This window comes from Sceloporus undulatus, chromosome 2 (genome assembly GCF_019175285.1).
Source record: "Sceloporus undulatus isolate JIND9_A2432 ecotype Alabama chromosome 2, SceUnd_v1.1, whole genome shotgun sequence".
Classification (NCBI taxonomy): Eukaryota; Metazoa; Chordata; class Lepidosauria; order Squamata; family Phrynosomatidae; genus Sceloporus; species Sceloporus undulatus.
The window spans coordinates 293,833,630-293,905,718 of record NC_056523.1 but is presented as its reverse complement, the minus strand read 5'-3'; positions in this window follow the sequence as shown (position 1 = coordinate 293,905,718).

The following is a 72,089-nucleotide window of genomic DNA, read 5'->3' as shown; positions in this document are numbered from 1 at the left end:
TTACATAGATAACTGCAAAGGCAGCTCCCCTCGGAATAATTTTGCCAAGAAAACACTGTGATAGGTTTGCTTTAGCATTACCACAGGTCAGAAACAACTTGAAGGCACACAACATCTACATAGATATGGGCATCTCAATGGTTTTGTGTTATATGATGTGAAGTTTATTGCCTTATATAAAGTTAAGATTTTTTTTATCATTCCCTCTTGAGATTATTTTTAAATGACTATGATATGAATGTCTGTTTTTTTTAAAAAAAAGACTTGTACCTTTAACTGTAAGCCAGCCAGTCAAATCTCTCAGTAGCACTTCTCTTTATTTACATGTGTCACATTTCACTGTGTGAACAATAGTCTGCCTAATGTAGCACATGATTAAAACTATCCCTTTGCATTAGAAGAGTTAAATGAAAAAAGAAACTTGATTGCAGACTATCCAAAATGAATGTGATGAAATGCCTGGATTATACAACATGAAGTGCTAGTCTCTGCTTGTTTGCCTGCATCTGGGGCACAGAGAAGCTGGTAGGAACTTCCAAGTACAAAATGATTGCTGGCGGTACATTGGGAACATGTCAGGTTATGGGCTGTTTTCTTTATTTTAAAAAAAATTGGTCTCATTGTTGCTTTCTTTTCTTTAAATGGTAGCCATAGAAAAGGAATACAAACACTTCAGCTATGGAATATAGCATCTGACACTTGAGAAAATCTCTTTGTTGATCTAAAGAGGGGAAATGCAATATTTCTTTGCAGCTGATTCATGACTTCTCTTTAAAAGATATTATTTATTTCATTCAATTCCATTCCTTTTCTATGCCGCCTTTCTCCCAGAAAGGGACCCAAGGTGGCTCACAAATAAAATCATTTAGTGGTTTCTAGTAAAAGTTCAAAATGTTTTCTCTACTTATATAAGGTTTACCTGATCTGGTTGTTTTATTTCATACATGAATATTGTTAGTTTTGAATTGTTTTGAAGTTTGCTGAAACATGTTGAACTACTGTCCTTTTTTTTAAAATGGGGCAGAAGGAATTGGCAAAACCACCTCTTCCTTGCCTAAGAAAACCCTATGAAATTTATGGGGTTGTCCTAAGTCAACAAAGTGACTTGAAGGCACATGCACACACAGAGAGATGAACTGATCTCTATACTTTCTATATTATTTTGCCTCTGGTTCATAAAGCTGGGAGAGACCATAAGAGATTGAACTGGATGGATCTTGTGTGCTCTTCCAACTGTGTATAATTGTTGGGGCTCCTCCAGACTGGTAAAAGAGAGAGAGAGAGAGAGAGAGAGAGAGTTCTTGCAACATACAGTAGCTCCATAGATTTTCCCAGGTTTTGCTGGTTGTTGTCACCTCTGCATTACTTGCTTTTAAAAAAATGTTAAGTTTCTTCTTGCAGCAGAAAAAACACTAGGAATGGAAATAATATTCAAAAATCGTTGAAACACATATTTCTTGAATGTTGGAAAACCCTGGAGACTTTTAATGAGAATCTTCACAGTTTGAGACTTACTCTACACAATAAAATGTATGCATTTTATTAAAATGAGCATGCACAAGTGCCTTTCTGAGCATGCCAAAGTGAAACTGGATAGTTCCAGAGGAAGAATAAAGCCTGAATTGGAAGCTGAATCCAGGGAGAAGAAAATCTAGAATCCTATGAGAAGAAATACCTGAGAGAAGAGAGAAGTGCCTGTGTATGTGTCTGTAGGGGTCTTCCCTCATAACAAGGGTGATTAGAAGGTGTGTAGAGAAGGTGTCAACCTACAGTTTTAGCCTGAATAGAAAATATTATGAGTAATAGGGAATGATGGTACTCCCACAGGGTGGAGTAGGAGGAGAGGAGAGATTGAGTACAGAAACCTGAAGAGGAGTCCAAGCCAGCCCTACTGTTAGGCACATGAGCTGCCTGCCACACACTGCAGAATTGTCATGAGGTGTCATGAGGCTGAAAGAAATATGTTAGTTATTTACTTTATTGGATTTTAACTGCCAGGTTTGGGAAGATATATTTGTAGTGTTTGCTCCCTCTTGAGCCAATATAACTTGTCTTGACTTCGGTACTACACACACACACCTACTTTATCTTGGATGATTTGGTGAGCATCAGTTTCTGTTCTGCTTGAGACAGCAAAATGTCTTAGCTTGGACTTGGGAGTAGTGGGTATGAGGAGCTCCAGCATCTGCCAACTTACATAAATATGGAGTGTCTTGCACCATTCTTTCAAAGACCTAAGTGGGAACCCAGAAAGGAGGTCCCTTAAGAAAATGGCTAGTGTGATGCTCATTTGTCAGGAAATTTCTAATGGGAGGTAATTCCCCCAGAATATCAGAAGAGTGGGTCAGGGCTGGCACATTTTAATGGCCTTGCAGCATTTGGGCATCTAATTCTTTCTCTGTATTACAGTATTAATACTGTATATTGTATTACATTATTACAGTTGGCACTGTTGTGAGTGAGAGTGTGGCTCCGCAGACTGAGAATGGTTCTGGAAGTTTTCTATGTGCTCCATTGGCCAGACTGCTTGGGAGTGCCTGGTATTCATTTTGCCTGTTGAAAGCTTGCATTCACCTATCATCTCTGGGGCCAGTCAGCTGCCTGCAGGGAAGACTGTGTACCAAACTGACAGAAGTTCTAGTTTCTGCAAGAAACACTAATTGTAAATTAATTCTCATGGATTTTTTTTCCCACCTACTGTAATAATTAATTTGCAGCAAACATTTCAAGCTCTGAATATACCTGAAAGACATGCCTGTCACTCCTTCTCAGGCAGAAGTTGCATGGGCACGAAACTATTGTTCTCCAACGTTTGGGCATGAGTGTGACTCATGTGCACAGGAAATGTAGGGCAATGAAAAGACAAAACAAAACTAAAAAAACATATCTGTGCTTCCTTTCCCCTAGCAATGCTGTAGTCCTGTTCTGCAGCAGGAGACTGTTGGCCATATCACAGACAGGTCTCTGGTATACAGACAGTGTTTTTGAAGCTGTATGATATGGTGAACCCACAGGATTACTTCTTCTGATGTTCCAGGAACTGGGAACTTATTTGTGCCCATTGGCTACACTTATTTCTTTACTTCCAGAAAACCTGATATGGGCAGGCAGCTAATGTCTTGCAACCCAGTCCATGGACCACCACTATGAATGCAGCGGGGCATGTAGTAAATCTCGTCCATATCTGTACATTACATGAACAGAGAATGAGAAAGAGATTAATTTGTTTACTTCTTTGGACTAGAACTCCAAGAATTCTCTGAATGATGATCCAGCAAGGCTTTTCTTATGTTCATTTGCAGGCATTCATAGATTTATTGGCTGTATTTTGTCCCAAGTGAGAGGTATATGTGTAATCTTATAAACATATTCCTTTCACCATGAAAATGACATAGAGAAGGTCCTACCATTAGGCAGAGTGAGGGAGCCAGCCTTGACCAACAATATTTTCATGCCCCAAACAAGGCAGCAAATATTGCTAATCACCAAAAAACAACTAATACATTATTCTTGTATTTCAGCTACCAGAGAGGGGGAAGAAATGTTTTGGATTGAGGCCTTGTCTGAACAGGCCAAAAGGTACACACACACACCCTCCTAATGGCATTGTCCTGTTTGGACAATGCATGGCTCAGTCTCATGCACCATTTATTTGTTTGTTTATTTGATTTGTACATCAGGTTGTAAAGTTTCTTGAGCTATCCTCAAAAGAGAATTCTGCTGGAAATGCATCATCTGAGAGAATACACTTCATTCTTGCAAGGCAGGGGCTTGTGCTTCATTCTTGCATGTGAGCAAGTAGGGTATTATGTGAAACAAGCCTCCAAGTGACTAGCATTACACATGTCACAGTGAGAGGGAGAAGTTAGCCTTGCTGACATAGCAATTTTACCAAATTAATAAAAGGGAGGGACTTTTGATTAATTCATCACTGTAATGAGAAAGGAAGAATGGGTAGCTGCCTGATGTATAATTCATAATAACAACCCACATGTGGATCAGGCGATCCAAGATTATCCTGTAACTTAACATTAACCTTAATAATGCTGGATAGTGTGTCAGAGCAGCACTGTTTGCCAATTAGACAAAAAGCATACTGAAAGATAGAAGCCAGCAGTTGAACCAATACACAATTCACCCTTTAGTTGGGCAGATGAATACACATGTAAGTACCACCAGCAACTATATCAGTGGCTTCCATACCCGTGGGCAATGACTCTCATCCAGACTTGAAAGGAGCTATCCAGGCTTGTTCTTGAGTGCCACTAAGGCCCAAAACACATTGCAGAAATAATCCAGTTTGAGACTGCTTTAACTGCCCTGGCTCAATGCTAGGGAATTCTGGGAACTGAAGTTTTGCAAGATATTTAACTTTCCCTGTCAGATTGCTCTGGTGACACAATAAACTATAATTCCCAGGATTCCCTAGCACTGAGCCAGAGCAGTTAAAGCAGTCTCAAACTGGATTATTTCTGCAGTGTGTTTTGGACCTAAGTCAGCTTTGATTTATAGGAGCCTTGTGAGGAAGGAACTGGCAAAAACGCCTCTGAGTATTCCTTACCTAAGAAAACCCTCTGAAATTTGTGGGGTTGCATTCAATACTGTAAGATGGATGTTTATGTTAGAGGTATTAGAGAGGATGGAGATGGGAAAGAAATTTTTGACAAATATAGAGCAAATATAGACACAGCAGAGTGTGCAAATAATAGTAAATGGTGAAAAAATAGCAAATATTAAAGCAGATAAGGGTACAAGACATGGCTGCCATCTATCACCATTGTTATTTATAATCGTTCTGGAGGTTTTAGATAACTCTTTCAGAGCTAATAATAAAATTAGGGGTACAAAGATTAAAGGTCATGAACATAAGTTAAGAGCATACATATGGTGATCATATTGGAAGACCCCTTAAGGAATATAGAATGAATATATGTTAGGAGAACTAAATGAGTTTGGCAAATTCTTGGGATTTAAGATAAAGTTAAAACACAAATATTAACAAAAAATTTGAAAGAAGAAGAACAAAGGGAATTAACAACAAGATCAGGCATCAGAATAGTAAAGGTTTTTTTAATAAGGATAAAGGGATTCCCCGTTAACAAGGTGTCAAGTCATGTCCAACCATAGGGGGCAGTGCTCATCTCCATTCCTAAGCCAAAGAGTCAGTGTTTGTCAGAGACTACAGTGATCATGTGGCCAGAATGACTGCACAGAAAGCTGTTTACCTTCCCACCAAAGTGGTACCTATTTATCTACTTGCATTTGCATGCTTTCACATTGCTAGGTTGGCAGAATCAGAATAGTAAAAAAGGTTAAATAATTGAGTACATGGTTATCAGACAGAAATATCAATTTATTTGAAAATAACTATAAGATGACCTAACAAGAAATAAATAAAGATTTGTTAAAAATTGAATAAATATGATTTAACCTTATTGGGGAGAGTGCCAACCATAAAAATAAATATTTTACCAAAGCTGATATTTCTGTTTTTGAACCTACCAATTATAGTTAATGATAAAGTCTTTAAAGAATGGGATAAAGAATTATGTAGATTTTTTTGGATATGAAAAAAAGTGAAAGTCAAACGGAATATACTAAAAAAAAAAAGATGGAAACAAACATGGTTGTGCTTTACCAAACTTAAAATGATATTACAGGGCATGTGGTCTACTGTGGATTTAGGAATGCGTAACATTAGAGAACAAGGAATTACTGGATCTAGAGTCATTGGATATAAGATATGGATGGCATGTATACATGTGGTATAGCAAAGAGGTTGTTAATAAAGACTTTAATAACCACTCAGTAAGAAAGGGATTGTTAAAGATCTGGAATTCAATTAAAGGAAAATTCTACTTTGGTATTCCAACATGGATATCTATTCAGGAGGCCTTTTACAAAAGATGGGAAGAGAGTAATTAAAAAAAAAGATAGCAATGTAATAGAAATGAAATCAAGAGAAGAACTAAAAGGAGATGGAAAAGTTTCATAGGCGGGTTATAGACTGCCATTTCGGACGTCCTCAGGACGTCCCATTTTAAAAAAGGGGCGTCTCTTCTAGACGCCCCTTTCCCTATCACGGACTCAGTCCGTGACAAATGGCGGCAGCCATTCCATGTTTACATCTTGGACGCATAGCGTCCAGATGGGTTGCGGCTGTTATGACGTCGCGGGTGCGCTATGGGTGCCTCGCGATGTCATAACGGCGCCACAGGAAGAAGCTCCATTTTGGAACTTCCTTTTTGCTCCACGAGGGAGTCACGTGATTTGTATGCTGCAACTCCCTCATGGAGCAAAGAGCAGCGCCGACAGACTGCCGTGAAGCAGCGGTTTGTAACACCTCATAGTGGTTTGGATATGTGCAAATTAAATTGAAATTCAAAGAGGATCTAGTTAAGGAAGGTTTTGAAAAGGAACAAAGTGAGTAGGACAAAATATTCTGGGAAAAAGATAAGGGGAAGGTGTCCAAATTATATAAAATATTACTGAAAAGAGAATTGGAGCAGAAGACAGTAACAACACATATGATTTTCTTTATGGGTCCAGAGATAGAAAGAAAGTATTGGAGAATAGTCTTATATTTAGTTACAGCCGCCAGACTAGTACTGGCAAAAAGTTGGAAATTAGAGTACATACCAAAGATAGAAGAGTGGCTACAGAAGATCAAATCAAGAGGCAACTTGAAGGCGCGCACACACACACACACACACACTGATCATCACCAGTCCTTCGTTGGTTTTGCAAATTCAGGGCCACAAGCTTTCTTGACTGAATCAATCTATATATGGTGCAGTCACACTCTTTTCTTACTACCTTCGACTTTTCCGAGCATCATCTGTTCCAACAAGTCATGTGAGCTCATGATATGATCAAAACATAATCACCCTCAGTTAGTCATTCTAAGGAGAGTTCAGGCTTGATTTACTCTATGACCCCTTTATTTTTATGTTGTTATTGTTGTTGTTATTATTTGCAGTCCGTGGTCTCCATAGAATAAGCTAGCAACAATTTTCAAATGAATTGTTTCTTTCCTTGGCAACTTTTTTCACTGTCCAGCTTTCACAACCATACATAGAAACTGGAAATGCTATCGCATGGATGATTTTGATTTTGTTATTTAATCTTTATTTCCCAAGATGTTGAATCAGTTTTCAGCACCTCTTCTAGCTCTTTTAAAGTTCATATTAAAACTCTCAGCAGACATGGCCACCTCTAGCAGCCGCTCATTCACACCTACAGACACACTTGAGCATCTCACCCTCTCTCTAGTCTGTTCTACAGTGTGCAAAGGAAATTTATGACAGTGGTGGTGGTGATGATGATACAAAAGCTTCTGGCAGCAATTGGCTGAGAGCTTAATAAGGCGTGGCATTGATTGTGCGAATGCAATTCATGTTAATGTGTCCCCTCCCTTAAGTAAGGAGCAAGCTCAGCAAATGTTAAGCAGCTTTGGGATCCTGAGGATGGAAAGGTGAAGTGTAATGACACTAATCCCATTTCAAGGAAGCTACTATTTACATTTCAGTAGAATTCTGGACTTGTGCCAGTGTGAAATTCAAGTTTCCCTTTAAAGATGTATATATGTATATATGTATTCTTTTTAACCAATAAAAATTTATTTTAAAAATATATTAAAAAAAAAAAGATGCACAGCAGAATTGTGAGTAGGAGAAAATGAGAATTCCAGGGTGCTAAAGCTGCTCATTTACAGGACAAACACCTTGCACATTAATCCCTTCCATACAGTTTCCAGACACACACATCTATCCTGGTTCCAGGTGGGTAGGGTTCAAGTAAATAGTCTGGATGTGAAACTGCTAGGTGCTCAATGACCACTAAATATATGCTTCTGCTGAATTAGGCTGCAGCCCATACAACCATAGGCTGAATCAAAAGCGTTAGTCTTTAAATTGCCATGAGACTATTTATCCACTACATATTAAGTAGAAATGATTTTGCGCAGAATAAAACTCAAACTGTGAAATTTTGCTCACATTTAGGATTCTTCTTGTCCTGATTTCCCTAATGCTCAAGAATCCTGGTTTTTGACCATTTTTCAAATATTCTTCTATTCCTACCATCTGTTTCATGGACAACATGAAAACTGTAATTTTATTTTTTATGCATTTCTACAAATGGCACTGCCTTTCCACTGTGGTGGGCTTGCATGCTCCTGTGAGGCAAGGGGCTATGCTGACTGCAGCATAAAGTTAGGATTGTCCATGCAGATGACACCATATTTTGTCTTTCCCATTTCTATTTATGGTTCTGAAAGCTGGACAGTGGAGAAAGCTCACAGGAAGAAAATCAACTCATTTGAAATGTGGTCCTGCAGAAGAGTTCTGTAGGTACCCTTTTTTGAATAAACCAAAATAAATAACTTACAAACTCTTCAAAAACATAGGAAATACCCAATTCAAAGGAAGACAAGACAAGAATTCAATGAGATACATACATGAGATTCCTAAAATGGGTAGCAGTTTACTGGAATAGATAAATATTTATTTAAAATATTTTAAATAAATGGTTTTCATAACAAAAACATTTATTTCTGTTTTTAAAAAATATAACATAAGAAAAAGAAATAACCTCCTGGAGTTGTTTGGTTTGGATGGAGCTCAAGCATATGATGTTTAGTATAATTCAATTGTTGAGAAGATCAAAATGCAAAAGTATACTGATCACATGCCTTCAATTACCACAGGGTATATAGGATCAAATTTTGCTGGAAAAGAAGTCAGTGTGGTGACTATAACATGATAATATGGATGAAAGCCTAGTTTGGCAAAGGCTGCTTACTGAGAACTGATGGGCCTCTGTCAGTTGTGGTTATTTTAAACACTTTGATTCCAGGGGCTCAGAATGTGCTGTTGTTTGTGTTGGAAGTGAATTTCAGCCTTTCCCTTCCTCCACAGAATTCAATCCCAGAGGATTCCATTTCCAAATTCTATTTGCAGTTGACCATTTACTGTATTTGGATGCTGACTGTACTGTAGAGAAACTGTACTATACTGTATATTTCACCATAGAAATGCATACATGTCTTTGAACATAGTGCTTTGCAGCTTTTATTTCCCTTTTGGCATCATACATTTATTTCTAACTCCAGCCTAGTAAGTGCAATTGAACATATGAATGCAATTTAGATTATTTTTTTTTATTTTGTGTGTGGTAAGGAGAGGACATTGGTAGAAGATGTTATTCAGTATTTGTGAACAGTCCAGATAGATGTGACTGGAAGCATGTGCTGCAAGGACATACTCAGAGTGGTCATGTCTCTTTGTTTACAGAAAACATCTGTGGGAGGTCAATGTGGATTGGAATCAATGCCTGTGCCAGAAGGTCTTCCCCCCTGTGCTATTTTCCCACTGAAAAAAATCATTTCCCCCACATTTAAAAAAAAAAGAAAGACCAAACACACACCATACTGTGTGCCTCAATTTAAAATGCTTTAAAATGAGAGGAAATAGAAGTTTGAGAGAGAGATTTCTGACAATAAATCAAAGGGCTCTTTGATGCTACACGATTATAATGCTATGATTCCACTTTAACTACCATAGCTGCATTCTATGGAAGCCAGGGATTTGTAATAGCGTGCTGAGGAACTAGAGATCTTAGCTGAGATATTGCTCCCTAAACGTACTCTCTGACCTTGGTTTCTCGGGCCTTGTTTTCGCTTGGTTCACATCTTACTTCTCAGATAGATCTTTTTCAGTGGTCTTGGGTGGTCAGACCTCGTCTTCTGTCCCCTTATCTGTTGGAGTTCCTCAGGGCTCTGTTTTGGGTCCCCTTCTGTTCTCTTTATACACACTCTCCCTTGGCAAACTTATCAGTTCTTTTGGTTTTTCCTCCCATCTGTACGCCGATGATACCCAGTTGTACCTTTCCACCCCTAATCTTTCACCAGAGCTAGAGCAGCAAGTGTCATCCTGTTTAACAGCTGTCTCCCACTGGATGCACCATCGGCGTCTGAAGCTCAGTATGTCCAAGACCGAGCTTCTTGTTTTCCCTCCTAAGCCCACCCTTCACTGCTCCTTTTCTATTTCTGTCAATAACATCTCTATCCAGCCGGTCCAGGAAGCCCGCAGTCTTGGTTTCATCTTTGACTCCTCTTTGTCATTTATCCCTCAGATCCAGACTACAGCCAAAGTCTGTAGATTTTTTCTCTATAATATCGCCAAAATCCGTCCATATCTCTCAGCTTCTACCGCAAAGACACTGGTCCATGCCCTAGTGGTCTCACGACTAGACTACTGTAACCTCCCCTTGGCAAGGCTTCCCCTCTCTCATCTCCACCCATTAATTTCTGTTCAGCATTCAGCTGCACGCATTATTTCACTCGCTCGCCGTTATGATCATGTCTCCCCTCTGTTGTCCTCCCTTCACTGCCTCCCTTTTTCTTTCCGCATCAGGTACAAACTTTTGCTACTCACCTTTAAAGCCTTGAATGGGCTGACCCCTCTTTATTTAACCGATCTTCTCTCTCCCTATATTCCTACTCGCACTCTCCGCTCTGGTAGCCAAAGTCTCCTCTCTCAACCCAGGATCTTCTCTGCCCCATCCCGGATCCGTCCCTTCTCTCTTGCTGCCCTTCATTCCTGGAACCTTCTTCCTCTGCATGCACGGCTCATCACTTCCCTAACCAGCTTTAAAGCTGAGCTGAAAACCATATTGTTTAGGGAAGCATTCTCAGGGAATTTGTGATTGTCATCTGGCTGTCTGATAATATTTGATGTGATGTTTTTAATTTGTTTTTTCTTTTCTATATGGTAATTTTATCTATTTCTCTTTTTAATTGTTATTATCTTAGAGTGTACGCCTTGGGCAGGCTTTTATATACTCTTTAAGTTTACCGACTTTGTACAGCGCTGTGTATAATTACAGCGCTTTAGAAATAAAGTTTAATAATAATAAATAATAATAATAATAATCTGCAAATCCCAGGATTATATAGAATGGAAACAGGGCAGTTAAGGTGTAATCATAGTGTTAAAATTATGTGTAGTGTGAAAGGGATGGGAAGGGCTAACAAGCCACCATGTTATGTCCCTTTTCCAATGCTATTTTTGCTTATTATGCGACTTGTGCCAATCTGGCAATGGTAGGTGTGCTCTAATTATAATTATTATCTCCTTTGCCCTTTTCCCAGTCTGGGACTCGAGGTGGCTTACAGTATTAAAACAGATAGAGCTAAAATAGTATGTAATGAAAAGTTTAAAATGTAATTAAACTATTTGTTAAAAGAATAACAGAAAGAAGGCCAATTAATATAGACAGCACAACACATGAAAGGCCTTTGTCTCATAAGCAGTCAGCCCTCAAAGATCTGCCAAAAAAAAAACGGGTAATCACGTGCCTATGAAAGGATAACAAGAAGGGTGTCAGTCTAACCCATCCTGGAAGGGAGTTCCAGATCCTGGGAAAAGCAACCCAGACAGCATTTTAAGCCTAGGATGATTTATAACATGTTCTGCTACTACTGATTTTTCTGGCTGATCCATCTGCAGTGCTTCTGGTGTTCCTTGATTTGTGTTTGAACACTGCATTTGGTGGTCCCTATGTAGACTTGTCTGCCACTGCACAGTATGCAGTAACATACTGCAGAACATGTTATAAACAGATATAAGATATATATATATATGTAAGGAGAACATGTTATAAACCATCCTGGGCATAAAATGTTGTTTGAAAACATTGAAATTCTGGACCATGCCAACAACTATTAGCTCATAATGCACAAGGAAGCCACTGAAATCCACAGACACCTGGACAACTTCAACAGGAAAGACAAAACCCTTAAAGTAAACAAAGGGCCCAAACAGACAGGGCAAAATAAAGCTGCTTCGGGTCACTTTGGAGGTATGCTGTTTCAATGACACACACATCCTAAGGACTGGAATGCAGCTTTGCTGCAGCTTCTGGCCACTTAGGATGCATGCATCATTTAAATGGCATACCTCCAGATTGACCTGAAGCAGCTTTATTTTGGTCTGTTTGTTCGGTCCCAAAGTTTGGCTATCAGTCCTGAAAAACACCAAAATCAGGACCCAGCAAATGAAAATGAAAATCACCCAGGGTGAGGCAGGGGAATTCCCAGCAGACAATGGATCATTAAGTAAATGGACACCTTAGGCCTTGCAATTCAACAGCAGAACAATACACAGATCAACATGCAAATCACCTCCTCTCAACCAATAATATATATACCCCACTCTCTTCCATTCCAGCATTCTCTGAAGATGCCAGCCACAGCTACTGGTGAAATGTCAGGAATAAACTCTTCTAGAACATGGACACATAGCCTGAAAAACCCACAAAAAACTAAGAATAATAATTGTAAAACATTTCAAACTTTTAACTTTTTTTGGAAAAATCGAAAAGTTTGAAATTTGAAGTTTAATTTTTAAAAATACTGGGTCCTCTCCTTTCTCCTCCCACTGAACCTTATCCCATTCCCACCATTTCAAAAAGCATGTAAAGGGAAGCAGGTGAATGCCATAGCCTGTTTCTGCCAAAAGGCAGGTGTTTGGGGAGCAGTGGGCTCACCTTCCTTTAAAATGTCACCTAGTGCAGTCCGCACCCTTGCACCCTCTTAGTGATGCCCCTGGCTCTGAGCACTACACCACATTGCTCAGAGAACCTAAAGTTCATGTCAACCTAGAACCTTTGTCTTCCAGTCTTATCTCTAAAGGAAGGGAATCTACACACACACACACACACACACACACACACACACACACACACACACACACACACACACACGGCTTATCCCTAAGCCACCTTATACAGCTGAGAAATTTCAGACTCTCTGCTTCAAACTCTGCACTTCCATCCCACTTATGACACAAATATGTTCTGCTCTTTAGTTAACTGTCTTTGCATTGATCACAACCCATGGCAACTCTGCTGATAAGACATCTCCAAGAAGCCCTGTCTTCCACTGCTCTGCCCAACTCCTGTAAACTCATATTCATGATCTCTTTCACAGAGTCCATCCATTTAGCATGCAGCCTTCCTCTCTTTCTACTTCCCTTCACCTTTTTCAGCATTATTGTTTTTTTCCAATGATTCATGTATTCTCATGATGTGTCCAAAGTGTGAAAGCCTCAGTTTTGTCATCTTGACTTCCAGGAGATCTCTGGCTTGATCTGCTATGGGACCCATTTGCTTGTCTTTTTTGGCTCTCCATGAATTTCTCATTGCTCTTCTCCAGCACCACATCTCAAATGAATTGATTTTCTTCCTGTCTTCTTTCTTAATTGTCCAGCTCTCACATCCATACATGATGATCGGAAATACAATGGCTTGTATGACTCTAACTTTTGTTCTGTTCTAGTCTCTTTTAAAATGCTATTAAAGCAGACCTGTTGCATTTGTGAGTCCACCTGTCATTCTGCTGTGTGGAGCCAAAGGCTCTTCCAGCAGATCCTGCCTTGATGGACCACTGCATTTGTTTATAAGGGAAATATTTGCTAGCAAAGGATGGAAATTAGGAAAAAAATAACAGCATTCTCACAAGCTTTGGAAGCCAGGTTTTTACTGGCCTACTGACAGCCTTCAAATGTTAAACAATTACTCACTGACCACAGCATACTTAACATGGATGATAATACAGGGTCAAGACCCTGACACAAACCCAGATGCCAACTCTGTCCCCACATCTACTCTGGGAGCAATATTAAAGGGACCAATAACATCACTCACAACAGCAGAGGTACATTTACTTGCTCATCCTCCAATGTGATATATATCATCCTAAGTCAAGCAATGATCGTCTACACTCTACATTGGACAAACAAGCCAGTTTCTATGTAAGAGGATTAATGGATACAAATCTGACATTAGAAATTACAAGATCCAAAAACCAGTTGCAGTTGCATTTCAATTTGTCTGGACACACAGGTGCATCTGCACTCCAGAAATAATCCTGTTTGACTGCCATGGCTCAGTGCTATGGAATTCTTGGATTTGTAGTTTTGTGAGATATTGAGGCCTAAAACACACAGGCAAAATGATGTGGCTTCAGGCTGCCCAGGAGATGTGCCCTTTACATGATGCATGTCCAAATGCAGCCTGAAGCAGTGCTGATGTGATGTCATTTCCAAAGAAGTAGACCAAGGAGGAGCAGATAGAATCCACTCCTTCTGGTAGCCCGGTTCAGGATCATGGTGGTTGCCCAGATCAGGCCCAGCCCCATGTAGTCACTGTAGTCCCAGCATGAATGGTGCTAGCATGGTCCCAGCATGGTTCTTTTGGCCCATTTTGGGTCTTAGTCTTCTCTGTCAGAGCTCTGGTGCTACAATAAACTACCAATCTCATAGCACTGAGCCTTGGCAGTTAAAGTGGTGTCAGACTAGATTATTTCTGCAGTGTGGATGCAGCCACAGTGAATGATTTTTAGGTTGCAGTCCTTGCACATGGAAATGACAAAGCAAGACTAGAAAGAGAAACTGCTGTACTGAATTATATTCACAAATGCCAATGCATGAGCAAAAGGATAAACAAAGATAATGGCTTCATGGCACTCTACATATATTAATGCAACAGCCTTCGCTCCTGTACATATAACAAAAGGAATCTTCCCAGAGAGAATGTTGAACCTAAGGAAGCAGATTTATTGCTTTCACACATCAACACAAATTGACCAATGTAAAGATCTGAAAGACCTATATCATTTTACCCAGTGCTTTGAAAATTTAGGGTAAGGGCTATGATTTGCATCTTTCTGGATCCTATTACATTCTATCCCACTCCTCCAACTGTATAAATATGCCTTATAGTGTACACAATAGTGTATCCAAAGAAATGGGTTTATATTCACAAAAGCTCATGCTAAAATAAAAACCAATTAGTCTTAAAGGTGCTGCCACATTTCCTTTCCCCCTTTCCACTTTGTTCCTCCTTTTCATAAGAAAGAAGACACATTTTTTAAAAGAACAGATATTCTAAGCTCCCCCCCCCCCCAATATATTTCCATAACCAGAAAATGGAAAAGTTGCCTTTTTGAACTACAATTCCCAGAACTCACAGCCATTGTGGACATTTGTCAAGGGATTCTTAGAGTTGTAGTTCAAAAAGTAGCTTCTCCCGGTTCTGCATTAGTGATGAAGGAAACAGAATCATTGATTTAAGTCTCATTTAGAAATATACTGTGAGGTTTCTGAGAGGTAAGGGAAAGTTAATCTACACATTGCACTAGAATGAAACTGTAGTACAGTGGGTCCTTAGGATCTGCTGGGGTTTGGTTCCAGGATCCTTTGGGGATACCAAAATCTGTGAATGTTCAAGTCCCATTGTACACAATGGGGAAGTAAAATGAAGCCCCTTATATAAAATGACAAAAATCAAGGTTTGCTTTTTGGAATTTTTGTTGGTGTTGGAATATTTCCAGACAGTGGATGGTGAAATCCAGGAATGCAGAATCCATGGACACAGAGGGCTGACTGTATTTCCAATTCACTCCAGCTCTACATTACCTCTAACCCCAGTGGATTTTTCACACATATTGTACAATAATGTGTTTCTATATAGCATATATGAGTTTGCTGAAAACAGATCTTCTTGGTTGCACTTGAAATCTTTTCTGCTCCTGCTTGTTTGCAATTATTTTTACTTCATTTCTCTTTCACCACCTTCCATCCTCCTGGCTCATTTCCTCTAATCCCTGCACCTTTTGGTTCTTTTGTTCCAGCCAGATTACAAAGATGGTTAATGCTGCTTTTTATTAATAAAAATCCCCTGAACACTCTTGCCAATTGGCTGAACAGGCAAGGATGTGGAAAGTACATATCCAATTAGATTTTCATTGAGATTCCCATCTGGCTAAAGTATCAAAGGTCAGCTGAAAATTGAAAAAGCACACATGGTCATTCATGCTGTTTTATACAGAGCACAGAGTGTACTCCACAGGAGATGCCTTCTCTTTAAACACAGGCAAAATCTCATCTAAAATATAAAGATAGAAGATGGCTCTTTAAAAGAAAAAGACAAAATTCAGCCTGCTCAACATGAAAAGACAGCAATCAATCAAACCCCCCCCCCCCCCATTTGCAAGCTGAGCCAAGTTCTAAGCCATTCCATCTAAAGAAGGAAGATCTGTTTTTATTTTAAAAATTAAAATAGAGGACATTTTATTTTAAAATCCTCTATTGCTTCTCTGGGATGGATTTTTCAAAATGTGCACTGAGGGGTGTCTAAAAAATGAAGATTAGATACAAAACCATCAACAGAAACCACTTTGTAATAGCATAGAACCCACTAACAGCATGCATGTGTCTTTTGTCACTAGCGAAGGGCAAAGACAAGAGTTCAAACAACTTTTAAAAGTATGGATTGTAGAAATGTTGCTGAGATGAAGAAACTGCCCAGGAATTATGGATTATGAAATTTTTACCTCCCCGCTTCCTTCATCAATTTGAACTCAGTCTTGTGCTACAACTAAAACCGGTGTTCACCCTAAAGCCATCTTCTTTAAATTGCATATTATGTTTTAATATTGGCTCCCCACTCTTCCAGACTCCACCCATCTTTCTCTCCCCACTTCTACCCATTTCTTCAAACCATTTTGGAGAAAGAATTCTATAATTCATTGGGTTAAAGGGATCATCGGCTGGTTTCATGGGATGTACTGCCAACATTTTGGAAACATTTATTTATTTTTTCTTTATTGGAGTGAATACAAGTACAGTGGTTAAGAAATATTTCCTTTCCTCTGGTTCCTGGCAAAAGCTGCAGTAAGTGGCTACAAGCTGAGGCAGGAGAGGCACGGATATACAAGGGTACACAAATAACATTCCAATATTTTAGTCAAGAAATAAATACATGAACTATTAAATCTTCTTGGGATGAGATTTACTGATTGCTTCTCTATGACACTAGGTGTGGTGTTCATTCACAACTGGGGCTGTGCAAGGCTATTTTTCCTGTGCTTAACTTTTTCCAAGTTAAAATTTAGGAAGGATTAACACTGTAAAAAATATTCTGGCTACAGCAAGAGTTATATATGTACAGGTCAAATTCCAGTAATGACCACAATCTTGTTACTGCAAGGTGATCTTACTCTCTCAGTTTCTTTTATCTATGGCTGCATCCACACTGCAGAATTAATGCAGTTTGACACTGGTTTAATTACCATGGCTTCATGCTATAGAATCCTGGGATTTGTTATTTGTTGCTACACCAGATCTCCCTGACAGAATAGGTTAAATATCTCCTTAAACTACAAATCTCAAAATCCCATAGCATGGAGCCATGACAGTTAAAGTCGTGTCAAACTGCATTAATTTTGCAATGCAGATGCAGTCACCATGTTAATTCCTCCCATTTTCGTAGTACATTTGATTATTTAAATGTCTGCAAATACAGTCCACATGGTACAATGACACTTTGCCTGATTCTTGCCATATTAATTCAGATGGAAGTCTCATACTTCAGGGATTTAACTATGGGGGTGGCAAGGATTACTTCCCCCAGATAAGAATTCTGTCTCCCCAATTTTCCTTCACCACCACCACCACCACCCCTGAAATTTCTAGCATACCAGAGAGTGAGACATTGAAAATGGTTCCCAGATATTTGTATTGCTTCCATTCTCCTGGTAACTTTGCCTACCCCTACTTCTTTGGGGGGTGGGTGCCAAAAATGTATTTTTCAAAATGCCAAATTGAATGGTGGAAATATAAGCAGAATTCTTATTTAGGAGCAATACTCATTTCTCCGCTCACCCCACTCCTTAACTACACTCCTGGCATACTTGGAAATAAACTGATTTGGTACTTATGGCAGAGATGGCAGGGTGACCAGTCACCCGAGACGAGGCTCGTCTGAGTGATCACTGTAGCAGGTGAATAGGGACTAGATCCCTATCATCCAGACTCTGGAGAAGGGGTTTGGGAGCACAGCTCGACTGAAGTTTGGATTCTTGGGAGGGAAGGGAAAATTCCCTTTCTCCTGTCCTGGGAAAACTTTCCACAGAGCAGCCACGTCTGCTAATGGCTGCCTTTGTTGGCTTTCAGCCAGCTCAGACCACTGAACCCAGTCAGCCATTTCTTTTTTCAGTTTATTCTAGTAGTTTAGTAAAGTAGAGAGTTCAATAATTGATCTTTCTTATTTTATTTTATTTTATTTTTGCCTTTGCCAGGGGTACCATTTCAATCTTTGCTATGGTGGTGGGTTGAAGAAAATGAAAGAGATTTCAAGGAAGAGCCAGTACACTTATTACAGGTTCATCCATGGCATGGTATTTCCAGTTTCTGTGTAAGACTGCAAAAGCTGGACAATGAAGAAGGTAAGCAGGACGAACATTAACTGCTTTTGAAATATGGTGCTGGAAAAGAGTTATGTAGATATATGGATTGTCAGAAAGACAAACAAAAAATTCCTAGAGAAAATAAAGTCTAAATTCACCGTAGAAGCCAAACTGAATAAAGTGAGGCGGTGATTCTTTGGCCACATCATGAAATGACATGAATCATTGGAAACAATGGCAATGGAGCTGGAAGGCAGTAGGAAAACAGGAAGACTGCACCACAGACAGATTGAATGCAGCCCAGAATTTGAAAATTCTGAACAGGAATATTGGTGACTGAGGCTCTTGAAGGGCTCTGGTTCATATAGTTATCATAACTCAAAATAAGTGTGATGGCAAATAAAAACTGTAAATGAGGAATCCACTTCTTTCTAAGAACCTTATCACATTACAAAAATAAGCTGACACACAGCAATAGAAAAGCGGTTTTCTGTTTAACTCTCTGCATGACCTCGAACCACTTCTCTTCTCTTCCCAAGGGAGACGTTCATAAATGTGTGCCTTTGTCATGCTGGAAAAAAAAACCACATATTTTTGGCAAAAGGCACACTTTCATGACCATCTTCCTCTGGAGGGTGAATGGAAATGCTACAACATCATGCAGAGAGATAAGCAGAAAGCTGCTTCCATCAAGCTGCACCTCAGCTTACTTTTGCTTAGAAAACAGATTCCGCCCCCCATAATGGTTCTTTTGGAATTGTTGAGTACAGGGAGAATGTTACACAGGAATAATCTTTTTTGTCCCCTTACAGTTGAGAAGAAACTACCTTCTTCTTGCATTTCTCCTTGAGGATTTACCACCCTAGAATCTATTTGTAGTGCAAACAGACACAGAGAGGTGGTCCATTGTAGATCTGGATCCACCAATAAACCAATGAAACAGAATCAATTTCATTAAAATTGTGGCTTAAATAAATAAAAAATGCATTGGGTGTTGGGGGTGACTTTTAACCAGTCAGTATTTAGTTGAGGGAACCAATTCAGAGACGTATTGAAGGGAGACAATGAAGCACTTCATAGGGGGTGAAATCTCCTTCATGCATCATGTGAGTACCATGAGGATGTAAATATTGCCTGTAGTCATGGCTACAGTGTCATCTTACTTTGCAGAGCATAAAAGTATCTTTCTTACACATTCCTCCCATATTTAAGCCTTGATTATCTCTTGTCATACAGTCAGAAGCCAGGACTCAAGTTGTGTGATTCAGTTTAGACTTCACTCAAATATTTTGTAGGATCAGATAAAGAGCAAAAGCATCTAATAAGGGCTACATAACACTGGAGTTCATTTAGATGCTGATCCTTTCACTATGGCTTGTTTTCCTTCACAGACTTTTTGCATGTTCATGAAAGGACTGATCAAAGATATGTCCGTAAGACAATATGTTCAAATTGAAAGTGAATCTGTTATAAAGAGGCAACTGCAGCTGGGGTATTTGCCGCCAGCAAAAGCAATAGCAGTACATTTCTATACCACTTATCAGTGCAATTAAGCAGTCCCTAAGTGGTTTACAAAGTATAAGATAATTGCCCCCAACAAGCTGAGTACTAATTTAACAACCTCAGAAGGAGGCTAGGCTGAATCGACCCTGAGCCCCTGGCTTGTATTGAACTCACAACCTTGTGGTTTTGTGAGCGTGTGGCTGCAGTACAGGCATTTAACCATTGTGCCACCATGCATGGGAATTCTGTTGTCAACAAGGTTTGTTTCAAACATCACAATTTATTAGAATTCCCAACATTCAGAAACAAGAGAAAGTGAAACTGAATGAGACTTGTCCATCTCCACTTGGGATGGCTAAGTTCCTATTCTTGACAAAGTGGCAAAGACCTAAGAATTAATTGCAAAAAGAAATACCCCATGCCTCAAGAATTTGCATTGAGTAATAAAGTATACACAACAACATGAGATTGCTATTATATAGGTCACCCTGAGTCCCAATTCTAGAGAAAGCTGGGATACAGAAAGGAATGACTCCCATGATTGGGAAATAAAAATTGAAGGATATAATCTAGAAAAAGAGAGGGAGTAGAAATATATATCAAAGACAATCTCACTTCTATAGAAATCCACATGAGTGATTAGACTGGACCAGTTAAGAGTGTTTTGGGAAAGATAAACAAAGAAATGTATGGTAGGAGTTTACTGCAGGCCACCAAACCAGACAAAGTAGTACATTATGCTTTTCTGGGGGGGGGGGGGTGTGTGGATGACTGGGGATGTGGCACTCTTATGGTATATGCAACCATGTAGCATCTCAGCCAATATGTCCAAAATAGCATACCCTCAGTTTACTCATTTTGGCTTCTAGTGCGAGTTCATGCCTGTTTTATTCTAGAATCCATTTATTTGTCTTCTTAAAGGTCCATTGTATCTGCAGACGTTTTCTCCAGTGCCACATTTCAAATGAGGTGATCTTCTTGCTGTTCACTTTCATCACTGTCCAGCTTTTCAACCAGGCATAGAAACTGTAAATATTACGGCATGGATAATTCTGACTTTGGTGCTTAGTGATACATCATTAAAGGTACTGAATCTATTTATGGATAGTTTTTAGTACCATGGAAAGCTACTTTAACATTCTCATTGAAACCCAGAACACATTCACCACATGGGATGGAAAGAATCTTTAAAAATATTTACAGAATATTTACAGAATAGTAAAAACTAACAAACATGGGGTTTGAGTGTTGAGAAACTCTCATGAGAGGAACTCTGGGTTGATTAAAATATTTGCAGTTTGGAACATGTACTGCACAAAATTCACATGTGATTGTTTTGCACCAAACATTTCCTGCACCAAAAATAATATTTTGACGTAGCAATATTATTGCCTCACAGAAAATGCTGTTCCTTTGCAGAAAAAAAAATACTGCAATTGAGGATTTATTCTACACAAAATTTGTTCATGGTTGATTTGTGTAGAAAACAAATTTTTCTGCTCAGGAAACAGCATTTTCCTTGCAAGAAATAAGATTTCTGCATAGATCTGTGCCAAAAATGCTGCAAAATAAGCCCAGAATTGTGAATTGACTACAAAAACTGTGTAACTTTCTCACAATGGGTAAAATTAGGCTGAATCTGCACTGCAGATATAATCCAGGTTGGTGCCATTTCAACTGCTATAGTTTAATCCTATGGAATTCTGGGAACTGTAGTTTTGTGAGCTCTGCTTCCACAACAAACCACAATTTCTAGAATTCCATAGCACTGAGCCATGGCAGTTAAAGTGGTGTCAAACTGGATTATTTCTGCAGTGCAGATGCAACCTTAGTGAAGGATGGCATTCCTATTCACCATCCCACTGGCATGGGTTCCACCCACTGCCACTGGTCTGTATACATACTCACACAGTTGTCTTCTTATTTCTTGACTACAGCCTCCATCTTGATTAATGTCTGAGCCAAGGCATAAAAATTCTTTAGCTAATTAATGTCTTCATCACCCACTTTAAAGTTACATAAATCATCGGTGGACATCATTTTTCTTTTCTTAATAGTCAATTGTAACTCTGTTTTCATTCTTAGAAGGTTCTTCGTAAATACCTGAGGATAGTGATTCCTCAGCCCATTTGAAACCCTCTTCCAGTCCTGGATTTCCCTGGCAAGTAACATATTTTTCTCTCCTTCATAAAAAAAATATACAGGTAGTTCTAAACATCTTGTTGAGGCTGAGCCTTGCTCTCATTTGCTGCCAAAGGGGCACAGTTTGCAATAGAGTTCAAAAGAAAGAAAGTGCCCAGTGGGGAAGAGGAAGGGGAGGGGAGTGTGGTCCCTCTTCTCAAACAGAACAGACATGGTGATCACTGATGACAAAGAGCCACAGTGTGTGTGTTTGTGTATGTCACTACAAAGGGCTGTTTGTGTCCAAGAAGCACATGTGGGCAGATGCCCGAGTTTGAGCATGACAGGCCCATTAGTTAATCTACTTTCTGTACTCTAATCAGGAACATTTATTTATCCTTCTCTCTTTCATTCCCCAAAGCTGAGTGCCAACAAGACAAAGAGAAATCCTTTGGCTTCTTCTGCTGCCACTAATCAGCTGTGAAGGGACAACAGGCACCATTCTTTTCTTTTCTTTTCAATGGAAATACAAGATTTCCACATCCAAGGAATGGGTTGAAAATCCCATTGATTTCAGTTGCAATTGCAGGTGCCCTGAACTTCTCACAGAAAAAAGAAAACAAAACTCCTCCCTCAACTATTATTACTGCATTTTCCTTGCAAAAACAGTTCAAAGTACATGAAATCAATCAAGTTAGTTTAATGAGCAGCCCTTTTATCCACCCATATACATTTAAGGAAACCATGGGATTCCTGGCACTCCTTTTAGCAGCTGCCAAGCTCTGTATTAACAGGTATTATAGGCCAAGGGAGTCTTGGTAATAAAGGATTCTTTCTTGCATTCTATCCAAAATATGCCCTGGATTTTTTTAAACTGAATTCTTGTATACTGAAAACAGAATTTTATGTTAGCAAAAGAGAAGGCAAGTAGGTGGCAGACACAGGACAAGTTGGCCTATGTTGGCTCAAAAATTGGCTGTATGTTTCTATTGCCACCTGTGAGTTTCAGCTTCTGGCACATCATCTCAAATACTATTTTCCTGAGCTATTTGTTTTGAAGTAGCTGCCAATATTCTGGTAAGTATTTGCAAATCTATCAGTGCTTTGCAATATTTTGATTGCTTCTCTGTCATAGCTTGGATTATAGCAAAGGTTTGATTGTTTCACTGATATAATGCCCATAGCCTGAGAAGAAGGAAAGGTAATTTTTTACTGTAAAAAATGCCAGATGGATATGTGAGCGATTTTTGGTTATATATGGAAATTCAGATAGTAATCTTAATATGAATTTACTGCACATACTTTTCTTCATTATGGGGCTCATAATTTTGCATTCAATAACTGATTCTGAGTTATGGTGCTCACTTAAAGGTGCACATGGGTGAAAATGATAACATTTGTTGTAAGGAATGTATTTTTCTCAACCATGTCTTTTCTAAGAAATAATCATGCTTGATTATTTTGCTTTTATATTTACAGATGGATTTATTTCTGAAGAAAATCTGACATTTGAAGCAAAATTTATCTGAGACTGTGAGTTTTTAATCCTGCCTGGAGTTTATTACACAGCCATTATACAAAATGATTGCATAATGAACTCCATGTGGGATTTAAAAAGAAGGTTTGGTGCAGAAATCATTTGTTTTAAGAAATAGAAAGGGACATGCAAATTTTTTTGATAGAGAAACAAATCTTCTGCTGGGTTGTGAAATACTGGAATATTTTGTAAAACCTAGTTTTTTAAGAAAGAAAAGAATATTGCCAATATCCTACATCAGGTACTTAGACACAAATGCATAGCTGGATAATGTCTCCTGGCCTGTCCCTCTAAGTCTACCTTAAATGCTCGCAGTCATGTTGAGCAATAGAGGGCTGTTATGCTGCAGCAGAGGGGTTGACGTTTCCAGCCCTGTCCAGCCAGTAAGTCTCATTTGTTGCCCTGAATGGCAGCTGAACAGAACTCCTTTGCTTGATGCAGCTGCTAACTGTGAAAGTTGGCTTACAGGGAAACACTTTCTTGAATGGTTCTTAAAAACCTAGATTTCAGTCCCTACAGAATTCATCTGAGTTTTTCATACTGAGTGAGGCTTTCAAGAGGTTGTTTATCATTAATAGTTATGTGGCCAGCAAGTAAATTATTTTGTTTGGATTGTGTTTGATCATGACATACCAAATTTACAGATGTCTTGATAAACCAGATGGCACAAATTTGAAATTAAAAGTTTTTAATGTGAGAGAAACTGACTGACTCTTTGGATTTTATCACGTGGGAGAAGTACCATGAGTAAATTGCCATGAAATCATCAGAAATCATGAAAGAAGCTTGATTGGGGTTCACACCCCGGCATGCTTCTCTGATCAGTAAATCATCATGGAGGCACTGGGGCTCACTTTTCCTGTGAATAAAGCATCCTTGGAGCCACCATTTGTTAATAACAGGATCTTCTGTTATTGCCAAATGGTGGCTCCATGGTGATTTACTGACAGGAAAAGCGAGCCCTGACGCCTCCATGACAATTTACTGATGGGAGAAGTACACGGATGTGTGAACCCCAATCGCGCTTCTTTCACAATTTCTGATTATTTCATGGCAATTTACTCCCAGTAAGCCTTCCATGTGATAAAGTCCGTAGTAGTAATCTGTACGGAGGAATATATTATCTCCCAAGTCAAATTATTGGTGATTCTAGTTCACTGTTGCCTAGGAGTGGGCAATTGCATGGTTTGGCCAATTTCCCTTCTAGACACACCTTGTTAGCCACTCTTGTCTTAGTCCTAAACATCTCCATTTTCCTCAGCAATCCAACTCAAAATAGATGTCATATCACCTCCTGACACCATTTTGAGAGGGACTGCAGAGGAAAACAGAGGTATGTGGGATTAGTACGGGACTCTGGGGGAAACTCTCCTTCTGTATAGGCTTGCACAGTAGTGATGGTACTGGAGCATTGTATTGGAGCAGATGCAGAATAGTTGCGCCTGATCCATTACTTTATTACCTAAAAATGAACCTGAGCAAATGCTAATTTCCCTCTCATGCTCACTTTCAGGAAGGCTTTCCTGGTAGTATCAGTGTAAGTAAACAAGAATCACGTGGCTGCTTGCTTTCGGGTCAATAACAGTGCCACTGTTTTTGCTGCTGCTACTTGTAAGCCCAACAACTGTGGGGAATGAAAAGTGGCAGCATAGATTATCAACAGCACCTGCTCAGTCCTCCCCGAACTCTGGATCTGGGCTTGATACTAACTATATACTCTATCTACCACCAAGCTAATACTGCTGCTAATTGCATGGTTGCAATCAGATGCAGAAACTCTAGAACAGTGGTTCCCAAACTTTAGTCTTCCAGGTGTTTTGAACTTCAGTTCCCAGAAGCCCCAGCCAGCTTGGACAACAATCAGGAATTCTGGGAGCAGATGTCCAAAAAAGGATGAGAGTTTGGAAGCCACTGTGCTGTTACTCCCTACTTCCAAGAAAGCCTCTGGAACACAAAATGTGGTCTACCACTCTATTTATTCTCTCAAGAAAATCTACCACATAAAGATCATAAGGTTCTCATACCTCAAGGCCTGGTGTCTTATCTCTGGGCCTCACAGATAAAGTAAGAATCTCAGTGAAACAGGACAAATCTAAGTTGAACACAGTCCCTTCATAGACAGGATTGCCCTCTTCGTCCACTGGCACTATCATCATCATCATCATCATCATCATCATCATCATCATCATCATCATCTCCTCCCCCCTCAAAAAATCAGTAGAATTTTTAAGATTAGGAAGAATAGGAAAAAAATTAAAAATCCAGAGGATGAACAAAAGAAAATGTGACCAGGAACAGTCATTAGAAGCAATTTGCTGATACTAAATTGTGAAAAAAAAATTTTTTTTCCTTGGAAGCTGTGAAGTAAGAAACAGGACAAATCTAGATAGAACTATTCAGGCTCATAGAAACCTAGATGCTTTACTGCTTAAAAGTTACTCAGAAATAATGTGAGGGCCAGTTAGGTGGAATTGACCATTTCAACCTGACTCTGAAAGTTTGTTTTTCTCTAGGGCTTCTTCACCTTCTTCAAAATGCTGATGCTGCTAAAGATCTTCCACATAGAGAGAAGATGAGGAAGAAGGGGGCTAGAGGGCACATACAGTTTTTGTAAAAATGGGCTTTATTCTCTGAAGCTTTGTTAACTGAGGTATGCTTGTATAATGATTGCAGACTGACAGCCTCAACAGACCAGCAAGAAATGCCAGCCTTGGGGCAGAGTGGGGGTGTGGCAATTGTATGCTGGCCACCCTGACTCCACCGCCCCCCCATGCCGCCCTCCTGGCCAGATGGCAGGCAGCATCACACCATGTCTTTGGTGCAGCGTGTACACGCACTGTGCTGGAAAAGTAGTGAAAAGGTGCCGCCACTGCTGCCGGAGCACTCTTTCCAAGGCACAAAAAGGAGTCACTTTTTTCTGTTTCTTTTTGCATCATGGAAAGACCAGATCAGGGCCCTGGCATGTCCTGATCTGGTGAGAAAAGTTGCAGCTGCAGGCCGCTCCAAAGGGACAGTCTGTTGAGCCCCTGAGTGTGATTAAAGAATTTGTCTTGCATTTATGCATGCTGGAGATGCAATAATTCAGTCAGTGGTAGAGCTCATGTGCTGCATGCAAAAAGTCTCCAGCACATTCAGTGTGTGTGTGTGTGTGTGTGTGTGTGTGTGTGTATAAAACAGCCTGGAATGATGCTGGCAATCAGAACAGACAATAGTGAGTTAGGCAGGCTGCTAAAACAGTCTGATTCTGCTTTAAATTTCCTATGTTCCTTTCCTAATCTCAATTAATCTCCTTGCCAATGTTTTCATGTTCCCAGTTTAACAAGAAACACTATGCACATCATACAGATTGAATAGATTCTTTCTGCCTCTGCAACATCATTTTGCACATGTGGAATCTGAATTTTATTTTTATTTTGTCATTCTCATCGAAGTCCTCAAAAGACACCTATTAACATCTTTCTCAACAAATATGTAAATAACTGGTCTCATCAGGAGACAAGCCAAATTCCTCATATGTACCCTGGTATCTTTACACAACAATATAATTATCTCTGGGCTCTGTGTCATCAAGGAACTGGTCTTTCAGGACTGAAGGAACACACACTGTTTCACTCTTGCATGAAGTTCAAAACAATGACATTCAAGGTATTTTTCCATTCCTCCTAGAGGAGTTGAATTGCAGTCCAGGGACAGCTGGAGTCCTTCAGCATCTTTCTCACCAAGAGTGTGCTTTTTGTCTTTTCCATTTTAATGTAAATCTTTTTAATATAGAAAGGAGAGGACAACCCATTTTGACCAATTGCCACGTTTTATGTCTTTAGGAAGTGAAAGCAGCTACAATATTGTGCATTGATTTCATGTGAATCTCTGAGCAGAGCTCTTTCTGAGATGCATTGCATAGCATGATGGTAGATCACTAGCAGGAGGATGCTCTGCCTACTAAATTTTATAATACCTCTACCTCCTGATGTTTCTTAAACATACTGGAAGGTGTCTGACATCTTCTACTATGCAAAAGCTTTATCACTTGACTATGGAGATGCACATATATGTTATCTTCCCCATAGTAGAATATACATCATTGTGTTCTTCACCCTCATATGCAAGGACAAATACTTTCCATATTTTATCTTTCATTGTGGGAGAAATAAAAGATTTTTGCACAGTTCTCAAGAGGTATTCGCACTTTGCAAAATCTTCTGGTGCAATTTGTGTCTGCATGCTTTTTTCTATGCAAAAACACAAACTTTTTGCATTGGAAACGTGGTTTCTGCACAGGAAACTGGTTTCTACCCAAAGCACACTGTGTATTTCTGCACACACACAATGCTCCAAAGACTTTGCAAAGTGCAAAGAATCTCACTGTTGCTTGGTTCTTCTTAATGCAGGTTTCCTGAGATTTGAAAAGCCTATTCTGTTTAGAAATGAACTTTCATCCCCCCTCCCTCTCTCTCTCACACACACACTTGATTATTGCTAAACCAACAGGCCTGTGCAAGACTGGGTGTGGGAACACTGCTGACACAGCAAAAATTTCAACAGCTGCAACATGGTACCAAGGCCAATGTGAGAAAATACAGGTTGTACCTATATGCCAGTGAAGTCCTGAGGCTTTGGCCTCCATAGAAGCCAAACTCTTTGACCTGCAATGTCATGCTTTTTATGAGAGATATTTAGCTGCACACCATGGTTTCTAACCAGTGAGGGAACTGTTTCTGTATTTTGCTCAAAAGTAATCTTTCCTTTATTATTTTGCAAGACAGAGAGGTGGCCTTAAAAGCTGGTGGGGAACAAAGAGAAGAAATTATTTAACTATGTGTTACTTCCTAGGTCTGATAGCAACAGCCCACTCTAATGCCTGCCATACACCAACTAAATAATACAAAATTCAGATGTGAGACAAAACCAGCACTTTAAAAATATGAATCACTCAGAGAATGGGTTAACCATTGTACAGAGGACATATAATTTCTATAATAAAGAGTATGATGATAAATTGCCTGCCTTCATGTGTGCTTTGGTGTTTCCACCATCACTGTGGTGTTCTCAGTGATATCTGTAGAGCTTCTGCAGGCAAATGTGTGCCTGTATGTGTCTTCAAAATGCCTATTGAATTATGATGACCGCATGAATTTCATAAGGTTTTCTTGGGCAAGGAATACTCAGACATTGTTTTGTTAGTTCCTTCTTCTAAAATATAGCATTTGGTATTAATTGGTAGTCTCCCATCTAAGTACAAACCAGGCTTGATCATGCTTAGCTTCCAGAATCTGGTTCTATTGTGTCTTAACATGTGCACAATATGCATGATTGGAGATACCATACACCCATGTGCTAAGTTTTTCCAAGTTTAACATTGGACACAGTTTTAGTAGTTATTTATGACCCATTTGAATCAGAATTAGTTGCATGTTTTATCATCTTTGATATCACATCCTTCCATCTGGTATCTAAGCAGAAAGAAGCACCCTGATATAATATTTATTCCCCCTGCCTTCCTGTCAAGACTTGCTCCAGGCTCACAAGGAAGAATAAATTTCTTATCTTAATGGCTGGAAGGATCATGCTTCTTGAAAGGTTTAGAAAATTACTCATAATTTTCTAGATTGGTGAATGATATCTGTATATGTGTCTGGAACTAAGCTATGGTTTAAGTGTTTGCATTTGAATTTTCTTTGCAGGTGTTTGCTGTTGTTGCTATAAGTGATCATGATGATCATATTCCAGTTGAAAATGTTCCCTGCTGCAGATAGGTCTGAACTTAACTTAGTGGTATGTGAGCTATTGCCACAGGTATCCTTCACAAAATTATCCACAAACATTGAGAGTGGGCTGTGCGGTTATTGCAGTCCCGGGCCAGTCATGGCCTGATTGTGGCTGGAATGGCCAGAAGCCACTTCTAGCTGCCTGACTGCTTTGCCTCAAAGTTAGATAGTCAGCTACTGAATTTATATTATGCTTTCCCTTTCAAATTAGTGCTCAATGCAGCTAATAATGAGCAGGATCCTGTTGGTGGTTTATACTATCATAACCCTCTGGGTGATCTTGGTCAAGGCACATGTTCTCAGCCTCAGGGGAAGGCAATGGCAAACCTCCTCTAAACAAATCTTAAGATGAAAACCCCATGATAGGCCTTAGGGTTGCCATAAGTTGGAAACAACTTGAAGTCACACAACAACATCAAAATTCCTAGTTATCCCAGTGTAAGTGCTTTCTAAAATATTGTAGAAGGAAATCTGTACATCCTTGCACAGTCTGTTTGTCCCAGGTTTGTATGCCCAGACAGAATGTTGTGAGTATGTTGGATGTTACATGTTTTTACAGTTGGCCATCCATATCCATGGATTCTGAACCAACAATTTGACCATGCACTTGAATTTTTTTGGATTTTAAAAGCAAATCCACAAGCAAATCTTGATTTTGCCATTTTATATCATGGAAACCATTCTACTACCTGTATGGCAGCTAGAAGCATTTCTAAAGGTAATAAGAGGACAGAGCTGCACCCAGGAGCTATCAAGGTATGATGGTCCATCCAGGAAAGGATGAACCGATGGCAGCATAGGAACAGTGATGCAGATTTATGCTGTGCTAGCTCTCAAACAGAATCTTCATCACTAACAGGGAAATAAACTCCAATTAGAATTAAAACACAAAAACACATCAAATAAAAATACATCCTTATTTTTTAAATGGCCAAAGGAAAAAAAAATCAGTAAAAAGAATAAAACAGTCCAAGTTGGATTAAAACATGTCTTAGCAACACCTCTGCTTAGATGCTATAAGCTTTTAATTTTATTAATGACAAACATTGAATCCACATGAGGGCTATAATCCAGCTCCAGTTTAACTCTGTTAAAATCACGTGCACCTTTTAAAAAATCAACTCAAATTTTGAACGCCACCCAACGTCATATTGGTATAAATGAGCCTTTCTTCCATGGCCATGTGTTCAATGAATCAGGTCATTTTGGATCATACAATCATACAATCTCATCTTGGGAGAAAGGTGTGATTTAATCACAATGAGCCAACCAACCAATCAACCAATAAATAAATAAATGTCACAAGTGCAACAGCTGCACTTTTTTTCTTCCCAGTGTGCATGCCAATATACATATATCGATACCAACCAATGGCCTTTCTCGTTTTCCTGTCAATCTTACCACTCACTTGCACTCCTATTGAATGGCTCTCCCATTCCATCCCTTTCCCTCCTCCTGCCTGAGGAGCAAGCAAGAGAACTTTAAACTTTCAATGCAGTGAAGTTTTCCACCTTTAAAATGCTTACCCAGCCACTTGATTTTGGAAAGTGTTTGCAAGAGAGGGTGGGCCACTGTCCCTTCCTGCTTTCCCTGCAGTGTTAGCCTCAAGGGGTCTGGGCTTAATAGGGACTGTACAAACTGCAAGGGAAATGGGAAGAGGTTATGGTGGTGGCTCCATCCTCCACTCCTCCTCCTGCCCTGCTCCCTCTGTCCACCTCAGAGACCCATGCACCACCCACCTACCCCCCCTTCTGCTCACCCATCCCATCTCCTTCCCCCTCCTGAGCCCAGCCACCCCACCAGTTTGATTTCCTCTAAGCACCCAAAGATTTGACCACTTACTTCACTGGCATTATCAAAGTCCCTATTAAAAATGGCATAAAACAGCAGCCCCTGTGCCTCTAACCCTCACAAATGTGGAGGGACAACTGTAGTTAATAAAATAATAAATGTTTGATAAAAATGCACTAGCAAGCAGAGAATCTCAAACCTTCAAATATGTGAGAATGTGGATACACATGCAAATGCCTTTGCATACACACACTGAATGTAAATGAGTTCAGAAGTGTGACTGAATTCCCCCTTGAGTTTAATAAAATGTTACACATTCATACCACGAACAGAATCTTAGACCTTTGGATATGCAAACATGCAGTTATCTGGATACACACACTGAAAGGAAAAAATGGCAAAATCACAGCTGATGGATGAGGATGCCAAGGTAACTACCCACCAATATGTCTCACACTCTTCTCACCCCATCCACCCCAATTCCACCCTGATCTGGATTTGAAGTTCAGGGCACACAGTTACAAACACTTTTTTAAAAAATGTGGAGTAAAATTGAATTCTTTAAAGTCTTAAGGCAACAAAAAGAAGTACATTCACTTTGAATACCAAGGAACAAAAGGATCATGTAAGTAGAAATTATTTTGCAGATGTGGAATCATCCGTAGATGATGTTGAAAAAGAGGCTCTCAGTTGCCTATTGAGGATCCTGTACTGAATAGGGATTGGAATCAATGGCCCTTGAGGCCTTTTTCATGATCCAATTTCTTCTGGATCACCCCTGCTGAAATGCTAGGGTTGATCCATCAAGTCTGATCAATCAATGTGAAGTTGAAGGATTTACGTCCAGCATCCATATTTTAGCGGGGGGGGGGGGTTAGTCTATGAGTCCGTGTTCTAGAGGAGTTTACTCCTGACATTTCATCAGCAGCTGTTGCTGGCATCTTCAGAGAATGCCAGCATTCTGTCTTTCATGCCAGCATTCTCTGAAAAAAGCCAGCCACAGCTGCTGATGAAACATCAAGAATAAACTCTTCTAGAACACGGCCTCATAGCCCCAAAAATCCATAAAACCCCTGATCAATCAAGTTTACAAGACTAAACAATCTGTTAACATTGGATGTACATTTTTATTCTCAGAACTTACCAAAATCTGCATATTTCTGCATAAATTTCACAGAAAGGTTTTGAAAAATGGAATGTGGGGAAGGGAGTGAAAGACAGATTCCCCCATCCAAGCAGAGGGTTTGGAGTGCTGAGAGCCTTGACAGATTGTCATCAAAGGCCAGCATTGGATGGAGGGAGGCGTAGCATCTGCACAACGCACATCCAGACTCTTGCCTCAAGACGGCGTGATGCTGCACACCCCACCACATGGCGGGTGGCATGACGCAGTGCCAAAGGAGTGCTGAAAAGCTGTGGCACGGTGCAAAAAGGAGCTGCTGCGGCCCCGATCTGGTATTGAAAGGGGGAAGTCTGTTCAGCCCGAGTTCTTTAAAACATGTCTTTGAATCCCTGTATATTCAGCTGGTGGTGCTGAAATGGAGTTGCCATTTCCACCCCAGGTTACAGCTGCATGACAAGCAGGTACAACATGGCTCTCTCCCTGCAGGGAATAGCTTTACCTAGTGAATTTAGACAATAAAAATTTCATTCATTTCATTTCATTTTTCATAAAAACTTATTAAGATTCCCAAACTTGAATGCACGAGAAAGCAAAAGAGAGCATGTCAATCAATTGCACCTAGATTTTGAATAGTCAGCTGTTTAAATATTTCACATTCTTTTGTTCTTCTCCTGTTATGTATTTTAGGAATTGTGTAATATGACAGCAAACCACAGAACTGTGGTAGACTCCACATGAAGATGCAACAAAATTACCACATTTGGTTTACAGAAGACAGAGCTTTGTGAAACAGAATAGTACGTGCTTCAAGTGAAGTGTTCCTGGGGGCTGCTTGTGTGGGAAAATTCCCTGATCAAAGGTAATCAAAGACAAAAGGGAAGAGAAAGCTGGCCACCAAAGCTGCAACTTCTTTATCCACAAAACCCAAGTTCCTCCCCTCTTAAAAAAAAGTAAAGGGAACTTTCTAATGGCTAGTTGTACAACTAATTTCCTTCTAATTTATGCTTTAAAACTTCTGAGCAAAGCTTGGAAAAAAATCTTTTTTTCTTTGTCAGATCTCTGAGAATCCCCCAGTTGGGAGATTCTGGGAGTTGTCATCTAAATAGATTTCCCAGGCTCTGATTCTGAGGGAGGCATTTGCTTGCTTCTCTTGTATTTGCATATTGTGTGTTTTCAAGTTGTTTCTGTCTTATGGTGACCCTAAGGAAGCTTATCATGGGGTTTTCTTGGTAAGATTTATTCATAGAACATTTGCCATTGCCTTCCTCTAAGGCTGAAACAATGTGACTTACCCTGTGTCACCCAGTGGGTTTCCATGGCCAAACAGAGATTTGAACCTTTGTTTCCCAGAGTTCTTGTCCAATACTCAAAGCACTATGCTACTCTGAGTCTCTTGCCATTTCTACGCATACAGAATTTCCCCTGGTTTTGAGTTAGGTCAGGCAACTGGGTTCTTCGATAACAGGGATAGGATTCATACAGCCCTCCACATATCACTGTAGTACAAGTACCAGCAGCCACAGCCAGGATTGTCAATGGTGAAGAATGCTGAGAGGTGCAATCCAGCAGCATCTGCAAGTCAACAACAATCATATACCTGTTTTATATGGATCCAAAATCCTATATTTTAAATGTGCGAGTTTTAATTGTGGTGTGAGTATGAGTACATACAACATGATGGTTTAAGCAGAGTGTGTTTTTTGCACTTTCCAGCTTTATTGATCTAATCAGTGCAGTAGCTCTTCTCTCAAAATTTGTACAGGATTTCATGTGTCCTGGATTTATATTTCACATACCAGAACTTATCTTGATCAGAGATTCTTTGGTTGGTCAGGTATGAGTCATTTTATTTGAAAATGAGATCTCACAGCTTTGCTAGTGCACTCTTTGGCACATTACAGACGTGCCGAAGTGTCGTGCTAGGGTTGCCTCGGTACGTATTAGGGTTGAGAAGGGGCGTCCCTTTCAGATGCCCCTAACCCTAATACGGACTGATTCCATAAAAAATGGTGGCACCCATTCCACACGGGGGCTGCCATCTTGACGTAGTGGACGCATTGCGTACGCACGTCGTGCAGCACAAATGATGTCACGAGTGCGCCACTGGCATCTCACGGTGTCATTAGCATGCTGCAAAGAGAAGCACCATTTGGGGGCTTCTTATTTGCAGCGTGGAGGAGCCGCACCGTTTGGACGCTGGGGCTCCTTCGCACTGCAACCGGTGGCAGCAGCGGACCACCGCTTCTTGGCACTCTGTAACACGCCATAATTTAGAAAGCCAGACAGTGGTGTTTATCAGAATGGAAGGGACAGAAAATAAAACTGTGCAAAAACAAAAAGATGGAGTCTTGTTATATCTGTGTAGTTCTATATTTTGTGAGATAGAAAAATCCACATGTTCAGGTTACTATTTCTGCATTTAGGTTCATCCCCTTAGGCCTTAAGCACAGTAAAAACAATCTAATTACTACTAGGAAAATGAGCAACAGTCCCTTCACCAATGTGGTAGACTGATTTGCCTACCCTGCAACAGACTTAACATGATTTTTTGAGTTTAAATCAACTTCTTGTTCTCCATAAGTGGTGCCCCTAGGCCTTTCCCTGTATTAGTTGTATGACATTTTCATTTGTCCATTCAGAAGGGCAATATTGTTTCATAAATATGATTGGAAAAGAACTGGAAAATGTTTGTGGTTTAGTTAATAAAGTGCATGGTGATGTTTTTAAGAACCTGATTACTTCAGCTTGCTGATTTTCTGTATTGCATGCTTGGATAAACACTTCATTTGGATCCTTTGGATACTTTCATATGGACCCACAAGACAAACTGGGGGGGGGGGGTGAGAAGCCAGTATGAAACAATATAATGAAAGGATTTGATTGAATCCATGGCAACCGTAAGGCTATCCCAGTGTATCTGACATATGAAAAAGAATGTGTATTACATTTATGTTTCTAAACAGGGGACCACTGTGGTTGTACTACACAACTGCACAACTATAGTGCTATGATTCCACTTTCATGACAATATCCTATGGATTGCTGGGAATTGCAGTTTAGGGGATTGCCATCCATGGGGGACCTGGAACCAAAGTCCTGCAGATAGGAAAGGACCATTGTATCATAACTATACACTGTTCAAGGGTTTCAGATCACCTAGATTTGGTCAAAGCAAATGTAAATATGAATCTCCCTCCAAACAAAGGTGGCCCATCACCATGGCTTAGTTTCCAGAACACTTTGGGAGAGGCTAATAGTGTCCATACTGATTTTGTTCATGCTCCCACTGTGGGAATACAATATGGCTTCAGTGGGACTACCAATATTGGGTGTCTTGTTTTCCGACTTTCATAGAGCCTCAAAGCATTGGTTTATGAATGGCTGTCTTGCAAAGTATTGGCAGATGTCTCAGGTTGTGGAGGCTGGGGAAGTGGATACTGGAAAAGTTCCTTTCTTGGAGCTTAACCTCACCGAATTTCCTGGTCAATGGAATCACACAGCCCATTTGGAGACCAAAGAAGTGTTGACAATAGTCTCTCCCACCCCCCACCCCCCATCACATTCAGCTGAGCAATTCAAGTTGCATAGTTTGTAGAACCCCAGACTTTAGTCCCTATGAGACATCTTTTCCTCACAGCCATCATCATCTCCCTCTTCCCCCTCCTCCTCCTCTTTACTAGATTCTTTTCTGATCAAGTTGTTTGTCACTGGCTTGATCTGAATTGCATGTAGCTAATGGTACATGATCTATAGCCAGAATCAGCCACTTCTAGAAATAAAAGTGTGTCCAGAGTATGTCCAGAGGAGGGTGACCAAAATGGTGAAGGGTCTGGAAACCATGCCCTATGAGGAGAGGCTTAGGGAACTGGGTATGTTTAGCCTGAAGAGAAGGTTAAGAGGTGATATGATAGCCCTGTATAAGCATTTGACTGGGTGTCACATTAAGGATGAAGCTTCTTTTCTGCTGATTCAGAGAATAGGACATGGGACCATGGATGCAAGCTATAGGAAAAGAGATTCCACCTAAGCATTAGGAGAAACTTCCTGACAGAAAGAGCTGTTCAACAATGGAACACACTCCCTCAGAGTGTGGTGGAATCTTCTTCTTTGCAGGTTTTTAAATAGAGGCTTGAGGGCCATCTGTCAGGGGGGCTTTGATTGTGTGTTCCTGCATGGCAGGGGGTGGACTGGATGTCCCTTGTGGTGTCTTCCAGCTTATGTTTCTAAAAATGTGTTGGACTACCTGTTTCACACAGAAATACCCATTTTGTGCTTCCCAGAATGGTCAATGGAATCGAACATGTCTTGTTTCAGAAATCCATATGTTTGCAAGTCTTGTGAAGCATTCCACAGAAGGGAGAGATGCCAATAAAGCCATGTAGACACTTCAAAAAATGCACACAACTAAAATGTGGTAAATTTGAAAAATTGTGGACCAATATACTTTGGCAATTGCAAAAAAATTTTTTACAACTTTGTATATATTGTGAACAAATGTACACATTAATACCTATATTTGTTTATTTGTTTGTTTGTTTAAAAAAAGAAGTCCTGTAATCCAGTATGCTCACAGTGTAAAATCAGAACATTGGTAGAAAACTGAAGAACTGAACAAAACTGAGGCTGGCAGGTTTTCACATCTAGAGCTACTGATTGCTATTTTTTGGTTCATTTTGATTAAAGTTGTGCTACAAATCTCTTTTCTTTTCCCTCCAACTTGTGCAGGGCCACTTGTCCCCAGTGAAAGTGATGGAGGAGCAGATATATATTTCAGGATGCAGAAATGAAATTCTAAAGACCCTTATCATTTGCAAGGTGCATTGGTTTGAGGAAATTAACACCATCAGACTGCTATATGGTTGTGCTTCAGTTTTTTCCCATTTAAGAAAGCAAAAGGATGGTTGAGCTGTGCACTGCATATTTGGTTTACCCTGGCACAGAGAATTATGACATGTTAATGAGCAATGTCATTATAGCTTGCTTTCTCTGTTCTGCATAATATATATAGCTATGGAGTTTACCACACAGGGCACTTACCGCTGCCCAAACACTGCCCAAGTGTTTCCTAAACATTTCAGAAGCGCCGGAGATGGGATCATCTGTCACGCTTCTGAAATGTCATACAAGCTTCTCGCTTTCCTTCTGTCATGGTACCATTCACAGGGAAGCCTCAGAAAAGCCATTTTTTATTAACGGTATCTTTCGTTAATAAAAATGGCTTTTCTGAGGCTTCCCCATGAACACTTCCACAATGGAAGGGAAGCGGGAAGCCTCTATGATGTTTCAGAAGTGTGACAGATGATCCCATCTCTGCCACTTCTGAAACATTTGGGAAACACTTGGGCAGTGTATGGGCAGTGGTAAGTGCCCTGTGTGATAAACTCATATGTGCAAGTTCTTGAGAGAAGGATGAAACATATGCTTTCCCACCTTCTCTTTGAAGTTCAATAGTTTTGTAAATCCTGCACAAAATGACTTTGTTGCTTGGGTTGCTTGGTGGCCACAATTAATCTGGGGCTTCAGTTTCTATAGCATAGATAGGAGGGAGATCCTTTTCTTGCTTGACAACTCGCAGGATCCTCTGGCTGCTGGCAGAGTTCAAAAGGATGATTTTTTCCAACCTCTCCCATATCTTATGGGATAAAACATGCTGCATTTTAATTTATGAGCATTGGTGCTGCTAGAAAACTATATAGCCTAACAGTAGAAAACAGTAAGAGTCAAAGCCAGTTGATTACATTTTTTTTCTGCCTTGACTGAAAGAACATGATGGCATTTCACTTTTTTCATGTATATACAGAGGCCAGCATCTTGTTAGTGATATCCCAAAAGTAATTCAACCTTAGGCTTGCGTGTGTACTTTTTGGAAACTGCAAATGTTTGTATTCCTTTCTCCATCCACAACAACCAGCTCTCCATGTTGGTCTGATAACACCCCATCAGCCATTCCTTTACTGGTAGACAGTGGAAGGGGATCAGAGAAGCATTTGACTATGTAATATGATACAGAAATTAATTAATTAATAAGTTAATTAAATGTTCTCATACCAGATGCAGACTGATGACATCATCTGCTAAGACCTCTGCAGGACTCGATATGATCTTGGCATGAGATAGCCTTGATCAGCATCTGGCTTAGAAACTCTTAAACTATATATGACCATGTAGCATCTGGGCTGGAAACTGATTTGTAGATGAATCTTACTGCGACCATGGCAAAAGAACAGGGGTCTCAGCTGTACTTGAGGGTAGTGAACTAGTTTAAGGGTGGAGGGACAGGCCTTGGTTCACATGCAGCTCTGTCTTCTAGCAGAGGTGAAGGACTTCAGAAGACTTAGGAGGCTGCCTGCAATTCCCAAGTATCCCTCTTTTTAATGGTAAGGCCAGCTCTAGTCGGAATGATACGTGTGATTTCCTATTGGCTTTGCCCATTCTTATTCATTCTGTGATTCAATAGCACACCTTTTTTCCACCCAACAACCACAAAACCTTTGAAAGAAGGGACATGGGGAGCAAAGAAAATAGTTTCCTATCTAGAAAATAAGGATTTTAAAGGTAATTTGCTGTATTTTAAGCAGAATTCCCTTTCCCTGCATTATAATTCATGAGATGTTCCCTGATAGTCAACCTAGTATAAATACATAACAACCTGGATAGCATGACATTTTAATAAATAAAAGTCTTTGTCAACAGCCATGAAATTGGTTTTTAACTTATAAATTCAAAAACATTTATGATCCAGGAAAGCATTTCAGTTTGTTTTATGGAGTAGTGTTCCAGAGGAATGCTGAACTCCCCAACCAGGAAAGCAAAATGATGAGAAATTGATGGAACCGCCTTGACAATTCATAAAAATCTCTATACATTTGGGGATTAAGGAAGCAGAGTTATAAGATGGCCAAGCTAAACCTGGCCCTTGCTAGAAGCAAGGGCATCAGTTTCTGCTTTTGAAAAGAAAAATAAACATGACCTCAGTTCCAGCAAATATCTTACTTTCTGGTATGTATGGTGTTTGATTTAACAAGTGAGCAAGAGGAGCATTGATGGAACAGAGTTATAAAAAAAATTCCTATAAAGCAGGCAATAAAAATCTAGAATATAGTCCCGAAACAAATGTTTTTATGGGTTTAGAAGTACCTATCTTGGAAGTGAATTGAGCAGTCATTTGGGGTAGTTTGCAATAAGATCAAAACACAAACTCCATGCAAATCATTTGAAAAATGGTATTGATTTATGAAGTGTTTATTGCTCTCTGGAGAATGCCCTTTCTCCCACTCTGTTTTGCTAATTTTATTGGTCTTCCACATAACATCATGATCACTGATGTTCACTATGAACTTCAGACAGGCCTGAAATGTCCCCTTCATGGTTGAAAACCAAGAGGTTTGGGACAGCTTCACAGAATATTAATAGCAGTGGCAGTTGTGAGCTCCCCTGCCAATGGGGCAGTGATTCTGACCTGGGTTAAAGTCTGACCTATCTTACTTTCCAATTTTAAAATCAACCCACTGGCTGCCAGGTAGTTTCTGGGCAAAGTACAAAGTGTTGGTTACTACATTTAAAGCCCTACATGGTTTGGGTCCAGGTTACCTATGGGATCACCTCCTCCCATATAATCTGCCCCATACATTCAGGTTCTCGGGGGGACATCTACTTCAACCAGTCAGACTAGACTGACAACTGTCACCAAGAAGACATTTTCATTAGCTGCCCCTGGACTGTGGAAGGACCTGCTGGGAGAGATTTGGCAGCAGAATTTAAAACAGTATTAAAGACCTATCTCTTCCCGCAAGCCTATAAAGTTGATTTTAAACTATGAATTTTAAATTGGTATATTTTTTTATTTCACTTTGGATGATTTTAATGTGTCCAAGATTTATGTGCTTTAATGTAACATGTTAAAATAATTTTGTGTGTGTTTATCTATGTTGTACTACGCCTTGAGCATTGAGGAGAGGCAAGTGAGAATGAATGAATGAATGAATTATGAACCTGTGAGGCAGGCATGGTTCACCATGTTTGACAGCTTCAATAATGCTCAGAATAAAACCTGGAGTGGATTCACTGACCCCTGACATGGAAGCCACAAATTGCCCTGTTTCTCGTCCTTGATTTACAACTTGAAAGCCGTCAAAAATAATGAGTTATAAGTAGGGTTGCCATAATTCTCTACTATAAACCGGGAGAAAATGTAGGACAAAATTTAGACTAAAATATAGGACAATTGTAGGATAAAATTTAGCCCAAAATGTAGGACATTTAAGAAAAATGGAGAACCTTAAATGTCCTACATTTTGGGCTAAATTTTATCCTACAATTGTCCTATATTTTGGTCTAAATTTTGTCCTACATTTTGTCCGGTTTATAGTAGAGAATTATGGCAACCCTAGTTATAAGTAATGTCTATTTATAATGTATAGTTATAAGTTAACTTCTGGAGAGATACAAGGACATCATGAACTTAATGTTAAAAGAAACATAATGAATGTGAATGAAAGAGGTACGTTACAACAAGTAGCATGTTCTAGTTTCCACTGTTAACTTCTGAAGGCAATTTTAAGAGTCATTTTGAGCAGACACTTTCAAGTTTTATGTCATTTACTCATCAGTCCTAAGGCTTTTCAGAAAAGTAGCAAGCAATATGACAGATGACTAAGGTAATGAGTTTGCATTGTGGAGATGGGGTGCAAGGTTCATGGTACAGAATTCTTTTGGGTGACTTTTGGGTGACTTTTTAGTGAGTTACACAATCATTATTTTTTAAAAATAATTTTCCAGGCTCTGAAATAATTTTGTAAGAGAGCCTCTAAGAGAATGTTATGCTGGATGAATCTCTTCAGACTTACTTAAACCTCTTCATGAATCAGGTATGGTGTGACTATGATGCCAGCATGCAGATGGGACCTGTTATGTAACAGAACTAATTAATTAATGCATTTAGAAGTGTGTAGAGAGATGCAGTCACAACAATCAATGTCACCCCAAGCTGTAACATGCAGTGAAAGCTGCTTTTCTATATAAATGAATTAGGGAAAAAGAAACCTTCTGGTTCTCTTTTTTCCAACCCACATACCCTTCAGCTATTTGTGCTCTGTGGGAGGTAGAATTAGCTTGGCAGACAGACCCATTAGTAGGGAGCATCCAAAAGTGGCCTGTAAACCCGAACAGCATGTGTCGTGTGTGTATTTAAATAGTATTTCAAATGCAAATACAAGAAAAATGTCCCTGAAAATAGATGGACATAGTTCAAATAGGGGGATTTACTTTTAAAAATGAAGTAGAATTGTCCATGTTTTTGTACCCCAGCACTTTCTCAATTTGACTGTTGCACTGTATACTTTACCACAAGGAATCTGCATGGATTTCTCAGGGCTGAGTTATTTGGGAAGGGGGGATAAGGGGCTTGCCCCATCAAATAACAATTTTGCCTCCTTCTCCATGAATTTTCCTTCACTCTCCAAATTTCTAGCATTCCAGTAAATTAAAACTTCAGTGTGAATAGAGTTTCAGCATCCAAAGAAAAGGAGCAATTTAAGTTACCAAGAGAATGCAAACACCGCAGACATAAGAGTTCTGGGTGCAAATTATTTTTTTAAAGTCTCACTGGCTGCAATGCTGAAAAAAATGGGGACTGAAGGAAAATTTAATTGGGATGGGTAGCAGAGCTTTCATTTGGAAGGTCAACCCCCCCCCCCCCATTGCATCAAGATCCATGGAGGATCCAGGAGGTGTGGAATCAGGCAAATCTGTTAAAATAACAATTAACAAAATGAGTTTCTCATACATGTCTACTGACTGGTGTCTCTAAGGACAGTTTAGGACTAGCAAATGAGATCCCATCCACACCGTACACCCTTAAGATAAATTAGAATGAAGAGGAGTGGTTGGTAGAGCCAGAGTTTCAGAATCTAGTATGATGCAGTGACACTAAGTTGCTCAAGGTTAGGATTGTCTATCCCTTTTACCACTTCTTCCAAAGGTATTGGCTTCTGCTACAGTCATGGCAAATACATCAATTATATAGCTCCTTTTGGTCTGCTTTCTCTTTGGCATGTAGCTAAGTGACATGAAATCCATAAGGCACAGATGTTAACGCAAGATAGGAGTCCAAATTCCATTCCAAATCCCAGTCAAAGATGAATGGTGTAAATCCACAGATGGATTTGAACAGCTCTAAATTCAATTAAATGTACCGGCAAATGCTCTCAATAGCTCAGACATCCTGCATTTGGGAGTGGACCTGATTGCAGATTTTCACTCCAGGGCACAAGGCTGCCTCTTTAAATACAATGCAGACTCTTTTTGAGGGGTGGGCAGGCAATAATGTCTAAACAGCAAGACAGCATTGCTTCCCCTGTCCTGTTTTGGAGTCTTTGTTTTTGGCATGGTGTGTATGTGAAGTGTAAACATTACAGGCCTGGACAGTAAAACCATCACACCACAATCCAAGGTCAGATTAAGAAACCACACTTTTAAAGTGACAGTTGCTGCTAGAAACTGAAACAGTTGTGCTAAATCTAGAATGGCTGGAAAAGTAAGGTCCCAATAACATTCTTAAACTGTCCTTTTGACTGTTAACAAACACTTACCCCTCCTAAATTTTTTTTTTTTAAAAAAAATAACATCCCCATTCTTTAAATTGCTTTGTCAGGATAGCCTTTAAACACTTGTCATCATATAAAGCAAGTGAGATTTGTGGCAGTGAATATTCTGATTGATACTTTATTACCAATACAAATTAGAGCTTAGTATCTCTGAAAAAAAACTAAAATAGATGAACAATCTAGTTGGGTTTTTTTTAATACATCTTTCTTCCTGTTCTTTGATGTACATTGCTCCACAAGATGGGATCCCATCTTGTCAACTCTTCTTCTCACTCGCCTTCTTTCCACATATGCAGTGATGTGTGTGAACATTTCAACATACAAAGGGTGAACTAGGCCATTTTCATTTTTGTCATATTTCAAAGGTCCACCTAAACTTTCCTGTAAATATAACCTCTAACTTTTCATACTGCATTAAAAGTAAGAAGGAAGAACATGGTGCTTTTGAGTTCAAATGGCTGGGACAGTGTTTGAAAGTAACTAGTTACATATAATTAATCACTTATTCTTTTTGGATAATAAGTTGTCTTACACTTCTAACTTAACAAGGGATAACATCTCCTTTTGGGTGGTATATCCATAACATTTAAACTTAACATTTTAGTTGTAGGATTACATCCTTATTAGATAGCAACAGATAATGGAAGGACTAGCACATGGGTCATATGCTGGCCCATGCATCTACCCCTTGTTTTGTTGTGGCTGCTGAGATGACAATGAGGCCTTGGAATTATAAATGTAATTATTAATTAGTTTTAGAAATAACTTCCTCAGTTCTGGGATGTAATAAAAATAGAAGATTCCTTATATCAGGGATGGCCACTTTCGTGGTCCCTGAAGCACCTGTCAGATTTCCAAAGCAACCCACATCCCCTCCTTTTTTAATTTTTGACACAATTTTCAGGCAGTCCCCTTTTGCTTGGTTGTATCTCAGCAACTTGGCTTCCAGTAGACATTTTGGTTGAAATGATGCCAGCAAAAGAGGTCTGTTTGCTCTTGAATGAGTATATGACCCATCTGTGGTGGTCCAGCAAGGGAATATTGGTCAGCGACACCCACATAGTTTCTCACTCCCTATGAATCAGACCATTAGCCCCTTTGGGTCAGCCCAAGTCATACTGGTGCTTAATACAAAAGACAAAATGGTGCCTCTTCCCACACGCAGATTCAAACTGGATTACTAGCTAAATGCTGGAGAAAGAATAGGGCCTTTCACTATACTTGAGGGAAGCAAGAGGCTTTTCAGGGAATATAACAAGATAATGATATTATTAGTATTGCATAGTAAATTTGGGAAGGAACTCAAGTCAAAGAGGACAATGACTTGACTAGATCCTCCTCATGAGATCCTCCTTTCCTGGGATGAGATCTGAATCATGAGATCACCATCTTTACCACTTGGCTGCATCAGTTAATTCATTCACTCTCAGCCATTCATTTAGTTCAACACCTCCTACGTGCTTTCATCTGTTTATTGGGTTGCCCTAGACTTGAAGGAATCTGGGGTTTCCTTTAAGTTAAATATTTTTATTAAGCTGAACCTGAGTTGGACAAGGAAGGAAGTTAGAGGGTCAACATTGGAGAAATAATAAATGTTTCTAAAGCACAGTAATTTTGCTCTTTTATGGCTGGTAACTAGCAAAATAGATGTTGTTCCAACAACTTCATTCCAGTGGGCACAGATATTAAACAGTTTTTGATGAAGCCAATTTTCCCACTAAAAAAAAATTAAAACTGCTATAAAACATTTTAGTGTGATTTTTAGCAGCATGTCAGAGAGCTTTTGTCAAAAGGGTATGGAAAGTAGTAAAATTTCTTTAGGCTCAATGAAGAAAAAGTAAACATGGAAATATCCATTTGAGTTTTCAAAAATCCAGGGCTTATTAAGAAGCAAAATTTTTGATAGTGGATTTACAAATCAAATCGTAGATGTGACTGCTCTCCTCCTTCATCTCCTCACAAAACTTACACTGTAAGACCCTTGGGACAGGAACATGTCTTTTTCATTTATGTTAATTATGCAATGTAGTATACCAGTTTTCACTGCAAAATCAAAACAACAAAGCATTGTGCATATACTCATCATCATCACCACCACCATCTCTTTTGATCACTGGGGATGCTGTCCAGACTCAATGGGAGTTGGAGTCCAACAAAATCTCATGAGCTATAGGGTCCATCCACTCTATAGAGTTATAGTGCTCTTGCTGTGATTCTGTCCTGTGGAATTCTGAGACTGGGAGTTTAGGGAGGGACATTCACAATTCTCAGCCAGAGCACTCCGATGTCTCACCATCTATGAACCCCCAAATTCCATAGGATGAGACCCAGGCAATTAAAGTTGTATCATAGCACTGTAATTGTGGAGTGTGAATGGGCCCATCTCTACTCATTCCCAACCTAGGAATTAGAAGGAGCAGTATAAAAGTCACATTCTTAATGGCAAGGATGTTTTGTCTCTGGGTATGCAACTAATCAAAGGAGAGAATCCCTCCTTAAACCACCATGGATGAAGCCATTGTGAAAGCATGACCTATCCAATCATGTTCTAACAGCTTAAAATACAAAAGTCCACAGTAACACAACAGAACATTTCCCCATCTTCCTGTGTTCCCATCCCCCTTATATTAAGGCGGTGTACTCTAGGCTTTACCTGACAGTGTACATGTAACAGCACTCCTATTTATACAGCCTTTCATTTATCCATTTTTTTTTATTTGCCCCAAGACTGTTGAGGGTAATAAAAAGAGAGTCTTGTACTATAATTCAAAATCAACAGGGAAAAAGTAAAGTGGGTCATTTATCTTTTCAACCTTCAGGAAGGAGGCTGTCATATTAGTCAAGAACCAATAGTTTAAAATGAGTGTTCACTGTCCCTGGTCTGATCCCTTATCTTCTTACAATGGAGGCTGGTCTTTAAGAAGATGTTTCTGGATTACTCTGATTCAGTTCTTCAAATATCTGACCCTGTAGCAGTGTTGCTATATTGAAATAGAATCCACAATCCTTGATACCTTAAGCTTTCCCCATTCATTCAAAATGCAGGGGCGACATGTGAGACAGTAGAACCAGTGTGGTGTAGTGGCTTCACTGCTGGACTATGATTCTGGAGATCAGGGTTCAATTCCCTGCTCAGACATGAAGCCCACTGCATGACCTGGGCAAGTCACACTCTGTCAGCCTCAGAGAAAGGCAATGGCAAACTCCTCTGAACCAATCTTGCCAAAACAAAACAAAACAAAAAAACATGATTGGTTTGCCTTAGGGTCATAAATTACTTGAAGGCACACAACAACAACAAAACAACAACAACAACACAACAACACATGTGAAATGGGAGAGCAGGGATAAGCATACTGACTCTGCAGGCATATGTAGAGGGCAAATGTTTGCTACAAAGAGCCTCTTTTATCTGTGGAGGATGATGGGAATGACAAGACGGCAACAGAACTAGTACCCTCATTCTCACATGTAGATCCTATATGCTTCCCTTCTCACGTGTAGGCCTTATAAGCTTTGTCCAAGCTCTGAAGATGATTTTGATAGTTCTGTCATGCTTCTTCTGCCTGCTACATAGTGTTCTTCATTTTGTCGTGTCTCATCATCCTCTACACCATGTGTAAACCCAGGCATGCGGTCTCTCAGTCAATGACAGCAGTGTTCTTGGGGTGAAGGCACAAGGTACAATCTGAATGCCATTCTGCAGCCAGGAGAAAGCCTCTTGGGCCTCTACTGAGTAGTCTGTTACAGAAAGGCATATGCAAAAATAAGCCTATATTTTATTTTTTTAAAGCAAGTCAAACAAATATGGAAAGTGGATGAAACAGACTTATGGCTGAATGAATGCATGTCATACTGACATGGAGCAGCTACAGACCAATGTGTTCATCCCTATCATGTTCCCACTTAGTCATCGGTCTTTTAAACTAAAATGTTCCAAACAGTTCAGCCTTTCCTCATAGGGAAGGTGTCCTCACCCTTTGATGATTTTGATCTCCTTTCTACTTCTGCATAATTGTTTTTTGCCATGGGTTTATGAGTCTGATGCCAAATTGTTTTGACTTTGTAATTAAAACAAGAAGAAAGAAGAAAGAAAGAAAGAAAGAAAGAAAGAAAAAGAAAGAAAGAATCTTGCACTTTGAGGCTAATGGAGGGGATGCACATTTGGGAGAGGTTTAATCAATGTGTTTACTCCTAACAGAGCTTGTTATAGGCTGTTAAAACTATATTGTTCCAGCTCATCCTATGGAAACAAGCCCAGTCATACAGCAGCAGCTTACATTGTCCCCATTTGTTATCAGATGGAATCAAGTGGTCATTATGGAGCCAGACAAATGCAGTTTAAGTGCAGCATGGAAAACACACAGTTTCCCAAAATAAACTTGTTTACATGACATGTGCAGTCACCAATCGTTGTGCTTCAGGTCCTTTTAGCGCAATAGTTCATTACCACTCACAAAATCTTTCTGCTAAGTAGAGATAAAAGGGCTTGATTATTAACAGTGTATTTGGTTTCCAATAATGTTTAATGGTTTTATCACAGGCATCCACTGGAATGGTCCCAATGAGCAGAAGGCTTGTAAAGGAGGTGAGCTTGTGTTTCTCCTTTTGTTGGTGATAGTGATAGCATTATTTGTTGCCACTTTTTTTTAGGCAGGAGGGTGTGGTCTACAACTCTTACATGTGGGGAGGAAAAAATGAGCTCTCACAACAAACCTTGAGCATTTTTGAAATGATCCACCAGCTGTGTGTTTATATGATATGAGGAAACTGTCTTGAAATATTCCTGGGAAGACTTCAGATCAAAGATTCCACTCGGTTATATATCATATATACTCGTATAAGGTAAACCTCGTGAATAAGTTGAGGATAGGTTTGGGGGCAAAATTCTATGACTGATGGATAAGTCAAAGGAAAACTTAAGGGCATGCAACTATGGATGTAAAGGATATCCTGCTTCCTCCTCCTGCATCTTCCAAGGCCAGCTGCCCCCTCCAGAGGCAACCAAGCTGGGAAGAGACTCAGAGAGTGAACAATTGCTCTCCCTGTGGATTATTTTTATTGACTCACTTATAAGTTGACCCAGGTTTTGGGGTCAATTTTTGTAGTACAAATTTTTCGACGTTTACATGAGTATTTACAGTAGGCTGAAAGTATAATCTTAAAAAGGCACAAGTTTTTTTTTTCCTGGAAATGGATTTTCTATTTCTTCAAAGACTGTTCCATTCTTCAATGTAAAGTTGAAGGCTTCATGGCCAGTATCCATAGCTTTTTTTTTTTGGGGGGGGGGGTTCGGGCTATGTGGCCATGTTCCAGAAAAGTTTCTCCTGACGTTTCGCCAGCATCTGGTGGCTGGCATCTTCAGAGAATGCTTTGCCTGGAAAAAGTTGGGGGTGTATATAACTGTGTGAGCCTGGGAATGCAGGAGTGATTTGTATGTGTATTGTTCTGGTGTGATGTCCATTCTTCCACTGTAAAGGGCCCCCAAAGCTATGTACAAGACCAATAAAAAGTGGTCAATTGAAAGGTATAGAACAGAAGAAGACATGGCAAAGATGTTAAATAAGTTTAGGAAGTAAATAGAATAGACTTAACCATTAAAATGTTACTTTTTGGACTCCAGCTCCCTGAATCCTCCACCCAGCATGGATACTAGCCATTCTGACCAGAGCATTCTGAAAACTACATTGTGATGTGAATCAGTGCTGCCACATGTTACTTTGTCTAGGGAAAGTTTTTCAGAAAGTAAGTCCATGTTGTCAGTCCTTATTATGTTTTTGCCCTGCTGGGTAAGATTTAAGAGTTTTTAAATACATTTTTGTGATGATTTTTCACATTGTGAGATATATTTTATATGTGGAAAATTTTCATTCCAGAAAAAAAAAGGATGAGGCTGTGCAGCATCTGAAATAACTATGATGACAGAGTTCCATGTGCATGGACCAGAATACTCCAGGGTCAACTGTTACCTGGCCCTTTGTTCTCATGCTGGATATCTGAACAGGCATCCTTCTGAACTGTCTGATGGGTCCACTGCCACCACAAATCCCTTGCCTCTGAAGTCAGAATGAGGTGTCAGCAATGCTAACATGACTGGGCACCTTGTTTCGACCTCAGAGTGAGTAACTTATGGCAATGGCAGATGCACAAGGTAGCTCAGCAGGATGCCCATGAAGACAGTCACCTTAGCATGGGAATGGAGAGCTTCAGATCTTTCTGGATAATCTGGGGTAAGAGGTAAGTTTTCAAAATTTGTTTTAAGGGTGTTATACCATGGTTCTCGTACTGGACGTACAAGATGTTATCTGGACTATTTGCATCAGAACCAGTGTTTGAGCTGTATTGTCTGAACAGGGCACTGCCAGAACAGGGGATCTGCATCTCTATGAGGCAATAGAGATGGACAAATTAACATCATTGTTAAGAGGAGAGACGACATGCAGTTTGGACCTAACATGGAGACCTCTGACGGAATATCTTAAGAAATCCTGGAATTCTGATATATAGAAGAAGCATTGCATTGTATGTATAATTTAGTTAATATAATGGTATGAGTACATACGGAATTTTATGATTGTAGTACCAATTGGAAATATTATCGTTCTCGTTAAAGACAGAAAATAGAATATAATAACTTAGGCCTCAACGATACAGATCAGGATCATATAGTCTTATCAACTTATTTATCATTTAATAAACATGCAATTGATTGAGTGAAGTTACAAAGATATAGTGGAGTAAGAAAGTTACAACTACTTTAAGTTTTAAACAAACAATGTACAAAGGAGAACGAAGTTTTATGAATGATTGTAAGATAGTAGGAAGAGAGAAGGAGAATGATTGTTTGTAAGTGAAAGATAGAACAATTAGAAGTGGGATAAAATTGGAAATAGTAAATTAGAAAGGAAGATAGAGAGTTAGGGAAGGAAAGAAGACCCTAGAAAGTGGGAAGGAATATCTAAAACACAAGGAGGGGGCATGAAGGAAGTGATATGAAGGTATGAATTGTTGCAATGTGTAATGTACATTTGTTTTTTGTGTACTGAAAGTAAGTATGTATGTGTTTTATTCATCTAATAAACTTTATTAAAAAAAGAAGTACTGAACAAGAAGCCAGCCAACATATTTTGTGCAATGCATATTTTTGATGCAAATAATTTTTTTTTACCTAAAGAGTCCCAAATGTGAAAAATCATTTTACAAGGTGCAAAAACTCTTATACTTTTGAACTGAACCTGATATTTTACATGATTTCCTCTCTTTGTCTCCATAGAATGTCTTTTAATCACCCATGGGTCAACCTGCCTGATTATCCACTTTCTATAGCACTAACACAGTTCAAGACTTAGCTCCATAATTCACTGAGTCAGCTTATATAAATGCAGAATTTGGAAGAGTGACAATGAAGATTTTCAGACCAGCTCTTACTGTGAGGTAAGCGCTGGTAAATCACCTCTCAAATGTTGAGGAAGTGTGTGTGTGTGAAAGCTTGGAGTGCTTCCTCAATGTCAGGGAATTCTCAGCTCCCTCTAGCATCACTGAAACATTTGGGGAGAAGGAATTTTCTCTAAATGGAAACTTTGCATTCAGAGGAAATTCCCTCTCCCTGAACAATTCAATGATGCTGGTGGGGAGCCGACGATTCCCTGACGCTGAGGAAGTGCGCCAGGATTTCAGACATGTGTGCTTCCTCAATGTTTGAGAAGTGATTTTTCCAGTGCTTACCTTATGGTAAGCACTGGTCTGAAAATCTTTAACAATTGCAGTCCCACAGTCCCTCAGGCATATGTAAATATCTTCATGCAGGGAAATGCAACCAGTGCTATATTGCCCAACACAAGACAGCTACAGAGTGATGTTGTGCTATGTGCAATGCACAACCACAATGCAGAAGTGCAATGTGAAATATTGCTGTATGCATGACTCTGCTTCTGCCACTGTTAGAAGAATACATCTGTTACACTATGATAAATGATGAGCACCACATGCATAGCATGACTTACACATGCATATGTCATTAACAGGATGCCAGTCAAGAATCCCCCAAGTAGCAGGGGCACAGGTCATGCTAGAAAGGAGGACTCTGTCAAAGTTTAGTATATAAAAAGGCACTCTATCAACCTCTGACCCAGAGCAGAAGGCATCTTATGGGCTCCAGTGAGAACAAGAGAAGAACAGAAGCTTGTGAATGGTTCCTCTCAAGCAGATTCGTGTGTGTGTGTGTGTGTGTGTGTATATTTGGAAAATCTGCCATGCAAGAAGTCCTATGGAAAATAGGAACTTAAATGTAAAGTTCTTAGACAACATTACCCTGTTGGCAAAAAAACAAAATATATATCAAGTCAATTAAAGTACTTCTAGAAAATGGTTTTAGCTGGCAAGAGTCCTTGCAATGGCAGGCAATGAAGGGTTGTTGTTTTTTTTAAACACTTCAGAGTCTTGAATCTGATGGCAACTGGAAGCAAGTCCAGCAACCTGAATCCAAAAATGATTTAACTTCCCACTTAGTGATGTGTACAAATGGCACACTTTGCTAAACCACAGATGCACGCAATGTAGTAATCCACACATTCTTGTCCCCTATTTCCAGATTATTTTAACTTTTCCCCCCTTCAGGGCTAAACGTCTATAGTTGGATGTGTGTCGATATGAGTGCCAAAGAAGAATGGAAAGGAGGGAAAATAAAAATAAAACCAGCAATTGGTTTGAATTACCAGACACTTTGTTTAGATGCTTAGTGACAATAAAAAAAATAAATTTGAAACTGTGATGATGGTGTTTTTGTGTGTTTTTTAAATTAAATGGTAGATGTACTATCATGATTTAACAATATGGGTGCAGTGATGGGGAATATACAGCTTCCCACTATTGTAAATGTGACTCCCAGAATCCTTAATCCCTAGCTATGGGAATTATGGGGCTGCAACATGGGGGGGTCACCCATTGCCCATTCCTGAAGCACTGGGGACAACTGCACTGAAACAATTGCCTTTGAAGTTTCATTGATTTTATTGGCAGGGAATGTGGGATGAGTAAACTTCACCTCTTAGATCAATTTTTAAAAAAGCTTTCTTTGCTTGGGAACATTTGAGAACACTCAGAGGTGGAGAAGTGGCCAGAAAAGTTGTGTCCTTCTCAAATTAGCCTGTCTTGCCACCAGTTACTCACTCTGTTTTGCAAAGCTAAGCTAATTTTGAATTGAAAGGGGGAGGGTTCTGATTGGATTGGGGAGCATCCTGCAATTCCTCTAAAGGGCATAAGGGATCACAGATAGGATCTATAGATGAGCTTATCGCTTGGGCAAATAAGCTATCTTACCTCTTCTGGCTTCAATTCTGGATCTGGGATACCCCCAGATGTTATCATACCTAAATTGCCACTGATCTAGACAGGATGCCACTGCCCAGATGCATCCCAGGTCAAAGCCTTGCTCAGCCAGCACATCTTCAAAGCTGGGGAGCAAAACATGGCCAACTGAGCTAGGCTTCAATCCAGGATGCATCCAGGCAGTGGCATCCCACCTAGATCAGTGGCAATTTAGATATGATAATATCCAGGGGCATCCTGGATCCAGAATTGAAGCTGGAAGAGATAAGACAGTTTATTTGCCCAAGTGATAAGCTCCTCAGTGAAGACTAGAACTTGGAAAGCCCAAGTTACAGCCTGATACTGTAATCACTGTACTACATTGACTCATTCCAGTTTAACAATTCATGCAGAGGCAGAAAAGTATCTTCAGCAGCATATAATCAAGAACAAGGGACCATTTGTCGCCATACAATTGTAGCACTATGATTCTACTTGAACTGCCATAGCTCCATCCCATGGGATCTTGGAGTCTGGTGAAGCACTGGAGCTCTCTAGGTAAAAATTCTAAATACTCCTCCCTAAATTGCAAATCCCAGGAGTCCATATACTGGAATCATGGCAGCTAAAGTGGGAACAGTGCTATAATTGTGTAGTGTGAAAAGGCCCAAGCATGCCTTGGACAGTGATCCTTAGTCTGATAATAGCAGTTCTGTCTTATACTTGCCAGCACAGAAGTAAATCCCACTGAGTTCAGTGGTGCTTAAATTTAGGGCAACCATAATTGTAGAAGGTTCTTAATCCCAGATAGGTCTGTGGATAGGAGGAATGTGGTCCAGCTTGTTGTGACTCTTGCTTTTTCATCTGTGAAATGTGGGAAGGTATGTGGAGTATGCCCATTTTTCAATAATCCATGCACTACATTCATCAGGTTAAGATGGTTTGACTATTCATACAGCTGAGAAGGAACAGACTATCACCAAAACTACCTTCCCAGGGAACCTTGGCTCATATTGATTCATAAATCTCTTTCTCTATTCCCTTTCAAATCTCTTTCTCCACTCTCTGTCCTGTGTATGCTCTTACTACCCCCTCTAAATCCTCACTACTAATCCTCCCTGCCCATCAAGCCACTCAGCAAAATCTTGGAGCAGCACAGACAGTGAATCTCCTCCAATCAGCTTATTGCCCAGTGATCTCAATGCACTAATGCAAAATTAAACCTGTAAGTCAACTGGCATTCCTGTATATACTTCTAAATGGGCTGCCTCTCCGGAGAACATGTCAGCATGATTAGGCCTCTCTACAGGATGCAATTTTGCCAAAAACAAATCCTCAGCGAGTGTGTGTTAAAGCCCATTAATGTCTGCAGTTGTTTAAGGGAAACGCTGGTGGAAAATGAGGCACAAGGGCTGTTCCTCTAGTCTAAGTGCTTTAATAATGTCAAGTAGAGTGTATCATTCAGTAGCAACAGAACATAATGCATTCTCATTCCTCACACCCAATGACATTTTTGAAGAATCTGGATAGTCAACCATTTGTTGGTGTCCTTTCTTCCCCCCTGTTTCACATTGCATTGCATACACATTGTTGGCCTTGGATCTTGATAGCCTGACAATCTTTTCCCTGAAATAACACCATCACCAGCATTATATGTGCTGCTGCATTGCTGAACACTTGTTGGGCTCTACTGGAAACAGGGTCAGGACAATGAGGAAAGATGGCTTTAGGAAGGCAAATAACATGAAAATGAACTCATGATGAACAAATGCATCTCAGAAAGTAAACTAAAATTCAGTAAGCTAAAAATTGGTTAATGATAAAGGTTAAACAGAACTGGAAGTGACCAATAATTTTGTTTAACTTTTTTTTTGTATCAATATGGCCTGATGTGTGTTGCATCAGTAAGCTAGTGTGGTGTAGTAGTTTGAGCATTGGACTATGACTCTGGAAATGAGGGTTTGAATCGCTGCTCACTCATTTGGTGACCTTGGACATATCACACACACTCAGCCTAGGAAAAAGCAAAGGCAACCCTCTTCTGAAGAAATCTTGCCAAGAAAATCCTGCAATAAGTTTGCCCTAGGGTCACCATAATTCCTAAAATGACTTGAAGACAGAAAACAACATCTGCTCATGGAGTGTTTGGATGTTGTATGAACAGAATGTTGGATAAGCTAACCTTTAGTCTGAACTAGATAGCCTTTCAAGTTTGCTTGTTATTAATTATCTTATACACAAAATGCACTATAGCTGATGTGGCAAACATGCCCATGCACTTTCAGGTCATTAGACACCCCCCCCCCCCGCATAAAGCAAAAAATGCGTAGGCTTGAGCCCCATTATATCCAATGGGGCTCAGGCTTGATGCATGGCCGCACACATGCCCCGCAGCTACGCACACCATTCACAAGCCCCATTGGATATAATGGAGCTTGTGCTTGCTGTGTGGCAATGTGCAAGGCACTCGCCCATTTCCCAGGCGGCTTCAACGTATGCTGAGAGCCACCTATAAGAAGTCCGTGTATGGCGCGGGCTCACCGTATGCTGTTTTCCTGCATATATACAGTTTAATAGAAGTAATGCAATAGTAAAAAGAAATGGAAGGGAGATGGGATGGAAGAGACAAATAAACAAATCCTGCTCTCATTGTTTACATAGGCCTGAATCCTATTTGTTTTTCATAGACCCACTGAATCAATTGTTGTGTGGTGAGTCAACACAGAGGTGAATTCCACTGATTCAGTACTCTGATTGGGCCTAACAATGGGATTCAGACCATAATGTTACATTCTTTTACTGAATAAGTCAAATCTCTGATGAGGGAGAGCATTTTATGAAGGAAAGAAGGAAATGATGTGGCTGATGGATTGTTGCTTGACCAGGTCAAGAGCCAAAGACAAGGTAAACTTCTCATAGTCCTTCCTGGAAGAGAAACTCGTTTTTCAAAAACTGCATTTGGGATCACCAGACTGTACAATCTCCTGGAAAGGAAATAACATACCTCCTCTGAACAAATCTTGCCAAGAAAACCCCATGATAGATTCTAATTGGGTTCATCATAAGTCAGAAACAACCTGTAGGTACACAAGAAACACAACAATAACAACAATAACTGCTGAGGTGGTGTGGAGGCAAAAATCAGGAAGCAGTGAATATTGTATTTTGACCAAGAAGACTTATGTTCTGGATTCAGGTATGGAGTGGCAGGCACTTTACAGAAGGTCAGAAGTCTTTGAGATGGTCCTTCACTTGAGTTAGTGAGTTATTGTGTAGAAAGACTGTGGTCTTGACTGAGTTCTGGTCCTTGGAGCCAATTTCCAAGCTCAGTATTCTTTAATTTTAAGTACACTGATTTATAATAGTTGGCTTTCAGATTTCTAGTAAAAAATCAAAGGAGATCCTATAGGCTGAAAATCTTCTACTGTCTCACACTGGTACGACTGAAGAAACAGAGGTCCAGATTTTGCATTGCACCAGTTTTCATTATACCTTTGGGAAACTGAAAGTGAGGGATTTAGATCGCTTTGTCAACCTCCTAATGGATCTTATCCAACCATCTTGAGAAGCAATGGCTATAAATGTTTTAGAATCTAATATTTAGATGAAGCTGTAGGACTTTGTGACTTGTGCCACTATCATATTTGTTTTTAAAATAAAAGGAGAAATGTGTAGACAAATCCAACATGGAAGACTGAGATTCTTTGCAAATGCTATATTGAATGTAAGATAAATCAACCACCAGAACAGTTGGCAGCCAGCCCCTTTTCGTTAAGATAATTCATCACCAACATTTGCCAATATCTGCCTTATCAGACCTGGATATTAACCACATTTTTCTGCAGGGTGTGTATTTTGCACTTCCACAGTTTGGCATGAATATTCCATTCCTGAATGGGTCACACAATTACTGATGAATTGTTTAAATTGGATATGTGAGAATATACAGACAGCTTGGATAAAATTATTTCATTTTCCCTGGTCTCCATGCATCTCACACAGAGGCAGCTGTTCTCTTAGGCAAAAGAGTAATAATTTCTAGAAAACACAGCTGGTCAGATTCGCTAGGGCTGAGTTAACTATTACAGTGAGGAATAGTTCATGCTGACCCCACCATGAACATTTATGCTTTCCTGGTGTGCCCCTTCTTCACTGGTTCAGATCTACATCCTTGGGGCAGTGACAAGTGAACAATACTGATGTGGAAATGAACAAAAAATTGTCATGGCGGAATGTTGAGTTTGTCCCCTTATGAAGTAGCAGGAGTTTGTGGCTCATATTTTTCTAGTTGGTAATAAATTCACAATGGCATGATGTAGCACGCCATGGAAAATGCCCTTGCACATGGAAATGTGTGGTTCTGAAGATGTTGTTGAACTACAACATCTATCATTCTTCATTATTGGCTACACTCACTAGGGCTTCTGGGAGATGCTGTTCAATGACTTCTGGAGGGCTACAAAATTCACACCACTAAGTCAGAGGCAATTTATCAGAACTCAGTTCATTTCAGCAATGCACATGACTGAGCAACATCAGAATATGGCAGGACAACAAAAGGGCACAAGCTATTAATGAGGGAGAAGACACAAAAGCGAAACCTTATGAAAGCCTGAAAAAAAGAGACTGATAAATATAATACTCTCCACATACAGTCGGCCCTTCTTATACACGGATTTTTTTATACATGGATTCAAGCATACACGGTTTGAAAATGTCCCCAAAAAGTATAAATTTACCTTGATTTTTCATTTTTTATAAGGGACACCATTTTGCTATGTCATTATATTTAATGGGACTTGAGCATACACGGATTTTGTTATACACAGAGGATCTTGGAACCAAACCCCAGCGTATAACAAGGGTCCACTGTATATACATGATTAACAATAAATAATATTACATAATGCTTTATTGTAAAATTGAAATGCTTTTGTTAGACCCTGCTCAAAATTATAGTTCTTTCTGAGATCCATGATCATTGTACAAATTCTCTATTCACCCTCACCCTCTCTGCTCAAGACATATGATATATCAGGTGAAATCCTAGTTTTCACAAAATGCCCATGCAGTCCCCTTGAGCAAATTGTAGCTTCTCTGCCTAACTTAACTTCACAGGTTTGTTGTAAGGATCAAATTGGGATGGAAAAGTAAATAGGAGTAGGGGGAAATAATGTACAAATGTTTAAGATCCTGCAGATAAATGTATAGATAAAGACATAGTTGGAAAAATAATGAGATGCATGAAGAAATCCATGCATCTCAATAGCCTTTCAGAATATATTTAGGAGCAAGTCCCACTAAACCCATTGGGGCTCAATTTTGAGCAGATATGTGTTAATGTGAATGTAATTTTCTTCTGCTGAAGACTCTCACAAAGTCTATACCCAGTGAATCATTTTCTCCCAATGTTAAACCTGTACAAGTTACAGTTTGTTTCTGTGCAGCCTTAGAATGTGTGCCTACATTTACACACACACACAGTTTGTAAATCTAAAGGAACAGGGGTGAAGAAAAGAACACCAGTAAAATTTAGCCCTGAAATACAAGGTTTATATAAGAGCCAGAACTGAAAGGAGACAAAAACATTCAAATCCAGAATGCTTTTTTGCATTATTGATCCTATTTTAGGCAAATGAAAAATGCAGGGGAAATCTAAAAATCATTACAGAAGAAAATCTGGAAGAGATTAGTACACATGGCTTTTAAACCACTACTAGATCTGGAAAAAAGCAGATTTGTTGCTATTTATTGCACAACAATGCTACTTAGTGCACAATGATGGCTCAAACCTGTAACTGCTGCATCCCCCAACCACGAATAGGGTATCCCTTTTCATTGATGGGGAAAACCTGCCAATGAGTTCTCAATAGCACAAATCTTCAGGTGCGGCATATCACTGTTGAGGTAGTGGCATTATTGGGAGTCATGTGGTATCAGCCATCCCTCCTCACCCCTTCCCACTTCCCTTCATGATTCTCAAGCAGCCTGCTCACCTTCTTTTTTCCTGTCTATTTCTTCTCTTTTAAAAAAAACAAAACAAAAATTTAATCACAGTAGCAGACCTCCAAAATTTTCATGAAAAAGTGGAAACAGTTTTTAAATAAAATAAAAAAATAAAAAAAAACCAGAATGTATGCAGGGTAATGCATAGGACAGAGAGGAAGGGTTAGGGCTTTTGTGTAAGGAAGTGCAATAAGTTCTGGCAATGCCATGTGTTAGTTCTTTTACTTACCAAAATAAGCTATTGCAGGTCACGTGATGGTCTATCAAAGCAATGCAAGCCTGTAAGTGACTCTAGTAGCATCTACTTTTGCTCAGGAGGATGAGATTCCTCCCATCCTCTCCTCTCTCATTAAAGCCCCCCCCCCCCACCTGAACTGATTGAATACAAAGGGAATAGAACAGTGAAAGGTGGGGGGAAACACAGTCACAAATTCATAAATTTCCTTGGCTTGGTACAATGGCTGCTGAATAGTGATTTGGGGAGAGGAAAAGGCCAATTGCTGGAATGATATTTGACAGTGTCATGGTGTACATGAAAGAAAGGCTTAGGGCAACCTTCTCCAACCTCGTGTCCTCCTGCTATTGTTAGACAATAATGACCACCCTCCCTCAGCTTTGACCATACTGGCTGAAGGGAGTTGAAGTTCACACATCTGAAAAACACCAGATTTGGGAAAGGTTGGTCTAGGACTCTAACACTCAGAAACTTCCAAGCAGCATGGTTCCCTTTTCAAAGTTGTGGCGTGACACAATATTACTGAGCAGCATTATAGGAGCAACTTGTTCAGAAAGGTGTTGCTGCTCCCCTTTGCTGTCTGCCCCAACCCACCAATGAAGAGGAGGCGCATCAAACCCTAGAGCTCCAGCAGATATGCATGTGGCCCTGGCCTAAAGGAACATGCCAAAATTTGGAAGGTTGAACGCCTTGACCTGTTAGTAAGGAACAAATGAATCTGTGAATTTCAGTTTCACTGAATTTCTCATTCCTCTGGATATGCATTCCTTTCAGCCTGTATTTGAATCAGTTTCAGACTATAGAAATGTGTGTGTGTGTGTGTGTGTGTGTGTGTATATATATCAATGTAAAAAGATTTGCACAAAAATCCACATTAATTTTATGTACAGTTTTCCTACACACGTGTGCATTCTTTTCTTATCGTGCACAAGTTTGTGCAAATGTTTACCCCTAATATGATAATATGATGATTTTATGCATAATTTTCTCCAGATATATAATATTGTGAACACTTTTGATCTGAGTTGTAGGCAAGCTTTCCAAAATTTTGTAAAGTGTAAAATTCTGTAAATGAGATTGTAAAATTCTGTAAAATTCTGGGTTTTTTTTTAACAGAAATCCAAAACAAACCCCAAAACATACATGTTCAGTTTACTGTTCCTACAGATTTGGCTGAATGTGGGGGTTTGCACTGAGTCTACACTTAAACAAACAAACAAACAAGCTTCCTTTATATACCACTTCATACCGCCTAAGCAGTGTCTAAGCGGTTTACAACTGTAAGCTAATTTGCCCTCAACAATCTGGTACTCATTTTAGTGACCTTGGAAGAATGCAAGCCTGAGTCAAGCTTGAACCCTTTTTCTGGTCTTGAACTCGCAACCTTGTGGTTTTGAGTGATGGTTGCAGTACAGGCATTTAACCACTGTGCTTAGTGTGGTTGCATTACTAAACTATTCAATGTGCATCACTGTAAACTGCTAAAAACTCATTATCCCCAGCCAGCATGGCAGAAATCCATACCATATTAACCTAATGTTTCTGTGGTATGTTAAAATGGAAGAAACTGAATCATACTCAGTTTTTCCAACTTCCAGTTTTATGACTGTACCTGCATCTTTTAAATATGTTTGTGAAAGGAATGTGAAAGTAAAAGTGATGTAGCCAAAGGTAGAAGAAGGTTTGTTTGGATGGTGCTTGAAACTTTAGGCACTTAAGAGAATTTAGCAGACAAGATGATGACCTGGCAAAATTGCTATGTCTCAAGGGTAGAGCTAAACATGTAGGCACTGCCAATAAGCTTGTGCCAAGGATGATTACCAAAAATATGTTCTCTAAAGAATAACTGAAGGCTTTGACACTTTTCTCCTCTGTTCATTCCCTGCAGCTCACACGTGAATGCTTGGGACCATTAATTACATGAATTATCTTCAAGGAACATCAGGGGAGTATTCTGTAAAATTAGGTACTATAAATACCATATTTGTCGTGTAAGCAGGAAAATGCTGAATGGCAAAACTAGAACAAGGCCAGAGTTTGGAACACTTCCTTTTTTAGGCCTACAGTTCCCCAAATCCAACAGATGGCATGGCTGGGAGGGATCTGGAGGTTGTATACTTAAAAAGTGTGTGTTCCAAGTTTTTGAAAAGGCTCATTCATCATAGTATAACAACTCTGAAAATCCACAAAACAGTGATACTTTTATTGGGCCAACCAAAATGCACGATATACATGATGCAGACATTCAAAGCTATCTTGACTTTTTCATCAGGCAAAAGTGTTAAAATCATACATTTCAAAATGATGATGTGACAGGCCTAATTTTTTTAAAGATATTATTTTTTTTGTTCTCACTTAAGATGGTATAAAGGATACTAAAGAGGAAAAGTTATTAAAACTAAACGACTGGGCAGAAATGGACAAATTACCTGGTTTGATTAAAGAAAAATTGATAGTGACATTTCTAAAGGACTGAAAACCCCTGATAGACTTTTGCAAAAAATAAAATAAAAAATAAAATAAAATAAAACAAAATTATAATTGTCAGTTTTGAGATGTAGCAAGATTTGGGTTATCAAAAATATGAAGTAATTTTAATAAGAAGTGTATGCATAACCACCAAAAAGTAAGATGTAAATATCCTTTTTCCTTTTCTTTTTAAATAACTTTTATTGTATTGGAAAAATGTTCAATAAAAATTGCTGTCATAAAAAAAAAGCTTGTACAAAGGAATATTCCTGTAAGTAGAGGCCACTCCTCCCTTTTAGCCATTTGGCCTTGGAAGAGAAAGAGTTGCAATGTCAAGGAAATAAAATGTAAACTTCATTATCAACAGAAAAAATAAATTCCTTTGAGATCCAGGTTGCCTCTGCCCTGTGTGAGTCTACTCACCCTCTTGTTAGGCAGAGAACATTCAATTTCTGAAGAAACTTCTGCTGTCACCTATGGAATAACTTTATGTGCTGCATTCCTCATTGTTGGATATGATGATAAGGACTAATAAGAGTTAGAATCTAACAACACCTGGCAGTCCCAAGGAAGCCTCCATTGCGTTTTTTGTTATATCCAAATAATACAGACAGCATTGTCTTTCACATTATTGATAAGCGCAGATAAGAGGACCAGTTCATCCACACACATACCTGCCGTGCATTCTAAAGCATGTTTAAAATGCTTTGAAATGTTTAAAAACTGTTTAGAAAATCTCCAATGAAGGAGAGTCCACCACATCCTGAAGTAAGCTATCCCACCATCAAACAGCTCATACTATTGGGGTTTTCTTCCTAAAGTTTAGTCAGAAAATTTTGCAAACAGTCTTCTTGATATGATCATATGTTAAATTGTATCAAATGCCATTTTTGTGTGCTCACTTTGCTAAAGGGCATACACACTTCACTTCAGGCTCTCTGACTTTGGATAAACCTCTTCAGAAGAAGAAGCTTAGGAAGCTCAATTCTGGGTGAATTATAGGCAGAGCCTCCAGTAGAGCAAAAGGAGCTTGAACAAACACATCCTGAGGCCTTGCTTTGATCTACAGTTCTGCATTTTACCACTAGCTCTTGCCAGTGAAGGCAACCACAGACCTGGTAGGAGCTCAGAATCATCACCAGAACTTGTGTTTCACTGCCAGAAGCAATGTCCTCTCATTGCTTTCATAAGAGTGGGACAGTAGAGCCACTATAGATTTTATCTACCTTAAAAGAAGCTATCCAAGGTTGTTAACCCTATCACCCAAATAGATTTAGCACCTTGGATAGTTATTTTATTGTTTGAGCTCAAACCCAGAGTAGGTTTACCAACCCACTGACATGGAAGTGACCAGTTATCGCTGACCTGAAAGCTCTTTCACCAGAGATCTATTGAGAAAGAAGGATCTACTTGGAAGGAAGGAGTCGATTCAGTTGGAAGGAATGACCTGGCTGAAATTTAGATTGGGGATTTTCTGGAGTGAGTATACAAGGCCAACAGCCTCCTTTGGACCTTTGCTGGATAACAGCTCCCTTTTGAGCTCAATAATGTCCAGATCACTCTGACTCATATTTTACTACAGCTCTGCCTTCAACTCCCAGGCATAGTGTGGAACATGTACACTATGTGCATAAAAATGCAAATAAGCAATGTTTGTGAACTTGGATCTATCAAGTTTCTTTTTGTGTGGTATTTTGCCAAAGTGGGAAGTTGCACATGTGCATTGGTGCAGTGCTTGTGATGGTTGGTGGATTCTGGAAGTTGTATTCCAAATAAAAGTGGGGAGGGGTAACATTTACAGGTCCTGCTAAAACCCCAAATAAAAGAAATTTGATGTGATTGTACATGAGGTTGTGCTGAGCAGCTGCAGTTTTAAATGTGCCCATCTATATCAATAATGCAAGAAAGGAAGAAATGAATTGAACAAACGGAAAGCAGCAGGGAATGATGCCTGCACCACTTTCAGAATTTGTTTCAGACATTTTCCTAGTTGAGCTGGAATTCAGAAAAACGATCCAGGTCAGATTGACCCACCCTTTGCAACTAGAACAGCCAAAATTCTGTCATCACTAGCCCTCTGTTTTTTGTAGTTCCCAGTACTATTAAAAAAATATCCCAGAAGAATCAGTTGTTTCCATAATCATCTTAAGATGGATCTGAAGCTGGCTGGAATATTATGGCTGTATATATGTTATGCATGTATTTTACACCTTGCCTTTCTACCAGAAGAGGCATTCAGGGAAGTTACCAATAATAAAACACATTATCAAAATAAAACACAATATAAAAATGAATACTTTGAAAGCACCATAGTGAGAGACATAGCCAGCCCTCAATCCCAGCATTCCACAAGATAACAACCATGGCAGTTAAAGTGATTATCAAATTACATAATGAGAAAGACCCATGGCTTCAGACAGGGTGGAATAGGAGAAGTTATGTGCTCCACAGAAGGAAGGCAGATGGGGCAAAACATCCATGAGTCTCTCGTCCTTTTCTGATCTCTTCAACATAGCTGAATGATTGGAAGCATGGCACTGGCTTAATCCCTTGTCATTACAAGAAGCCGTGCATGACAGCTGGTGTAACATAATTGCCAAGGGACTCGTCTTTGGATCAGGAAGTCCACAGTTGAAATCTTGTCTCTGCATTGCTTGAATAGAACACGTTATAAACAATAGCATTAAACCAGTGCAAAAGAGTAATGGCTTAATGTAATGAGACACTTTTGTTCATTGTAGTATTTATTCATCATTTGTAAATCACAGCTTGGCAGGGGCACCACTGAGGAGAGATTTTTGACTGGATATAGCTAAAACAGATAAAAAATTATCTCATATACAAGTTAAAAGAGAGACAGCATGGTGCAGCAGTTTGAGTGTTGGACTGCTATTATGGAGACCAGAGTACAAATCCCTCCTCAGCCATGGAAACCCACTGGGTGACTTTGGGCAAATCACATGTTTTCAGCCTCAGGAGAAGGCAATGGCAAACGTCCTCTGAATAAATCTTGCCAAGAAAACGCCATGGTAGAATTGGGGTTACCATAAGTCAGAAATGACTTGAAAGCACACAAGAAGAAGAAGAAGAAGTTAAAAATGTAATCAAACTATCAATAACTTTACCCTGTTAAAAACATAATCATTAAAAAGAAAACAGAAAAAAGAGAAATAGGTAATACAGCCCATTCACTATTCAAGGCATATTCCCCTTGAGCAGCCCGTCTTCAAAGTCCTGTCAAAGGAAAAATAAAAGTTTTTGTCAGCCTGCAAAAAGACAGCAAGGAGGGTGTTAGTCTAACTGCTCTAGGACAATTTTTCCATAGTCCTGGAACAGCCATCAGAAGACCCAGGGACATAGCCAAGGGGGGTTGGTTGGCTCTTGGGGTCCGGACCTCCCCCTTCCATTAGGAAAATGAATGGTGCATGCTGCTGCGCTGCCGCACCCAAGCCCCATTATAATGGTGGCACTTAGTCTGGACCCCCCACCTTCCTAAAATCCTGGCTACGTCCCTGGAAGACCCTTCCCCATCTCCTCACCAGATGTACCTGTGAGTGTGGTAGAGCGGAAAAAGGCTTCCCCAAAAGATGTCAGAACATAGGCAGATTCATAGGGGAGAATACTACTCTTCAGATCACCTGGACCCATGTTACACAGGGTAGGTCATTACTAGCACTTTGAATGGGGTTGTGAAAGAGACTAGTAGCTAGTGAACTGTTGTAATAAAAGAGTTTTGTGCTGCTTGTAGTCAGCCTGTATTTTGGTTGATGGCTCTTTGAATTAGCTGAAATTTCTGAAAACTATTCAGCCTCAGTGTGTTACAACAGTCCAAAAGAGATGTAGTTATGACATGTATCACTATGGCCAGATCCAAGATCTCAAGGAATTAGTGCATCTGATACACAAGACTTGCTTGTGCAAAAGCACAAAAACACTCCTTGCCACTTCTGAGACCTGAGTTTTCAGTACACTCAAGCTATGAACTTGCATCCTCAGTGAAATGGAGTTCTAAGGATTTGTTAAATCCCTGCTCCCTGACTATCATCCAACCCAGAGCAACTTGTCTAGATTAAGTTTCAATTAGTTCATCCTTATTCAGTTTATTAGTGATGAACCACCAGTTTAGAACCAAGACAGTTTCCTTGGATTGAGGTGGGAAAGAGTAAAAAGCTGGGTGTTGTCCCCATATGCAGTCGGCCCTTCATATATACAGATTTTTATACATGGATACAAGCATCCACAGTTTGAAAATGTTCAAAAAAAGTATAAATTTCAAATATCAAACCTTGATTTTCCATTTTTTTTTATAAGGGACACCATTTTGCTATGTCATGTGATAACATTGGACCCTAAAACACCAGATGACCTCTCCCAGTGGTTTCATGCGTATGTTAAATAGCATGGGGGACAAAACAAGAACTCAAGAGGCCAACGGCCAACAATCAAAGTTGAACCGTGTCCCCAGCACCAGGAAGGGACAGAACCATTCTAAAACAATGGGTTTATTGTTGTAATTTTATTCCGGGAGGGAGGGTATGGGTTGGGGAGATTCGCGTTTTTTAAATTGTATTATTTTGTATAGTATTAACCTCTGTTGTTACCTGCCTCAATCCCCAAAAAAGAAGAGGTGGGATCCAAATAAATACATTATTATTATTATTATTATTATTATTACAATGTCTCCAAGCAGTAGCATCACTGGGGGGTGCAGGCCACACAAGGTGGCACCCCAGAAGGAGAGTGACACCACAGAAACAGGGTGACACCCAGTTGGCCCCCTGCCCCCACAGGTGCTGCCCAGCCCTGTGTGGATGCTCCTTGGGGGCAGCGTGGGTGCTTTTTGGGTCTGCATGGGTACCCCTTGGGCCCACGCAGCTAGGGGTTCAGCCATGCAGGTCCTGTTTTGTCTTGCATGGGTGCTCCTCCAGCTGCACAGGCATTCTTTTGGCCCATACAAGCACTTTTTCTGGCTGTCCGGATGCCATTTCCAGCCATGCAGGTGCCCCTCTGGCTGTGCAGGCACCATTTCCAGCTGCATGGGTGCCCTTCCAGCCATATGGGCATTCTTTTGTCCCATGCAAATGCCGTTTCCACCCACACAGGTGTGCCTCTGGTCACACGGCCGTGCATCAGGCCTGCCCAACCACTCCCATGTGCCCCCACACCCGGAGGTCCCACTAGAACTCTTTCTTCTGGGATATTTGTTTAATAGTACTGGGAACTATGAAAAACAGAGGACATAAACCCTGCCTCCCCAGAGGTCCCCCCGTACTGGGTGACACCCAGTGTGGGATCACCACTGCCTCCAATCTTGGTGCAGGATTGGCATGGCAAAACCACCCAGGATCCTTGCAAATCCGCCCAGAATGATACCATAGTCGATTGTACAAAAAACCACTGAGAGGTGCAAAAGAACTAACAGGGATACACTCCCCTTGTCCTATTCTCAGAGTTGGTCATCCATCAAGACCACCACAGCTGTCTCTGTCCCATAGCCAGGCCTGAAAGCAGATCAAAATAGATCTTGGTAATCCATCTCGAAAACATTTCTACAGATGTTTTTGCATTTTTAACGATAGAAAATTACTTTACAAAGTAACTAATGAACATTTGGACAAACAATGATATTAAGTGATATTAACAAGTTGTGATGGTGGTGGTGGTGGTGGTGATGTATGATGCAGTGCAAGAAATAGCAGTAAGAATGTATTACTTGTTCACTAATAAATAATATTAAATTAAATAAAACTTTTATTTCTACCCCGCTTTTTGTAAAAACAATCAAAGCAGCTTACAATGTTAAAAGAATACACCATATATACAAAAAATCCCCCCCCCCCCCAAAAAAAAAAGAACTGAATAGTTTAAGGTTAAAATTAGATGAACAATTAAAACAATAACAGTGGGCAGAGTCATCAGATATGTGTGTGGGGTCATTACATGGCTGAGTAATTTATTCTGGGAAGGCCTGCCGGAAGAGATCCATCTTAACAGCTTTGTTGAAGCTATCTGGATTGGTGATTTGACGGATTTCATCCGGCAGGCCATTCCACAGGCTGGGAGCAGTTGCAGAAAAAGCCCTCTGGGAGGTTGCTGTCAATCTGGTCTTTATAAGCTGCAGTAAATTCCTCTCAGAGAACCTGAGAGCATGGGACGGATTGTATGGAAGTAGGTGATCCTTTAAATAAGTTGGGCCCAAGCCACATAGGGCTTTAAAGGTGATAACCAACACCTTGTACTGTTCCCGAAAACTAATAAATAGCCAGTGGAGTGACTTTAATATTGGTGTTATATGATCACTCCTAGATCATCCAGTAATCAGCTTGGCTGCCATATTCCAAGTAGTACATCTCTGAACACACCAGAAGATAGCAGTTAGGCATGTTGCTATCATCTAGCTTCAGTTTACTTTCACCTCTATCCCTACAGCTCTGCAGCACTGAGGATAATACTCAATGCTCTCATCGGATTTACAGCTAGATCATGCATGAACAGCTGAAAGAAAGTTAATATTACAAAGTTAAGTAATATTATTACTGTGCAAAAGTTAAATGATACAAATGGCAATCTGGATTATCAAAGGGCCTTGGGGGGCAGAGAGAAGTTATGTAGGTTTATACTGAAAAGAAGGAGATAGTGAATTCAACAACTGGAGATGAGTTGCTGCAATGTGGATAACAAATTTTACATTATGCTACTGTGACAATCTCATCAGAAAAATCTGGAGCATCAAGCTTAATTTTGGATGAAGCTTTATTTTCAATAGACCTTGTAAAGAAAAGAATTTGAAGAGTACTTTGAAGTCATTTTTCACAGCTCATCTCACTTCATTTAAATGACATGCATCTCTTGTATTTGTATTATAATGACATGCCTTCGAAGCAAGCAATTACTGTCTTATTTAAGAGAAGCTCACTGCTGGAGAAAAGCTATAATCAAAACAGTAATGTCTAGGAATGTCTAGCAGTAGAACAAAATATGCCCCAAATTTTCACTGTATAATTTTCCTTCTTTTATATCTCCCAAATTGTTGTGGCTTTGTATAAACTTTGCTAAACTGCAATATATCTATTAAAGACTATGAGAAGGTGGAGAAGTTTCTTGTTTTGTTTTTTGGACAGGGGAAATAATTAGTTTTGGGTTTTTTGCATCGTTTTAGTTTTTACTCACTGTGTAATTCTCAAAGGAAAGCATGTTTTTACACCAGAATCTGTATGCCACTACAATTTGGACAAGGGATTCCAATATATGTTGAAGCAGTCTTTCTTAGATGGTTCCCATTGCCTCCAATTCTGGTCCTTTCATTTTGTACTTCCACTTTCCACTTAAAAAATATCAGAATTTTAAAAAACCCTGGAATTTTAGCCTGGGAAAGGAAAGATGAAGAGGTCACATGATAGTCATGTTTAAAAATTTGCAAGGGTGTCATATTGAAGATGGAGCAAACTTGCTTTCTGTAGTCTCTTCCAACGCTGTGAGTCTATGGAGATTACCGCACATACAAATAAAGCATCCTTTCCCCAGTGCGATAAGGTTGCATTACAGGTTGCTATTGAATGTTATCACACACCAAAATGCCGACTCTGTTGCAGGGCGACTATAACCCATCTCCTAGCCATGCTTGGTCTGTCGATTTTCAAGTATGGAAGCTTTATAGACTCATAGAATCATAGAGTTGGAAGAAACCGCAAGGGCCATCCAGTCCAACCCCCTGCCATGCAGGAACTCTCAGTCAAAGCATCCCCGACAGATGACCATCCAGCCTCTGCTTAAAGACCTCCAAGGAGGGAGACTCCACTACACTCTGAGGGAGTGTGTTCCACTGTCGAACAGCCCTTACTGTCAGGAAGCTCCTCCTAATGTTGAGGCGGAATCTCTTTTCCTGTAGCTTGCATCCATTGCTCTGGGTCCTAGTCTCTGGAGCAGCAGAAAACAAGCTTGCTCCCTCCTCAATATGACATCCCTTCAAGTATTTAAACAGGGCTATCATATCACCTCTTAACCTTCTCTTCTCCAAGCTAAACATCCCTAGCTCCCTAAGTCGTTCCTCATAGGACATGGTTTCCAGACCTTTCACCATTTTAGTCTCCGTCCTTTGGACACGCTCCAGTTTTTTAACATCCTTTTTGAATTGTGGTGCCCAGAACTGGACACAGCGCCAAGCCATATCCATTCAGTGCTGAGGCACGTCATTTTGCTCAGCTGGAAGTCTTTCAACCCGAAAATTTGACACGCCTCAGCACTGAATGGGGATCACTTGGCGCTGGGGGATGGAACAGGGCCATTTTGAGGATGATTTGCTGTGCAATAAAACCCATTTTTTCTCAGTCACGCATGGCCCCGAGCATCCCCTTCCAGTGGCCATAATGAGGGGGAAATGTGCGTGATAAGCTTCTTCCCCATTAAGCAGACATTTGTTGTGGGAAGCCACAGTGTGGGAAGTCACAGTGTTTCCTGAAATCTTCGGGGTTAACACAGGGTTTTGTGGTCTGTTAACAGATGGATTGGATCCAGAATGGGCTGGCCTGCTGTTTACAAGCCAGGTGTGATGCCATTCCCCTTCACCACACTGAGTAGTGCAGGAAAAAGGGATGGTTTGTCTCTGAAGCCTCAGCAAACACTGCCATATCTATCGGAGCTCTGTGGACTGGCTGCTTGCTGAGGGTAGACTCCAGGGACAGGAGAGGGATGTGATGTCATCCCAGTTGGCCAATACAAACAACACTGTGCCACAACACCAGATTTGGCCCCATGTGTGAGGTTACCATCATGGCCAATCCTTGGCCAATTCTGGAGCACAGTGCTCTGGAACTGGCCCCCAACTTATGGCCAGTGCAGTCAAGGCCGTTGTTGTTGTTGTTGTTGTGTGTCTTCAAGTCATTTCCAAAGTATGGTGACCCAAAGGTGGACCTAGCATGGATTTTTCTGGGGCTGAGAGTGTGTGATTCACCCAAGTCACCTTGTGGGTTTTCACAGCCAAACAGGAAATAGAACCCTGATCTCCAGAGTTCTGGTCCAACACTCAAACTACTACACCACACTGGGTCTCTTTGTTGGACTACAACTCCCTAAATCCCACATCCTGTATGATGATCATTCTGGAAAGGAATATTTATGATTTTTTGCAGTCTGCAAAAGTAACTTTTCCAAAGCTCGGGGTGGAGAGAAGAATCAATGGCCACTTTTGGTGAGGAGAAAATGTCAATTTTGCTTTCACCAGCATTTGAGCATTGTTGGATTTATTTTTAAAAAAAAGTTTTGCTTATTCCCAATATCAAATTGACTCAAATACTATATGCTTTTAGTGTAGCATGAATATCCACCAGTGTAGTTATGCTAAATCCCATAGCTGCAATCAGTGCCAAGACCTTGAATCACTCATTGCATAGAAATCAATTAGCTCCCCACCCACCATGGCAAAACAGAGAGAGGAGGCTGTATGTGTATTTGCCATATGATTAGCTGCACTAGGGATTGCATTTATGCAACTTCCCACAAAGCACAACCAATTGTGCAACAATATTTACAGTAGCATAGGCTTGCCAGGTCAGGACTTTCTCATATCCCAGGGTCCAAAGCAGAGTCCTAGGAACAACCTCTTGTGATGCCATAGGAAGCAGGCCCCAGTGACGTTGCAGGGGTGATCTCATAAGAGGCATTCCCCTGGTAGTGTCCTTAAGCATAGAATCATAGAATTATAGAGTTGGAAGAGACCACAAGGGTCATCCAGTCCAACTCCCTGTCATGTAGGAAAACACAATCAAAGCATCCCCGACAGATGGCCATCCAGCCTCTGTTTGAAGACCTCTAAGGAAGGAGACTCCACTACACTCCGAGGGAGTTTGTTCCACTGTCGAACAGCCCTTACTGTCAGGAAGTTCCTCCTAATGTTGAGGTGGAATCTCTTTTCCTGGAGCTTGCATCCATTGCTCTGGGTCCTAGTCTTTCGAGGAGCAGAAAACAAGCTTGCTCCCTCATCAGTATGACATCCCTTCAAATATTTAAACAGGGCTATCATATCACCTCTTAACCTTCTCTTCTCCAGGCTAAACAGCCCCAGCTCCCTAAGTCATTCCTCATAGGACATGGTTTCCAGACCTTTCACCATTTTAGTCGTCCTCCTTTGGACACGCTCCAGTTTCTCAATGTCATTTTTGAATTGTGGTGCCCAGAACTGGACACTGTATTCCAGGTGGGGCCTGACCAATGCAGAATAGAGTGGCACTATTACTTCCCTTGATCTAGACACTATACTTCTATTGATGCAGCCTAAAATCGCATTGACTTTGTTAGTTGCCGCATCACACTGTTGACTCATGTTCAACTTGTGGTCTACTTGGACTCCTAGATCCCTTTCACACATAGTTTCATTCAGCCAGGTGTCTCCCATCCTATATCTGTGTTTTTCATTTTTCCACCCTAAGTGCAGTTTCACAGGTTAGATCATTAGGTGCATATCACTAAGCAAGTGGCAAGATGCTGAAGTGGCAATGTTGATTTTCAACTTTGAAAGTTTTAAATCATTTTTTCCTTTCTATAGTTATTTATTTAATTCCTGTGAAATGAAGCATTCACTTTCGGTTGCATTTCATTACTTTAATAATTAATAATAATTTAATTTATTTCTATACCGCTATTCCAGGGATCTCAGCGGTGTACAACAGCAAGTAAAACATACATCATATCATAAAAATACAACAACTAACAATTAAAAACAATTAAAACCCTACAAAACAACCCCATACAAATGGCTGAATAGATGGAATCTGCCAATTACATTGCCAGGGGAAAAAAGATGACAACAGGCTCATGGGGGGAAAGCCTGGCAAAATAAAAAGGTCTTCAGGTTCTTCTTAAAACCATCAAGGGTGGTGACTGTACGGAGCTCATGGGGGAGAGAGTTCCAGAGCTGAGGGGCCGAAACTGAAAATGCCCTCTGAGATGAAATAAATCGAGCATCTGGAACTCTCAAAAGATGTTTCCCACCCGACCTGAGAGTGCGGGGCGGACTGTATGGGGAGAGGCGGTCCTCCAAGTACCCTGGGCCCAAGCCATTTAGGGCTTTATAGGTAACAACCAACACCTTGTATTCGGCCCGGAAGCGAATAGGCAGCCAATGGAGATCTTTCAATACTGGTGTTATATGGCTGGCCCTGGAACATCCAGTAACCAGCCTAGCAGCCATATTCTGCACTAATTGAAGCTTCCGAGTTTGGTACAAGGGTTGCCCCATGTAAAGCGCATTACAGAAGTCCAAACGAGAGGTTACCAGAGCATGTACGACGGTTTCAAGGTCCCCCCGGCCCAGGAAGGGACGCAGCTGGCGTATCAGCTGAAGCTGATAACAAGTGCTCCTGACCGCTGCATCCACCTGAGGTG